This window comes from Coenobita brevimanus, chromosome 83 (genome assembly GCF_032717465.1).
Source record: "Coenobita brevimanus isolate Jiangsu-jjx chromosome 83, ASM3271746v2, whole genome shotgun sequence".
Lineage (NCBI taxonomy): Eukaryota > Metazoa > Arthropoda > Malacostraca > Decapoda > Coenobitidae > Coenobita > Coenobita brevimanus.
Window position 1 is genome coordinate 2,268,195 of NC_137036.1, and position 72,089 is coordinate 2,340,283.

The 72,089-nt window shown below is 44.0% G+C and overlaps 2 protein-coding genes across 2 annotated transcripts in view; both read right to left on the reverse strand.

Annotated features, from left to right (window-relative positions):
• Positions 1 to 25,002: 25,002 nt before the first annotated feature.
• Positions 25,003 to 53,484, reverse strand: LOC145409768 (bis(5'-adenosyl)-triphosphatase ENPP4-like). Its single transcript, XM_080280068.1, has 10 exons — positions 53,365 to 53,484; positions 51,341 to 51,440; positions 49,274 to 49,470; positions 48,563 to 48,734; positions 45,034 to 45,294; positions 43,404 to 43,605; positions 42,838 to 43,041; positions 35,123 to 35,374; positions 25,829 to 25,940; positions 25,003 to 25,084 (listed from the first exon to the last, which is right to left on the reverse strand). The coding sequence occupies exons 3-10, from the start codon at positions 49,462 to 49,464 to the stop codon at positions 25,003 to 25,005; spliced, it is 1,476 nt and encodes a 491-aa protein (XP_080136194.1). The 5' UTR covers positions 49,465 to 49,470; positions 51,341 to 51,440; positions 53,365 to 53,484.
• Positions 53,485 to 71,499: 18,015 nt separating this feature from the next.
• Positions 71,500 to 72,089, reverse strand: part of LOC145409765 (uncharacterized) — a 49,274-nt gene continuing 48,684 nt past the window's right edge. The window contains exon 9 of the mRNA XM_080280066.1: positions 71,500 to 71,789. Coding sequence (XP_080136192.1) covers positions 71,590 to 71,789 — 200 coding nt within the window. The 3' untranslated portion in view covers positions 71,500 to 71,589. The remainder of the gene's footprint in view (positions 71,790 to 72,089) is intronic.

Genomic DNA, 72,089 nt, shown 5'->3' on the forward strand with positions numbered 1-72,089 from the left:
ATCCTAGCACAGTGGTAGCGCGCTGGACTCGTTATCGGGGGATTGCGAGTTCGAGCCTCGCCCGAGCTGCCGTGCCGGGAGTGGTAGCTCGCTCCTGTAACCCTAGCGGGGCTATATAGTCCAATACAGGGCTTAGCTCGGGGGAACTCCATTTCTCCCATTTTTTTCGTTCTGCATCCTCTCCACTCCATCCTTTCATCTCATCCTCGGCCTCTCCCTCCCTCTCCCCCTTGCACCTCACTCACATACACTCTCCTCGTTAGTCTCTCGTTCTGCATCCTCTCCGCTCCATCCCTTCATCTCATCCTCGGCCTCTCCCTCCCTCTCCCCCTTGCACCTCACTCACATACACTCTCCTAACTCTCTAGCTCTCCATCCTCTCCACTCCATCCCTGCATATCATCCTTGGCCTCCCTCTCCCTCTCTCCCCCCTTCACCTCACTCACATACGCTCTCCTCGTTAGTCTCTCACTCTCCACCCTCTCCACATGTCCAATATCGTAATAGTCTAGTACGGGTCATTTTTTCTAGCGTAATAATTCTTTTGGTGTGTTTTTCCTATATGTTTTTATGCTCTCTTCACCCTTACCCTCATTCTTCTATACCCTTTTCACTCTGACCTGGCCTAAAATTGTCCTCTCTCCAGCACGTATTCCTGTAGCGTAAGAAAGATCCCTAACACCTTATCCTAGGTGATTTATTTTCTTATTACACCTTACTCTCCTCCCGCGTGTTACATAAATCCATCTAATATCTCCATGCTTATAAACTGCATACAAAAGGATATTAACTAGGTATATCCAAAAAATAAATCGCTATGGTAGAGGTGCTAGGGATCAACATTAAGATATGATGCTATAGTTCTTTTACACTAACTTGGCCTACATTTCCGTCAATTTGCTGTTTATTTTACGCAGTGTGAGCTGGGGGGAGGGCAGTGAAATGGTGGGGGATAGGGCGACATGGAGGAGATTTGTTTGTGGTCACCCCTTACGGGATTAAGGTGTCTGGCAATAGACAGATAGACAAAAACTTCTTCGTGACTAGCATCGTATTCTATGTTAATCTATTGAGAACTCAGCATTCATGATGGAGAGATGGCAATTTTAGGCCATGTTAGAGTTAAAATGATATAGTCACGAAGAAGTGCAGTGGGGAGGAATTTGCGTCATAGCATTGCGTATTTTCATTGGTAAAGGAAGCCCTCTAACACCTCTTCCTTAGCGATTTACTCTTGGATATGTCTGGTTAATATTCTTTGTATATTATTTATGCAGAGTATGTCAATGTTGGAAGGATTTACGTAACACAGAGGAAGGCAACAAGGTGTAATAAGCAAAATAAATCGCTTAGGAAAAGGTGTTAGGGAGCTTCCACAGGAAAGTGCACTAAGGTGTGCGGTATAGCCTATATGAACACTACAAAATGATGCTAGTCACGAAGAAGTGCTATGGAAGGAACAGAGCCGTGTTATAGAGAAAATAAATCGCTTAGGAACAGGTGTTAGGGACCTTCCTTAACCGACGAGAATACGGGCTTTACGGAGGTAGTCTGGTGTGATTAGATAGGTTATTAACACCTCTTCCTTACCGATTTATTCCTGCTTCAGCTTCACTGCTCTATTTTTGTGTGTTATTCATGCCATCTATGTCGACACTAAAAACATATTACAAGAAAAAAAAAAAAAAAGATATTAATGGGTAGTTTCGACAATAAATCGCTTAGGAAGATGTGTTAGGGAGCTTCCTGCTATACAGTAAGGCAAATACAACAGTGTTTTATAGGAAAGTGTCTCTCTCCATCACCAACGTCTGTTTTAACACATCATTATTATTATTATTATTATTATTATTAGTAGTAGTAGTAGTAGTAGTAGTAGTATTGTCATCATCATCATCATCATCATCCGGACTTCCTTTCCCATCCTAGGGCAGGGTGAGGAGTAGCAATGACCAGACAGCCAGAGTTTGCCCAATTCAATGGGCCACGCCTCCATTCACTCATCATTCAAGCCCCCGAATCCTGGCTCCATCAGATAGGCTAAAATAATAATAATAATAATAATAATAATAATAACGTTCTGAAACTTCATATAAACGTATTCGATAGAGTCAGTCCGAACACTGCCACGTTAAAAAGGGGTGCCAAATCCCTGATCATGCACTTCTCCTCACAACATTCATCCAGCCAGCTCAATATCTTGTCAGTTCCCTAGCCTCACCAACTTCCATGCCTCTCTTCCTCACACACTCATCCACCATATCCCTCCACCTTCTCCTTGGCCTACCTCACCTCCTCCCTCCTTCAGATTCACTCAGATATACTGTACCTTTTTCACCACACTATTGTTATCCATTCCCTCCACATGACCATACCATCTCAGTACACTCTCTTCGATTCTGGTGTCCACAGACTTCCTCACTTTCACGAATCACATTATTTCATATCCTATCCACTCTCTGCACTCCACATACATTCCTCAGCAGTCCCATTTCCACTGCTCTTATTCTTGACTTTTCATTTTCATGCCACACCATAGTCTCACATCCATATGTTAAAGTTGGCACTAACACCCCTTCATGTAAGCCTCGTGCAGCTGCAACACTCAAGCCTGTGTTTCTTATCAAGGCTTTCATTGCACCAGCTACTTTCCTTTCTTGTGTCACTCTGCTTTTCACTTCTTTTGCACATTTCCTCTCTTTATCATTGTACCCAGGTATCTGAACTCTCTCACCAATTCCAGTCTCTCTCCATTCACTGTAACATCACACTGGGAGTCATCTTCTCTCTCAATAACCATCACTTTACTCTTTTCTACATTTACTCTCAAGGCACGACGCTCACAGACATCAGCAAAACTCTGCTCTAGCCTACCAAGTTCTTGTCCGGTACTTGCAAGCAGTACTGCATCATCAGCATACAACAAATTTGAGATATTCCATCCATCACCATTCATTACCAACGCCATCCCTCTCTCCATTACTCGTGTTTTTACTTCTCTCATCACCCATCCATATATATATCGAACAACCATGGGGACATCACATAACCTTGTTCCACGCCCACACCGATCGTGAACCATTCATTTAGATGCCCATTAACCCTTACGCCGCCGGACTCGTAATCGGGGGATTGCGAGTTCGAGCCTCGCCCGGGCTGCCATGCCGGGAGTGGTAGCTCGCTCCTGTAACCCTAGCGGGGCTATATAGTCCAATACAGGGCTTAGCTCGGGGGAACTCCATTTCTCCCATTAACCCTTACACGTGCTTCACTACTATCATACAAACTCTTGACGGCACCTACCAGCTTACCATCTACACCATACATGTGCAAAACCTTCCACAATCCCTCTCTGTCCACTTTGTCGCATTCTTTTTCCAGATCCATGAATGCCATAAACACCTTATGGTCCTTCTCACAAGCCTTCTCCACTATCTGTCTAACTGCAAATATTTGATCCACACATCCTCTGCCACTCCTAAAGCCACCCTGTTCATCACTCACTAGGACTTCTGATATCTCTCTTACTTTCTCCATAATAATTCTTCCATATACCTTTCCTACCACACTCAATAAACTTATGCCACGATAATTCTTGCACTCATTTCGCTCACCTTTATTTTTGTAGAGGGGTACAATCACAGCCTTTTTCCACTCTGCTGGCACAGTTTCACTCATCCATGCCTTCTTACATATCTCCAACAAACACTTCATTCCACTCTCTCCACTACACTTAATCATCTCTGCATACACCTCATCAACAACCCCAGCTGCTTTCCCATTTTTCAGCCGCTTCACAGCACTCTTCACCTGTGTGAGTGTCACGTCTCCTGGCACTGCATTCCTTCTCTGCACACCCCCAAAACCATTCATGTTTACAGCCGCACTGCTCTCTCTACTCCCATTCATCAGGCTTTCAAAATATTCTTTCCATCTGGTCCTCACTTCATCTCCATGGGTTAATAATCTACCATCTGCATCATTCACACCATCACATTTCTTTCCGCTGTCACTTCTACATTTCCACACCTCTTTCCAGAATAACTTCCTATTTTCAGAGTAGTTTGCATTCATTTTTCTTCCCAGATCATCATTTACCTCCTTCTATTTCCTCTTCACTAGTCTCTTTACGTGCTTCTTGCTCTCAGTATATTCAGTTCTTCTTTCAACTGAACCCCTGTCCTGTAACCACTCTAGCCACTTCTTCCTCTTTTCCTCCACTGCTCTCTTAACCTCTTCATCCCACCATGCCGTACCTTACTTCTTTGTTGTTATTACTACGACTACTACTACTACCACCACTACTACTGCTGCTGCTGCTGCTATTACTGTTATTATTATTATTATTACTATTACTACTACCATACAACTACAAATGCTACTGCAACAACTACTACTACTATTATTTTCTGGTTCAGGAGTGTGTGTGTGGCCGTATCAGCGTTCAGGAGGCGACTGTTTCTACGTTCATCAGGAGGAGAGGCTGGCGTGGGAGGCGGCCAGGGTGAAGTGCAATGAGCTACAGGGGGACTTGGCAGCACCACCCCATATCAACACATTACAAGCCTTCCTTAACAAACACAGATGTGAGTCATTTGTATATCTACCAGTTGGGTCAAGGATTGTGTGTGGGTAAGATTGAAAGTTGGACTGCAAATGTGGGCAATTGTGTGCGTGTATGTGCCAACGCAAGATCGTGCAAGCAGAGTGAGAGAAGAGTTCTGGACAAATGTGGAAATGTGCATGGAAAAGTTTGGAAGGAATGAGAGTGTTTTTGATTGGTGATATGAATGGTAAAGTTGGGAATGTGAAGGTGGATGGAATAGTTGGTGAGTGGGGTGTGCCTGCTGAGATAGATGAGAATGGGAGTGCGTTAGTGGACATTTGTGCTGGGAGGGGGTTGGTGATAGCCAATACCCTCTTCAGGCATAAAATGATCCACAGGTATACATGGCGAGTGATGAGAAGGGTGGGTGGTGAACTGAATGAAAGGAAGGCAATGATTGATTATGTGTGTGTGGATGAAAGGATGCGAAGATGTGTAATGGATGCAAGAGTGTATAGAGGTTGGGGGAGTGGACTTTCTGACCACCACCAAGTGGTGATCAGAAATGAAGGTAGGTACAACTGAAATGGGGAAATAGAAGAAGGAAAGGACGGGAGGAAGGAGTATATGCAAGGAGAGTGGAAAGGTTACAAGAGGATGAGAAAAAGGCAGAATGTAAGAGAGAAGTGGAGGAACGATTGGACAAATATGAATTGGAGCAGATGGGGGATATGGAAGGTGTGTGCAAGCTATTTACAGAAGAAATATGTGCAGCATGTGATGTGGTGTTTGGTGTGAAGAGAAGACGAAAGGGGATGCAAGGAACAGCATGGTGGAATGAAGAGGTGAGACAGGCTGTGGCACACAAAAAAAGAAGCATATAATGAGTGGATGAGAAACAGGGGTGTGGAAGAAGCTGAAAGGCGGAAGAAAGAGTTATATGTAGAGAGGAAGAGAGAGGTGAAAAGATTAGTAAGAGAGAGTAAGAAGAGAGTGGATGAGGAATTTAGAAGGAACTTGAGTGGAAAGTGGAGGGACTGTAAGAAAATGTTCTGGAAAGAGGTAAAGAGAGTTAGACAGGGTGGCAGTAAAGTTAGTAGGGGAGTGAAAGATAAAAATGGTAGATTACTAGTGGAGAAGGGAGAAAAAGTGAGCAGATGGAGAGAACACTTAAAGGAATTGTTGAATATAGAGGATGGAAGTAATGCGAGTATAAGTGGCTGGGGAATGGCTGGGAGAAGGAGAGAGGTGAGAAGACAGGAAGAAATCAGGAGGATGGAAGTTGTGGAAGCAATGAAGAAAGTTAAATTGGGGAAAGCCCCAAGAATTGATGGAGTGTGTGGTGTAATGCTGAAGCATGGGGGAGAGATAGTAGTAAAATGGATGTGGAAGATGTGCAGATTGGCTTGGGAGGAAGGTAGAGTCCCGGAGGATTGGAAGTCAGGTATAATTATTCCCTTGTACAAAGGAAAAGGGGAAAAAGAAGTGTGTGGTAATTGTCACGAATCAAATTCGCGACATTTCCCTTTTGTGAGAAGCCACGAACTATTAGTGGAAAACTCACTGTGTATCGTTCAGTTAACCGCTCATTCGGACGGAAGCTTTGTCAAATCAATTTTTCATTGTCATACGTGATCGTCTCTGTGTGAGACATTAGCGCTTCCGCTGAGCGATTTGTTTTGGGCGCGTTTCGCTCACTCGACCGTTAAAAATGCGGCCTAGTGCTCCCCTTTTCTTTCCCACGACTTACGCAGTCCAGTTGTTGCTCTGACGGAGAGAGGTCCTGTGCCAGAAGTGTGAGAGGTCAGCTAGCACCCAAGCTCCACTAGTGCAGTCGCCCAGTGCTCCCACCCTTGGTGATACAAAGCATTCATCGACTAGTATTTCCTTTTTGTATTATCTTAGACTTAAGAGTTTAATTAAGGTGTTTTTCTTAGGCGTAAGGATTTAGCTCGAGTGAGTGAGTGAGTGCGATCTCATTAATTTGATTTGAAATGTAACGTTAAATTTATTTTTGTAATCAATAAATTTAACTTCTTTTTCTTGAGCTTAATGTAAAGTAAACTCTTGTTTCATTTCGCCATAATCAAGCTATTTCCCATATAGCTCCTAGCTTGCATAAACGTTTTGCTATTCATAACTGGTACTTAGGCCAGTGTTGTATTAAGCTTAAAATCCGTTGTGCCACCTAGGAGTTAAGCATCAGCAAGAACCTGATATTATTATTAGTATTAGTTATTTATTGTCAGGGGTGAAGTAACTTTCTCCAGAGGCTAACAGTACTAATTCAGCATTGTGAGTAATTAGTCTCTGCTGTGTACTGTTGAGAAAGTTTATAAATTCTCGTTCTTGAGAATCGTGCGAAGCGGACCGGTAAAGTAATCATTGTGATGTAGGAAGACAATCATTGTCCCTGCTCTTCAATATTATTGAATATTATTATCAATTAAATAATATTCAGCATTTATTTAAAAAAAAAAGTGATATTTTAAAAAACCCGTGATATTTTTAAAAACTCCGTGACAGTAATCATAGGGGCATTTGTCTTCTTAGTATAATAGGAAACGTGTATGGTAGGATACTTATTGACAGAGTTAGAGAAAGAACAGAGAAATTAGTTGGAGAAGAACAGGGAGGCTTTAGGAAGGGAAGAGGTTGTGTAGATCAGATATTCATTCTTAGATCTTTAGTGGAAAAGTTTCTAGAGAAGGGAAAGAAGTTGTATGCGGCTTTCATGGATTTGGAGAAAGCATATGACAGGGTGGATAGACAAGGATTGTGGAAAGTATTAAGAATATATGGAGTAGATGGGAAGTTGTTGAATGCCGTGAAGAGTATGTATGATGGTGCGAAGGCTGCAGTGCGTGTGGATGGTGAACTGAGTGAATTTTTCTATTTGAAGGTTGGGTTGAAACAGGGATGTGTCATGTCTCCATGGTTGTTCAATCTGTATATGGATGGGGTAATAAAAGAGATACAAGGTAGGGTAGTGGATGTTGGAGCGGCCCTAATGAGAGGGGGTAGTGTTTGGAAACTCCCTGTACTGTTATTTGCAGATGATACTGTGTTGTTGAATGAAGACGAAGGGGAGCTGCAAGGCTTGGTGGATGAGTTTGGGAGAGTGTGTAAGAAACGGAATCTAAAGGTGAATGTAGGGAAGAGTAAAGTGATGGTCTTTGAGAGAGATGAAGTCAGTGAATGTACAGCGAGGTTGGATGGTGAGGAATTGGAAAATGTGAGTACGTTTAAGTACTTGGGTAGTGTGATGAGTAAGGATGGAGGTTTGGAGGGTGAAGTGCTTGAAAGGGTACAACAGGGAAGAAAGGTTGCTGGTTCTTTGAAAGAAGTGATAAGAAACAGGGAAGTGAGCATGGAAGTGAAAAAGTTACTACATGACAGTATTGTGATACCAACTCTAACGTATGGAAGTGAAGCTTGGACCTTGTTGGAAGGACACAAGTCAAGAGTGAGAGCAGCGGAAATTAGTTATTTAAGAGGAGCCTGTGGAGTCACATGGAGAGACAGGCTGACGAATGAGGATATAAAGGAGCGTTGTGGTGTGGATGTGGATGTGATAGGAAGCGTAAGGAGAAACACACTAAGGTGGTTTGGTCATGTGGAGAGGATGGAGAGTGAGAGACTGACGAGGAGAGTGTATGTGAGTGAGGTGGAGGGGGGGAGAGGGAGGGGGAGGCCAAGGATGAGATGGAGGGATGGAGTGGAGAGGTATATGAGAGAGGGGGGTGTGAGCTGGGAACAGGGCAGTGAAATGACGGGGGACAGGGTGACGTGAAGGCGATTTGTTTGTGGCCACCCCTTACGGGATTAAGGTGTCTGGAAATAGATAGATCGTTAGATGGACTATCTATCTATCTATCTACAGGGTGACTTGGCAACACCACCATACCTGTACATAAATACATTACAAGCCTTCCTTAACAAACAGATGTATTTTGTATATCTATCTGTCTATCTATCCACCTACCTACAATCTATCTGTCTATCTACCTACCTACCTCCACAATCTATCTGTCTATCTATCTATCTATCTGTCTAGAGGGTGACGGCACACCACCACACAATACATTACAATCTTTCCTCAATAAACGTATCTACCTACCTGTCTATATGCACCTACCTACCTCTATCTATCTATCTATAACTATCTATCTACCTAACTACCTATTTGTCTACCTATCTTTATATCTATCTGCCTACCTCTCTATATCTATCTATCTGCCTACCCGTATATATCTATCTGCCTACCTCTCTATATCTATCTATCTGCCTACCCGTATATGTCTATCTGCCTACCTCTATATCTATCTATCTGCCTCCCTACCTATATCTATCTATCTATTTATTTATCTATCTATATATCTATCTACCTATATCTGCATCTATCTATCTGCATGTACCAAAGCCCATATTCTCGTTGGTTAAGGAAGCTCCCTAACACCTCTTCCTTAGCGATTTATTTTCGGATTCGGCTAGTTGTTACCAATGTCAATGTTAATGGTGAAAATGCTGGTATTAGAATGATTTATATAGTAGAGGAGAATAAGGAGTAATAAGCAAAATAAATCGCTTAGGAAAAGGTGTTAGGGAGTTTCCTTTATCGAAGAGAATACGATCCAAACTGTCGCCCTTTCGTGGCTTGTTTTGGCTGCACACCCTTTCCATAGCACTTCTTCGTGACTAGCACCATGATAAGTCAATTTTAGGCCAAGAAGAGGATGGAGAGCGAGAGACTAACGAGGAGAGAGTATGTGAGTGAGGCGGAGTGGGGAGAGGGAGGAGGAGACCGAGGATGAGATGGAGGATGGAGTGGAGAGGTATATGAGACGGCGATATGAGTTGAGGGAAGACACCGAAATGGCAGGGGACAGGTCGACATGGAGGCGGTTTCTTTGTGGGCACCCTATAAGAGATTGAGGCGTCTGGCAATAGATAGATAGACAGATAGATAAAGATAGAAAGACGGAAATAGATAGATAGGAGACAGATAGATAAATGAGTAAAGTCAGTCTATGTAGGGCTGTCAAAATGTATGGTACCTTTCCAGTCTATGTAGGGCTGTCAAAATGTATGGTACCTTTCCAGTGAGTCGCGGCTACACATACTGGCTGGGTGCTGGTAATAGTGGTGCTGGGGGTGTGTGGGTGTGGACTGATGGCCGTGGGGTGGATGCTGAGGTGTGGGGAGACGCAATCCACTCACCCACACACGCCAGGGCCCACCGCTGCCTCGCCATCAAACCAGGTACTGTATTCACCGAGTTTTTACATTTAACTTGCGTCTGAGATGGCCTGTTTATCCCCCAGACGCTGGAGAGGGGTGCCTTCACGTGGTGGCACAGATATAACCAGTAAAAGTCTCTCCACTCCCTCCCAATCCTCCAAAAGAACTCTCCACTCCCTCCCAATCCTCTAAAAGAACACATAGCTCCACTCACTGGCTGTATAAATGTCTCTCCCCTCCCCCTCCGTCCTCCAAAAGAAGAATGGTGGACTACAGCAGGGCCACTACAGCCTGCAGTCCACTGGGTTCACGTTTGAGGCCACAAGAACATAAATATTCACTCGCACAGACGCCAAACTTCCCACATTCAAAGAGCAGTGATGTATCTGGTACCATCTTCACAAACGTAACTCCTTAAATCGTCTACATTTTTTTAATTCTTGGCACTACCAGACCTTTTTTCTCAGTTTGGGAGAGACTTTTTTAACTGGTGAGGTGAGATATAGCATTAATTTATCCCTTTACCGCATTTTTTTTTTTCTCAAACAGTACAGTCTCCAAGTTCAAAATAACCCCCCCCTCCAAATATAAAATCCCTCAAGTAAAAAAAAAAAAAAAAAAATCGAGTAGAAAACACTTCGTGAAAAATTCCCTCATGTAAAAATAAAAAATCCCTGAAGTACAAAAATTCGCGTAAAAAAAAAAATCACCTAAGGGTAAAAATGATAGTCAGAAAATGGTAAGAATAAATAAACGACATTCCCGGGGTCAATGGGTTTAATTAAAAGACTGTTACTAATTTCATGATCTCTCGGCAGGTTTCAAATTGGTGGCGTCTGCTGAGCCTTGTCATGAGAGCAGGTTCTTCATCTGTCAGCAGGAACGACTTCTTTGATGCTTTTTTTTCTATCTCACTCTGACCATAGGCTTTAAAGTCCGTTCCCTGAGGCCCCGCAGTCCTCCTATGTAGCCTACCACACCTCTTCATATTCCCGTTGGTTAAGGAAGCTCCCTAACACTTCTTCCTTTGTTATTTATTTTTTCTTTACAGCTGGAGACATTGGAAGGGTTTATGTAGCACAGGAGAGGACTGTAAGGTGCAATAAGCAAAATAAATCACTTGGGAAGAGGTGTTAGGGAACTTCCTTAACGAGAATACAGGCCACCATCACACGTCACCACTTCAACACTGATACCCAAGCACGGATTTGGGGGATGGGAATGTACCACTGAGCTCTATAATGGAATGTACACCCCCTTACTTTCGGCAGACCAATGATTAATTATAAAAGAACAATGTTATTTACCAAAACATGTAATAAATGATCTTACATAAATTTTATCACAGAATTATTAAAGAAAGTTGATAATAAGACTTGGGGAATTTAGTTATGCGCCAGCGTGAATTCAAACTTAGTAAATCTTATGGGAGTCCCCCCTCCTCTTCCCAAAGTGCTGGATTGGGCCTTGATTACCCACCGTCCATACTGAATACATGCTAGAGCTGTCTCATACTGGACTGGCGCATTACTAGTAGCCTACGTGTTTTTATGGCATCTTGGTTGGTCTTACCCTCATGTCCCTACACTACTGGGATATTTTGTGGTTGTAATGGAAACAGCCAGTCATTTAATACCCCCACAATACAGCACTCTGGGGTACATGACCAGCCTAGTCCCCTTGGTGGTGTTACATTTGAAATATCTCCAGGGGCCTCCTATGGACTGATAGAATTATTCATTTGTAGATATTTATTAATGTATTTATTGTAATTAAACATTTAACTATAACGTGTTTGTTCTAACCTGACCAAGATCCCCAACCCCTTACACCTAAGTTACTGTTAGATTGGAGGGTTAATTTGCCTAGTAACCAAGGAGACCCAGATCTAGAGACCCTATAGAAAGACCTGGCTCATAATTAAGGTTCATTTAATTTCATGCAACAACTTAGTGCCCCAGTAGTCCAAATTTAGTGATTTTGGAGGATCCGTCACAAGTCTTCCTTAGTCATTCACTCTACACATTGCCAAGTATCATCCTCCCCCTCCACCTCACTCTCATAAATAGAGACTGACTAGAAGAGTGTATGTGAGTGAGGTGGAGGGGGAGACCTAGAATAAGATGGAGGGATGGAGTGTAGAGATATATGGCTGAAGGGTGTGTGAGTTGGATGGAGGTCAGGCAAATGGCAGAGGACAGGGTGACATGGAGGCGATTTAACAGGCACCACTTATGGCAGGGCTATTCATCTGGCCAAATCCAGCCCGCGAGTAATTTTTGTTTGGCCCTTTGACTCAGAAGAATGAAAATAAACAAATAAACAAGCATAAAACAGACTTGCATTTTTCTTTTTATGTTTTTAGCAGAAATTGTAAACAAATAATATATGAATTTCTCGTTTCCTTCTGTGTATAAGTGTTTGATAGAGGGGTAAAATACAGATAATATATGGCCCTTTTGTTAATCTGAGTTTCATAATTCAGCCCTACTTCCAGAGCAGTTTCATAGCCCTGCCTTATGGGATTAGGGTGTCTAGCAACAGACAGATAAATATATGGTATTATTGCAAACAACGCTGATATTAAAATGTACATAATATACAAATTATTAATATGACGGTGTAATGTGCAAAGTAAATCAGTAAGAGTTGACACAAAGACTCAAATGCCAACAAAAATACAGTTCTATATCTACTGTAATCCCTCCCCTTCAGAGTCTCTCCTGGATTGAATAAAATTACCTGACAGCAGTTAAAATGGAATAATAACACTGATACATCACTACACTGAGGGGTATAACTATAAACTGACATATTAATTCTCTCATTCTCGGCACGATGGGTTTTCCAGTCGATACCAAACGATTTTATTCTACTCGAGTGTTACAGTAGGTGGTAGCGACCATCATCCACTCACTTGATGTAGTGCTGCCTACTTCTTCCTTCACTTTTATCATTCTTTATCTGTCAGTCCTCCTCTCGTCCTATTTCTCCCATCTTTCTTGTCACTTTTTATTACTCTTCTTTCCTTTTCTGGTGGCTTTACACTGAGTGACAAGCCTAATGGTTTCCTGTAAGCCAGGAAACCATTTACAACGCTGGGTGGTAATCATATAACCAACCCATATGTGTTCCCTATGTGTTAACAAGTGAGTTGGCGGAGGGTTAGTGCCCCTCAACTAACTCAAAGACAAATGGCCACACATTACGGGATTATGATGTCTGGATATAAATAGATAGTGTTAAAGGGGAATTACAGTGTTAATATTGGTACCATTAGCCCTCTCATGCTTGGCACTACTCTAGTTTCCTATTCCCTAGTGCATCAAAGGTGTCTAACTGTAAAAATAATGTAAAAATACAACTCAGTAATAAAGATTAATTACTTTTATTCATTGCACAAACTCTTAAAATTCTTCAAGGTATAAAAAACATGGTAGAGGGGAAAAATATATAATACAGTATCTCCTCTGAGGTGTAAGGACTGGAGGCGAGGCTGTATGGTCCTGTATATTTACGGGTAGAAACCACTTATAAATACGTGTTCCCTACGTGTCAACAAGTGGGTTGGCTGAGGGATAGTGCCCCTCCCTGTAAAACAACTCAAAGACAACAGCCACCTCTGACGGGATTATGGCGTCTGGCCATAGATAGATAAATAGATACATAGATGGATAGATGAACTGTATATTTATGGGTAGAAACTACTTATAAATGTCCCCTACGTGTCAACAAGTGGGCTGGCTGAGGGTTAGTGCCCCTCCCCGTAAAACAACTAACTCAAAAACAACAGTCACCCCTTGCAGGATTATGGCGTCTGGCTATAGATAGATAGATACACAGATAGATACATAGATGACCAGCTACTTCCCCTGATGGCACTACATGATTGAACAAGCCTCCAGTCACCTCTTGGGGATCTAAACTACACATGGCCATCACTGAGGCTCAGGCACTCCATCCATCAGGCCTCGTATTCTCGTCAGGCAAGGAAGCTCCCTAACACCTCTTCCTTAGTGATTTATTGTTGGATATGGCTGATTAATATCCTTTTGTATGTTATTTATGCAGAGTATGGCAGTACTGGAGGGATTTATGCAAAACAGAAGTGACAGTAAAGTGTAATAAACAAAATAAATTGCTTAGGAGAGTCAAGTGTAATAAACAAAATAAATTGCTTAGGAAAAGGTGTTAGGGGGCTTCCTTAGTCAATGAGAATACAGGCCCAGGTGTCTTTATTTTTCTTTCTACACAAGGAAGAAGGAAACAAAGGCCAGAAGGTTATAAATATTGGCAAGAATGGAATATAACACCCAAACTGTAGGCACCATACTGGAAGATGACTTTATATGTCTTTATGTGATGAGCAGTATCCAGCCATCATCCAACCCTTAACACCCCTTCCCCAGTGATTTATTTTTGGAGCTGGCTGGTTAATATCCTTTTGTATGTTACTTATGCAAACTGTGGCACTATTAGGATGATTTAAGCAACACAGAAAAGTAATGTATCATAGGCTAAATAAATCACTTAGGAAAAGGTGTTAGGGAGCTGAATTACCAAAGAATATAAATTGCAAAGTGGAATCCATGACCCAATTTTGTGATGGACATTTTGGGAACACCTGTGGACATTATATATATATAGTTAGCCTGCATCCCACAATACAGGATGCAGTCAGCAGCTAAATAGGAAGACCAGTTGCATCATAAATTATCATAAAAATATCTGGGTTTGAATTTCACTTTTCTTATTCCCAACTTAGGACAAATGACCAGTTCCCTTACCCTGAGTGGCATTATGTTAAGAATGAAACCACAACACTGCCACCTGTAAACCCATGAACACATCCATCTGTAAACCCATGAACACATCCACTTGTAAACCCATGAACACATCCACTTGTAAACCCATGAACACATCCACTTGTAAACCCATGAACACATCCATCTGTAAATCCATGAACACATCCACTTGGAGAGTCTAAACCCACTAAACCACCACATGTCTCTATGGTTTTATAAAATTCTACACCTGTCACACGGAGTCCTTTCCCCTTCATGCGATGGTTCACTGATGGGGAGAAGGAGACTGAGGCTGGGTGTAGAAGGTTAGCCTCACTGCTGTCTCTCATGGCTCCTCTTTGATGCCTGGTGGTCTAGTGAGTTCAGGTGTTCCAAGTGACTGTGACTCATATCCCTCCTACTAAGAGGTCTATCTATCTATCTATAGCCCGACGCCCTAATCCCGCAAAGGGTGGCCGCAGACAAAACACCTCCAAGTCACTCTGTCACCCACCATTTGACTGCCCTTCCCCCAACTCACTCCCTCCTCTCTCATATACCTCTCAAATCCATCCCTCCACCTCATCCTCGGTCTCCCCCTCCCTCCACCTCACTGACATACACCCTCTTAGTCAGTCTTTCATTCTCCACTGTCTAAGGGGTGCTTGAGGTTTACTGCCCACATTCTACCACTGAACGGCAAGCAGGTGGCCACTCTTACTTCAGTATGGAAACCATTTACAATGCTGGGTGGTAACCATATAACCAACCCATATGTGTGCCCTATGTGTCAACAAGTGGGTTGGTGGAGGGTTAGTGCCCCTCCCCACAGAACAACTAACTCAAAGACAAATGGCCACCCCTTATGGGATTATGGTGTCTGGCTATTAATACACCAATAGTGAATCGATCTCTGCGTGTCTGATGGTGTAACATAGACTGAATGATGGATGGATGGATGGATGGATGGAACTAGTATAAATCTGTGAACACTGGAGGTTTTAAAATGATCCTCTGAAAGGCAGTAGTACCAATACAGTATTATACTCTGTAACAATCTTTAACAGAATCTTTAAAATTCTTATATATTTTTATATACACAATAAACTCCTGTCACTCCTCAAACTGACACATCTATTGGTCACACAGCTGTAGCACCTTAACCCACTGGACCACCAGGCTCTCAAAAGGCCATACAGTAAGACCTCACTATAACAGACTAATTGGGGTCCAAGCCATTCCGAAAAAAAGAGAAAATCCAATAAAAGCGACACCCGGACTTCCCCCTGCTAACCCGGACTTTTTGCGATATATCAGACATTAGTCCGGATCACACCAACGGTTTATACACAGTTTTCACTACCACTGCAGTACTGTACTGTATTATACATTCACTACAATAATCAAATGGTATAATATATATAATAATACTGTACTGTACACTGATAAACATGTCTTTTATTTACCTGACTGTGGTGAACACAGCTGAAGTGGTCAGGCAGTCCGGACTGCGTCTGGCTTTATCGGACTTTTTCTGATATAATACAGGAATTTAGTTTAGTAGCTCCTTGATTCCGATAAAAATGAATTCTGGTCTACTGAAGTCCGTCGTATTGAGGTTTTACTGTATATTAGTAATCTATGACATTTTTTAAGTGTTATAAAATACTCTTAATTACACTAACCTGTATAATGTATTAAGCCTCTCACTGGCATGGATGGACTTGGGTATGTCACTGAGGCAACATACAGACAGTGTTATACAGGTGAGGGACATTCAACCATCCCTGGGGTAATGCTGATATTTTCAAATCCTTCACTACCAAAATTGTCCTCATCTGAACAAAACTGTCTTGTGGTAAAGGCAGGGATGGGGGGCAGACGTCACCCCACAGTGCCCATCTCTAAACTTATGCCTTTGAGCCTGTGGTGGGTTATTTAGTCATTTGGCTGGGATACAAGGCCACAACATTATCCAGGTTACCACAGTTACCACAGTTACCGGGTGCTCATTTTACCCACCAACCCACACCACCTGAGTCCAGTGGCACCAGCTGGTCACACCAGAACTCCAACCATGGTGTTATCAGGCCGGCTGGTCAAGGCCACCAGTGCCAACCCCCCCACCACCACAGAGGCAGTAAAGCCACAGTACAAATACCTCCAGTGTGTCCATACAGTGTGAAAGGCTTAACCAGACTTAATACCTGACTAGATCAAATTGTTCTACATAATTCTATATACAGGAGACTCCTTGCCATTGACTGTCCTTATGGCAATAGTACCCAACGGCAGCAGCCAAATGTGCCTCACACAATGCACAGTGTGTCACATAAGGCTTACCTACCATACAAGATTTGTTAAGGTTACTGGAAGTCTATTACATAAGCACCAAACACAGCCATAACATTAGGAAATTATTACTCCATATATATATTACATATATATGGTGTACATATAACATGGCAAAATCCCATGCCATTATAGCACCTAGATGGTATGGGGGGCTGAAACTTGGCTACTGTAATACTTATCACTTAGGGGTTGATGACCAGCCAGCTCCTGATGGTGGCATCACAGTCAACCACACACTTACATGCCCTGCACATATACTTTGTCCTCTATTGTGGTTAACTCAAATCTCCTGTCATACATTTATTACACTGTCTCTCTCACTCCTATCACAAAACACACACCTCCATTACCAGTTCTGTGTAAAATCCCAGATGAAGGCTTTGGCAACAAAATCAAGAACTGCATAAAACAGAGGCTTGAGCCGTGGCCAGAAATGACACATGACAAAGTTATTGAGGCATTAGACCAGGACGACAGGCACCTCAGCATACAGTACTCCTGACATACCAGAGGCAAAGGCAACAGCATCACAAGGGACAAGATGGGTTACATACTGTACATGAATGAAGCACAGTGAGGAATATGACACAAGGCTGAATCCAGTACTGGCATCACATTACATCCTACCTCCTGCCACTACACCTCCCACCTCCACCCTCTACATGCAACACAGGGCCAAGCAACTTGTCAGCACCACAGATGACTCCTTCAGATGATGACTAGTGACTCTGAGGGGTTGCAAGCTATCTCCCAGCACCGTTACACAAGAGTTGGAGGCCAGGACTGTAGTGCCTTAAGCTACTGTTGTGGTGCTGCAGTTGTTCAATTGAAAGACAACCAACAAGGCAGAGGCACTAATGTTACTGTCAACCTGTGGCCAAGTCTGAGAGGCCAAACCAGGTGATCACCAGAATTTATACAGCGAACAATAAAGTCTGGACAAACAAAGCATCTTCTCCAGACATCAAAAGCATCAGCCTCCATTCCTTAGCCTCGTTCCCACCCCGTCATCACCCCACCAGCCGCTGTTGTCTGTTAAAACATAACTGCCACGACAGAATTTCTTGCTTTAAACCTCTTAAATATCATTGTCTTACGCGTTTTACTTCTATGGTCGGGTATGTCCTTACAAAGCACATCAGGAGGAAAGTTGGTGCCATATACCACAGTGTTTTCTATGGAAGAATCACAACAGCACTCCAGATTTAGTTAACATATAAGTTTACAATGGCACGGCTTACATGGTTTCTGTGCACCGTAGATGCTTGATTTAATGAACAATTTAGCGGAAGCCCGAGATAACAGAATAATTTTTTTCTGTTATTTTTTGCCCTATTTAAGAGAAATTTTCCATTAAAACGAGTATAATTCCATTAAGGAAATTCCGTATACAGTAATGCATTTGTGTGGGTATTAATTATGGGTTCAGACTGCTGTGTGTAGCACTGGGAGTTAGCAGGGTTTGCTGGGTTTGGGTTGCCTTCAAGGATTTAGCAGAAAGTACCTCAAAATACTGGAGAATTTACCTCAAAATACCGGAAAATTTACCTCGAAACACTGGAAAATTTACCTCAAAATACCAGAAAAGTTTCCCTTATATTGAGCCTTGGTTATGAAACTCAATTTAGCGGAAAATTTGAGATAACGGAATGGGGGTTGACTGAATTAGTTCCTTAAATCGAGCATCTACTGTACTGGTATATGGGCAGCACAGTCAACACACAAGCCTTGTTGGTGTGAGGCTGACTGTACAACACTAACAATCATCCAGTCCCTTCGTGGCCACCAAACCTACACACAGCCGTCCACCAACTTGAACAGATTATGAATTAGGCTCTCTGTTATCATGTTTCTGTTATTTTCTTGGAGGGAACACTCTTGCGGGTCCCAGCTTCCTTAAATCATCATCATCATCATCATCTGGACCTCCTTTCCCACCCAACGGCAGGGTGAGGAGTAGCAATGTCCAGACAGCACAAACTTGCCCAATCCAAATAGGCCATACTTCCATTCACTCACCATTCAAGCCCCCGGAATCCTGGCTCCACCGGATACGCCAAAAACATTCACCACATTCTGCAGCTTCACACAAACGTATCCCTTAAAAAACGTATGCATTACTGTCTACATATACATTACTGTCCTATATATACAACTTATATCACTGTAACAAGTGCGATAAAACCACTACCATACCAAACCTTATTAAAACACACGAAATACAGCGAGAATAACAGTGGAGGGGGGGAGAGGGAGGGGGAGACCGAGGATGAGGTGGAGGGATGGAGTGGAGAGGTATATGAGAGAGGGGGATGTAAAGTTGAAGGAAGGCCAGTGAAACAGCAGGGGGCACGGCAACATGGAGGAGATTTGTTTGTGGCCACCACTTATGGGACTGGGGTGTCTGGCTATAGACAGATAAATTGATAGATAGATGGAATAACAACACAAGAGCAGAAAAGGTGGTTAAAGACAATCCCATATTAGACCTCTGAGGAGTAGGGACCTGAGGCTCGGCTATCACAGTCCACTATATTCAGGGGTAGATGAAGTGGAGGGAGGGAGAGGGAGGGGAAGACCGAGGATGAGGTGGAAGGATGGAGCTGAGAGGTATATGAGGGAGGGAGGAGTGAGCTGGGGGGAGGGTAGTCAAATGGTGGGTGACAGAGTGACCTGGAGGTGTTTTGTCTGTGGCCACCCTTTGCGGGCTTAGGGTGTCAGGCAACAGATAGACAGAGAGACAGATAGATACATAGATAGACAGATAGATGATCCGGTTACTTCCCTTTGTGGCATTACGTGATTGATATGCCTCGTGTCTCCAACTGGGGCATTCTAACCGCTACACCACCAGGCACCTACTACAAAAGATATCATTTAATTACCAATATCCCCACTACCAAAACACTACAGTCACTACAAACACACTACAATACAACACTTACTACAATCTCTACGAACACACATCACTTACACCACAGTCACTACAAATACACAACAATACACACACACACACACACTACAAACACACAACAATACACACACACTACACTACACACGACAATACACACTTACACGCTACACACTCGTTACTAACACAACAACATACCACATACACACTACAAACACACAACAACACACCACTTACACACTACACTACACACAACAACATACCACTTACACACTACAAACACACAACAATACACACTTACACACTACACTACACACAACAACATACCACTTACACACTAAAAACAAACAACAATACACACTTACACACTACAAACACACTACACCACTTACACACAACAGTCACTACTTAAGGCACACTTTCGATCACTTATCTTTGCTTGTCGTTGTGTGGCGTTGAATTCCCTTTGTGTGGAAAGGATGGAGAGTGAGAGACTGACGAGGAGAGTGTATGTGAGTGAGGTGGAGGGGGAGGCCAAGGATGAGATGGAGGATTGGAGTGGAGAGGTATATGAGAGAGGGGTGGTTGAGCTGGGGGGAGGGCGGCAAAATGGTGTATGTGAGTGAGGTGGAGAGAGGGAGAGGGAGGGGGAGGCCAAGGATGAGATGGAGGGATGGAATGGACAGGTATATGAGAGAGGGGGTGTGAGTTGGGAGCAGGGCAGTGAAATGGCAGGGGACAGGGCGACATGGAGGCGATTTGTTTGTGGCCACCCCTTACGGGATTATGGCATCTGGCAATACATAGATAAATAGACAGACATTAGATATGCTGAGTATGGTGATATTAGAATGATTTATGTAACACAGAAGAGGACAGTAAGGTGTAATAAACAAAATAAATTGATTAGGAAGATGTGTTTGGTCAGGAGAGACTTTATGAAGATGATGATAGTGAGTGACAGTGACAATGGTGGTGGTGGTGGTGGTGGTGATGATAATGATGATGGTACTGAGACATGATGATGGTGGTAGTGGGAGATGATGATGATGATAGCAAGTGACAGTGATGATGATGATGATGATGATACTACGTGATGATGATGATGAGTGTGAATGACAGTGATGATGATGATGACAATGAGTGACTGATGATGATGATGATATTGAGTGATGGTGAGAGTGACAGTGATGATGATGATGATGATGAAAGTGGTGATGAAGATAATGATGATGTGGCAAGAGTACTGTAAACCAACTCATCACCTACCTACAGGGGTATACTGAAGAGGTGCATATAATTTTTTGTTGTGAGTATACTGTTCTTGTTACGGCCATAAACCCTGTGGACTGCAGTACTATGGCCACTTCAACCATGCACTCCCAGAGAGTGAAGTGCGGGAGAGAAGTGTGGTGTGGTGAAGTGCGGTGTCATGTGGTGTGGTGGTGTGGGGGTGTAATGTGGTGGTGTGTGGTGAGGTGTGGTATGGTGTGGTGTGGTGTGGAATAGTAAAGTAGTGTGGTGTGGTGGTGCGGTATAGTGTGGTGTGATGTGGTGTGGTGGTGTGGTGTGGTGAAGGACAGTATAACATTTCTGATGCCAATGTAACTGACAAACATCTCATTAGGCAAGTAAGTACAGCTATTCATCTATCGCATAACACACTGGCAATTTTGAGCCAAGTTAGAGTAGAAGGAGTATAGCATGACTCACATTATGAACTCCATCAGGTAACAGACAATCCCAGTTCACTCCCTCTCAGCTGTGGATGATTAGGTAAGGTTATTATTGTCTATAGTCGACGTCATGCAAGTTGTCTGTTAAGCCCCGCCCCCTTCCTGAAGCCCCACCCCCTTCCTGAACCTGTGGCCTCAAGTCTATGGCCCTCCACTCTATGGGGGTGGGTGAGGGGTGGGGATAACTGACAAGTTGGCAAGTGACGAGTATAGTATATCTAAGGGCACACGGCCAGACTGCTTCCCTTAAAAACATGAGGGTAACTGCAGTAGGCCAGTTGGTTCCTGTACAAGAATGACTAGACCATTAGATTACAAGTTTTTTAACCATTACAAGAACAAAACAACTGTCACCTCCTGGGGAACAAACTCACACACACGGCACAGTTTTCATCACTGTTTTTCACTGCCACTGGGATGTTTTAAGCGCTGTGCCACCAGATGCATGTAGGTACTAGAACAATACTGAATAAACTCTGTCACAACTCACCCCATAAAAATATAAAGCACTGTATTGCACTGTACTTTGTTCTCTGATTCTGTGCGATCTTTGGTTGTGCTGAGGTGACAGTAAAGGGGGACTGAAGAGACATATAATACAGTAATCATCATCATTTTCATTTAGCGTCTTTCTCTTCCTAGTGCCGGCGTTGGACGTAACATACAGTGCTCATCAGAAGTATCGAGTGCCTATGTCAGGGCATGCAATACTTTTGGCGAAAAAAGAATCACCAGTTTTGGTACTAAAAATTGAGCCAGGTGTTTGGGCCGCTAACATGACGTCACGGCAGCTTGAGGCCTTACCACGCGCTGGTTGGCTCCCGCCTCAGTTGCCTACGGGCTGCGTGAGAGAGAGGAACTCCGCTGCACCTCCCTCTCTTCTTGCGCCATTTTTTTACCTAGTGTCCTGCAGTGTTTTGGCTTTTGCCACTTTGTTATGGCCCCTACCCGTGAACTTTCGAGTGAAATCATATCACAGATCATTGCTCTAAAGGAGGCAGGCCACCCCACGAAGGAAATTAGTGATTTGGTTGGTGTGGCTCGATAGACAGTATGGAGGTGGTGTGCGCAGTTTCGAGTGGAAAATAGTGGTGACGTTCCTACAAAGAAACTGCGGTCTGGTAGGCCCAGGAAAACTTTCCCGAGGTCTGTTAATGTGTTAAAACGTGCAGTGGAGTCTAATCCTCATGTGAGTGCAACGAAAATTAAGGAGAGCAACCTGGAAGTGTTTGGTGAGCTTTCACTGCGTACGGTGTCTCGAAGAGTCCATGAACTTGGTTACACAAGTCACAGGCCTGTGAGAAAGCCTCTTCTTACACGTAACCAGCGACTTCGTAGGCTTGCCTTTGCTAACAAGTACCTTAACTGGGGTGAGGAGCAATGGTTGTCAGTGTTGTGGTCTGATGAGGCAACGTTTAGTGTTACCTGTAATCGAGGAGCACGTGTGTATCGGCGCAAAGGTAGTGACCCGCTTGACCCCTGTTACATGGACAGCACAGTTAAACACCCTGATTCACTTATGGTATGGAGTTGTTTCTCTGGGAAGGGTTTGGGGAAGCTTGTTGTGCTTCCCAAGAACTGCAGAGTGAATCAGGACGTTTACCTGGAGCTTCTTTGTGATCATTTACCTGAGTCCTTCGAGCTCACAGGTGCACGAGTGTTTCAGAAGGATGGTGCACCTGCTCATAAAGCCAAATCGGTCATCAACTGGCTTCGTGACTGTGAGGTCTCCTTCATGAAAGACTGGCCAGGCAATAGCCCAAACCTCAACGCGATAGAAAGCCTCTGGTACCTTGTAAAGAATTATCTCCAAGGGAAGGACGTGAGCTCTCTGCCTAAGCTGGATGCAGCCACTCGTGACTCCTGGGCAAAAATACCACCCCAGCACCTGAGGAACCTTGCCCTTTCACATCCACGATGTCTCAGGTCCGTGAAGAAGAGCAAAGGATACCCTACCAAGCATTAAAGGTAACTATAATGCATTTTTTACATGTTTTTTCAATGTTGAAAGGTTTGTTTCGTAGGAGGGACGCAGGGCACTTGATACTTCTGATGAGCACTGTACATATAATACAGTAAACTCTTAATTATCCATCGTCCCAATATTCGGCCCAACGCATCATCCGGCACTGTTGGAATATTCGGCCCAACGCATCATCCGGCACTGTTGGAATATCCGGCCCAACGCATCATCCGGCAGTGTTGGTTCGGCCCTATTAAAGCAATATCTGGCGAAATTATCCAACATCCAGGGCTGAAACAGGACATAATTAGCAGTTCTATGCAATATCTGGTGATGAAGCGTATGAACCAGCTCATAAACGGTAGCCAACCAGCGCTGTATTACTCTACTGTATCATTATTATACTGTATTTTAGGCTTAGTTCTCATCTGTTACTCATGGGAAAGATTTACCGGCAGTTCTATGCAATATACGGTGATGAGGCGTATGAACTGGCTTGTAAATAGTAGCCAACCAGCGCTGTATTACTGTATTACTGTACTGTATTTTATTGTATTTTATGATCAGTATATGAGGGAGGAGGGAGTGAGTTGGGGGAGAGCAGTCAAATGGTGGGTGACAGCGACTTGGAGGTGTTTTGTCTGTGGCCACCCTTTGCAGGATTAGGGCGCCGGGCTATAGATAGATAGAAAGATGGATGATTAGTTTTCATCTTTTACTCATGGGAGAGTTTTTAGGATAGAAGGTCAAGATAGATAGTAACACAATATCCGGCTCGACACCAAATGTTGAGCCAATGGGGGGGTACTATTCAATATCCAGCATTTCACCATATTCGACGTAGGGTTTGGATGAATGATGCCGGATAATTGAGAGTTTATTGTATACGTATGCTGGACAATTGAGAGTTTATTGTATACGTATGCCTGATAATTGAGAGTTACTGTATATATGAGAGTTACTATATAAGTATGCCTGATAATTGAGAGTTACTGTATATATGAGAGTTACTGTACACATATGCCTGATAACTGAGAGTTACTGTATATATGAGAGTTACTGTATACGTATGCTGGATAATTGAGAGTTTACTGTATACTGTATGTATGCCGGATAATTGAGTTTACTGTAAATGTATGCCAGATAACTGAGAGTTTACTGTATACGTATGCCGGATAATTGAGAGTTTACTGTATATGTATGCCAGATAATTGAGAGTTTACTGTATATATAAGAGTTACTGTATACGTATGCTGGATAACTGAGAGTTTACTGTATACAGTATGTATGCCGGATGATTGAGTTTACTGTATAAGTATGCCTTGAGAGTTTCCTGTATACCTCTATTAGTACTTACACTATAGCCTTTCCCCCCTGCTGCCTCCACACCTCCCTTGCATTACCCTGTGGTGTCTTTTCCTGTGCTGGGTGGGTGGGTAGTGTGAGGTGCGGCCAGGAGGTGTGTGCTATACCTCCTCCACCTCCGGTTCCAGCAAGCACTCCTCCTCACTCCTGTCCTCCAGCGGCTTCTCCTTACGCATTGTCTTCCTGTGGTGTGGAGAGTTATGGAGCATCACCACCACCACAACCACAAACACTATGGTATTCATCATCATTACCACCACCACAAACATCACAGTAATCATCATCATTGTCATCATCATCATCATCAATGTCATCATCATCATCATTGTCATCATCATCATCATCACTGTCATCATCATCATCATCATCATTAAGGTCTACCCAGGAGCTACTTAGTTATAAATATCCTTCAACTCATTGCCTATCCCCTGAGAGGTGGATGGTGGACTGTCAGAGAAAAGTACACCAGCAGTCTACCAGGTTTACATTTCAGATGAACCTGGGACTACTACTGCTACTATTATTATTACTATTACTATTACTATTACTACTAATACTACTACCACCACCACTACTGCCACTACTACTATTACTACTACTACTACTACAACTACTACTACCACCACCACTACTGCCACTACTACTATTACTACTACTACTATTACTACTACTACTACTACTACTACTATTACTACTACTACTACTACTATTACTACTACTACTACTGCTACTATTACTGCTACTACTACTATTACTACTACTACTACTACTACTACTACTCGTATTACTACTACTACAACAACCACTACAGTAACAGCCCTCACCCCAAACACATCCACTTGCTCACTAACTCAGTCTTACACAGCACTGACACACACACACACACACACACACACACACACACACACACACTCCAAACACACATACCTGTACACATAACCATTGATGAGCGAGTCTGCAGATACTGTGCGTTTGTGACTACGTCGAGTTAATGCACATGCCACCATCCCCACCACACCCACCAGTAGTACCATGCATGCTGAAAGTACATCATCATCATCATCATCACCACCACCATCATTATCATCATCATCATCATTATCACCATCATCGTCATCATTATCCCCACCACCACTGTCATCATCATCATCTCCATCATCATCATTATCACCACCATCATGTATATATAGAGGTATAAAGCTTTTAGATCAGATGATGAAGATAATGGAGAGAGTTTTAGAAGGTATGATTAGAGAAAGAGTGAATATTGATGAGATGCAGTTTTATGCCGGGTAGGGGGACCACTGATGTCATATTCATTGTTTGACAGCTTCAGGAAAAATATATTGGTAAGAAAAGGGATCTGTATTTTGTTTTTGTTGATTTGGAAAAGGCCTTTGACAGAGTCCCTAGAGAGGTGGTGAAGTGGGCAATGATAAAGCTTGGGATGGAGGAGTGGCTGGTTAGGGTGGTTATGGCCATGTATGTGGGTGCTCACACCCAGGTAAAGGTGAATGGAGATTTGAGTGATGAGTTTTCTGTGAATGTTGGTGTGCATCAGGGGTCAGTTTTGAGTCTCATGTTGTTTATCATGGTACTTGAAGCCCTCTCACGTGACTTCAGAAATGCACTCTCGTGGGAGATGTTGTACGCTGATGATTTGGTGTTGATTGCAGAGAATGAAAGGGAGGCAGAGGAAAAATTTAGGATGTGGAGAGATGGTAAGGGGCATAAAGGCTTAAGGGTAAATGCAGATAAAACAAAAATGATGCTATCTAGGGCTGGTGGCGGTACTGTCAAAGAAGAGGGAGAGTGGCCATGTGCAATTTGCCACAAGCGCATGGGAAGTAATTCCATCTTGTGCAGTGTTTGTGATAAATGGGTGCACAAGAGATGTAGTGGTATTAGAGGTAGAATGCAAGATAATGCTGATTTCATGCGTGCGGTGTGTCGGGGAGAGCAGGTGGAGATTGTCAGGAGTGAAAGGATTGATCTTGCTCGTGCGTCTCTTGGATGCGTGGAAGAGTTTTGTTATTTGGGAGACATGTTATGTGCTGGAGGTGGGGCTGGAGCTAGTTCTGTGGCTAGGGTGAGAAGTGGTTGGAAGAAGTTCAGGGAGCTCTTGTCTCTCCTGACATTGAGAGGGCTCTCCCTATGTGTTAAGGGGTCTTTGTATGCAGCATGTGTTAGGAGTGTAATGCTGTATGGTAGTGAGACCTGGGCAGTAAAGGAAGAGGATATTCGCAGGCTCAAATGTACAGAAATGACAATGATTAGGTGGATGTGCAGTGGATCCCTGAGTGCAAGGCCTGGGGCGGTTGGGTTTACGATGGAAGAGTTGAGAGGTAGGATGGGACTGGAGTGTATTGGTGTTGTGATGAGGAGGGGTAGATTGAGATGGTCTGGGCATGTGGAGAGGATGAGGGATGATAATTGGGTGCAGAAGGTGAGAAGTGTTAATATTGTCGGTGGGGTTGTGAGGGGTAGACTGAGAAAGACATGGGACGAGGTCATTAAGTGTGACCTCAGGGTTAAGGGATTGAACAAGGAGGCTGCCACAGATCGAGCAGCATGGACAGCCGCCATTAGGTGACCAAGGCCAACGCATGCAAGCATGTTGGAGCCCATAAAAACGAAACAAAACAAAACAAAACGATCATCATCATTATCACCATCATCACCACCACCACCAGACATCAGAAGCAGCTGGCTCTGTTATTACCTCTGTCGATGAAGTGAAGGAGGTAAGGCAGTCGTTCCTGTTTGTCTGTCTGTCCACATCTCAAAAAGTTACACAAGGACTGCAATGATGTTTTGTGAATGTGTAGGTGGTGGTGACCATCATCCACTCACTTGATGTAGTGCTGCCTACTTCTTCCTTAGCCTTTATCATTCTTTTTCTGTGCCTGTCCTCCTCTCTTCCTATTTCTCCCATCTTTCCTGTCACTTTTTATTACTCTTCTTTCCTTTTCAGGTGGCTTTACACTGAGTGACATGCCTAATGGTTTCCTGTAAGTCAGAAAACCATGTACAACGCTGGGTGGTAACCATATAACCAACCCATACATGTTCCCTATGTGTCAACAAGTGGGTTGGTGGAGGGTTAGTGCCCCTCCCCGTAAAACAACTAACTCACAGACAAACAGCTACCCCTTAAGGGATCATGGTATCTTTATCAATAATGCAGATGGCCAGTCCTTGTCTCATTTTTCAGTCTGTAGTCTCATCTTACAATTTATTTTTGAGTTCATAATACAAAGTGAACATTTAGGAAGCCAGTGCTGTATAATCTATCTATCTATCTATCTACAGCCCAACACCCTAATCCCGCAAAGGGTGGCCGCAGACAAAATGCCTCCAAGTCACTCTGTCACCCACCATTTGACTGCCCTCCCCCCAACTCACTCCCCTCTCCCTCATATACCTCTCAACTCCATCCCTCCACCTCATCCTCAGTCTTCCCCTCCCTCCACTTCACTGTATAATGCAAACAAATAAAAACACCGTGTGGGGTGAAGGAAACATCTAAACATTCACCAGGCAGTGTAAATATTGCAGATTTTCCTTATAATACTTAATGGGTCAATGTGAGAGAGCAAATGATATCCACACTATGGCAGGGAGTCAGTGAAAAATGTTGTTGTTATTATTACTGTTGTCCCAGGTCTATCGGAAATATGAACCCAGTAGACTGCAGGCTTAAGTTGTCCTCCTCATGCAGTCCATCCCTCCTCCTCTGGCCTCTGGGGGATTGGGAAGTAGCTGAGGGATGTTTGTATAACCAGGAAACTGAGCCTTGAGCCAACCAGTTACATCAATATCTATCTACCTGTCTATTGCCAGACGCCATAATCCCGTAAAGGGTGGCCATTTGACTTTGAGTTATTTGTTTTACGGGGAGGGGCACTAACCCTCCACCAACCCACTTGTTGACACGTAGGCAACACGTATGGTTTGGTTATATGGTTACCACCCAGCACTGTAAATGGTTTCTTGGCTTACAGGAAACCATTTGGCTTGTCACTCAATGTAAAGCCACCAGTAAAGGAAAGAAGAGTAATAAGAAGTGACAAGAAAGATGGGAGAAATAGGAAGAGAGGAGGACAGACACAGAAAAGAATGATACAGGCTAAAGAAGAAGTAGGCAGCACTACATCATGTGAGTGAATGATGGTTGCCACTACCTACCACGACATCAGTATCACAAAACAAAAATATTACACGAATTTATGCAGATACAACTACTGTGCATGGTATATTGTAAAGACTGGCTTGCAGGTGCCTGACATGGGTATGCAGCTCTACTATACAGTCATTACTCGTTATACGATGATTCGGTTTACGATAATTCGCTACAATGATAATAGGAAAGTTCCACCTCAAAATTCGATTTACAAATTTCCCGCTCAACAATTTTGTCATCGGAAAGCGCCAAGCACAGGCGTAGGTGGAGACACTTTAGCACAGTCTGGTGCACTAGCCCTCACTGCCTCCCGTATGCTACGTTCTGCTTTCTTTATTGTATGAACAGTTGACTCACCCCAAACATACGGTTCCGAGACAATTCACCGTCAAAACATGGACAATTCCCTGTCATTCTATTAATATACTTATTATTGATTAATTAATACTTTAATAACCAATTTTCAGGGGGATTTTATAACTCATATAAGTAAAAAACTAATGTACTGTACTTGCTAAATAAACTGGTATGTAAATAAATGACGGCGAATCGTTTTGATGGCGAAATGTTGCTGACATTCCTTCCCTAAGTCTGTCCAACACTTTAACTTTCTCTGTCAGCGACATCACTTTACGAGTCCATTTTGGTGTGTTACCACATGCATCACTAGCACTTCGCTTAGGCCCCATGTTGACAAACAAGGCAAGCAATCACTGGAAGGCAGAAAAATAAGACACAAATAACGATTCACGAGTCACGCATGGTTCGACTGTCAGATTCAAAATGATTGTGTGGTGCGTGGTAGATTGACCTCCCACACACACACACACACGCGCATACACACACACACATGTATGCGCACTGGCAGTGGTAAGGCATTTTTATATTTTAATTATTTCTCTCATATATCAAAATTATTTATTTGAATACAGTACTATAATTTTATGTTTTAATTACTGTACGAAAAATTCGTGGATACTTAAAATCGCATGAAAAAAGTTCGCGTGAATTAAGGGATTACTACTGTGGATTTGTGTGGCCAGTGGTAAGGTCAGTGCCAGTGTAGGCCCCAGTGCTACGGTTGGTCCAGGTATGGGCCCCAGTGCTAAGGCTGGTGCAGGTATGGGCCGGATTCCCCTTCCCCTAACCTGTTCCTGTCTGACTCAGAGGCTGACCACTAGTGCCTGTAAGCACAGGCTGTACCCCAGCCTCGGGGGGGACGACTTGGACCAACAGAGGAAGGAATGAAGGTGGGTTGTCATTTATGGTTCAGTCTTGGTTAGGTGACTTTGGGAAGTTGAGTTGACGTAACCCCCCTTTTATAATGGGTTTCAATCTACTGACTTATAATAAAATCGGTCTACGATAAGGTATGACCTGACATAACCCCATCGTAAAACAAGTATTGACTGTACACATAAAAGCCGTGTCTGGTGGGTTCTGTAAGGCAATGGATCTGCAGGGCAAAGGAACAGCATTTTCTGTCGCTGGAAAAGTGATCTGCCTCCAACCAACAGCTACAGAGGTGGAAAACTTTTGAAATATACGCTGCTAATCTATGTGGAGTTAGTACACACAGCAACAACAGATACTTACTGGATAAAAACACACATATTTTTTTTTTATGCTAGGAAGAAGGAACCAAAGGCCATGAGCCAGCAATAACTGTTCCTTCTGAGAGAAAAACAAAATACAAGAGAGAGCCAAATTCAAGATCTGTTCATTTTGAGATGCCTGGACACACTGCATTTGAAAGACTGGAGATCATAGCTGGCAGGAAATACAGACAGAGGGAGACAGTTCCAGAGTTGACCTGTTGTATAAATGAAGGACTGGGAGTAATGGTTAACTCTCGCATCATCTATTGCTGCTAATCTATGTGGAATTAACAAAGACAGCAAAAACAGAGACTTACTGAATAAAAACAAACATACATTATCTATTACTATACAGACCAAGAAATAAAGGTGTCCTGTACATTAAAGTCAACACCAACACACATTAGAAGTGTTAAAGGCGGGGGACAGAGCGACATGGAGGTGATTTGTTTGTGGCCACCCCTTATGGGATTAAGGGATCTAGCAACATATAGATATAGATAGATAAACAGACAGGTGGATAGATAAACAGACAGACAGACAGACAGATTGATAGAAAGATAGATATAGACAGACAGAGATTGTTACTTCAGCCTGTAGTCCACCAGTTTCTCGTCTAAGTGAACCTGGGACCACAACAAAAACAACAACAAAAATAACAGCTGTATTCTTCCTCGTGCATAATACCTGCAATCTTTTTACGCCTCCACAGAGAACAACTGCAGTGAAGGCCGTTGAAATCCATCCCATCCCAAATCCATCTGCAACACACTGCAACTGTAACCCTTTCTGCACTTGATACCCATTCTACCCCTCCACACACAGCACACAACCATCATTATATTTGTTATATTTATCTATTACCAGACGTCTTAATCCCGTAAAGGGTGGCCACAAACAAATTGCCTCCATGTCGCCCTGTCCCCCGCCATTTTTCACTGCCCTGCTCCAGCTCACACCCCCCTCTCTCATATACCTCTCCACTCCATCCCTCCATCTCATCCTTGGCCTCCCCCTCCCTCTCTCATATACCTCTCCACTCCATCCCTCCATCTCATCCTTGGCCTCCCCCTCCCTCTCTCATATACCTCTCCACTCCATCCCTCCATCTCATCCTTGGCCTCCCCCTCCCTCTCTCATATACCTCTCCACTCCATCCCTCCATCTCATTCTTGGCCTCCCCCTCCCTCTCTCATATACCTCTCCACTCCATCCCTCCATCTCATCCTTGGCCTCCCCCTCCCTCTCTCATATACCTCTCCACTCCATCCCTCCATCTCATCCTTGGCCTCCCCCTCCCTCTCTCATATACCTCTCCACTCCATCCCTCCATCTCATCCTTGGCTTCCCCCTCCCTCTCTCATATACCTCTCCACTCCATCCCTCCATCTCATCCTTGGCCTCCCCCTCTCTCTCTCATATACCTCTCCACTCCATCCCTCCATCTCATCCTTGTTATTACCAGAAAATTATATGACGTGTGTAGAGGTGTAATGTGTGTAGGACTGCCAGCCCTCAGGGAGTGCATTGTGATACCTATGCCCAGAGTTAGACAGACAGACAGACAGAAACACACACACACACACACACACACACACACACACACACACACTCTCTCTCTCTCTCTCCATGTCTTCCCCTGTGCTACACGGGCATCTGGCAGCACTCATGACTGGACTGTCACACTGCCATATTGCACAACTTCCCCCCATCAGAATTCTTTTATTCCCCAAACTGCATCTCTCTGCAACTCGCTTCCCCAGAGTGGTGTCCCACCAAACTTCAACAACAGCTGTTCAAGTCCAACTGTTACAGAGGTTTAATGAATGGAGGACACCTGTAATCTGGTGTATGGATTATTTTTTTTATTCCTTTGTTGTGACTGAGAAAATTAGGAGAAATACACTGAGGTGGTATGGACATGTGGAGAGAATGGAGAATGAAAGATTGACTAAGAGGGTGTATGTAGGTGAACTGGAGGGAGGGAGAGGGAGGGGGAGACCAACGATAAGGTGGAGGGATGGAGTTGAGAGGCATACGAGGGAGGGGGGAGTGAGTTGGGAGAGAGGGCAGTCAAATGGTGGGTGACAGAGCAACTTGGAGGCGTTTTGTCAGTGGCCACCCTTTGCAGGATTAGGGCGTCGGGCTATAGAGAGATAGATAGATAGATAGTTTTTCCTTCCTCTGTTCTGTTATTTAAAAGAGAATAATAATAATCAGAGAGGAGTTAATTACTGTACGTTCCTGGTAAATTATATAACTGGCTGACTCCATTACCTGGTTATACAAGCGTCCCTCAACTCCTTCCCTAGCCCCTAAAAGGATGATGGTGCACGGCAGGAGGGGAACAGTACCAGCCTGCAGTCCACTGGGTTTATACTACACAAACCTGGGGCTACAACAATAACCACTACTACTACTACTACTATTACTACTACTACTACTGACGGTGATAATGATGCAACAATGCTACTATTACTACTACTGCTGCTATCACCACTCTTACTACCAACACTACTACTGCTGGCTGTTACTACTACTACTACTGCTACTACCACCATTACTACTACTGTCACTACTCCCATCACCACTACTACTACTGCTACTACTGCTACACCTACTATCATCACTACTGTTTCTGTGCCTGTCCTCCTCTCTTCCTATTTCTCCCATCTTTCCTGTCACTTTTATAACTCTTCTTTCCTTTTCTGGTGGCTTTACATTGAGTGACAAGCCTAATGGTTTCCTGTAAGCCAAGAAACCATTTACAACGCTGGGTGGTAACCATATAACCAAACCATACGTGCTCCCTACGTGTCAGCAAGTGCGTTGGTGGAGGGTTAGTGCCCCTCCCCATAAAACAACTAACTCAAAGTCAAATGGCCACCCCTTACAGGATTATGGCGTCTGGCAATAGATAGACAGATAGATGGATAGACAGATAGATAGATAGATAGACAGATAGATAGACAGAAAGACAGATAGACAGAGAGATAGACAGATAGAGAGAGAGGGAGAGAGAGAGAGAGAGAGAGAGAGAGAGAGAGAGAGAGAGAGAGAGAGACAGCCAGACAGACAGACTTGAGTATATCTGCTGACTAACAAAAATAAATAACTACTTGTCATGTGCTCCCCCAAACATAATTCATCCAATCAATTTTTTCTCACATCCCAGATCTCACCACTCTCGTCAGTTAAGGAAGCTCCCTAACACCTCTTCCTTAACTATTTATTTTTGGATATGGCTGGTTAATATCCTTCTCTAGCTATGGAGAGTATGGTGATATTGGAGGGATTTATGTACACAGAGGAGGACAGTAAAGTGTAATAAAATAAATTGCTTAGGAAAAGGTGTTAGGGAGCTTCCTCATCTGATAAAATTACAGGCCTTATCTCACACACATAATGACATCTATCTATCTATCTATCTCTCTATCTACAGCCAGACGCCTTAATCCTGGAAGGGGTGGCCACAAACAAATCGCCTCCATGTTGCCCTGTCCCCCGTCATTTCGCTGCCTTCCCCCCAGCTCAAACACCCCCTCGCTCATATACCTCCCCTCTCCATCCTTCCATCTCATCATCTGTCTCCCTGAGGATACATCCATCCATCCATCATCCAATCCTACGTTGCCCCAAGAGAAGCGTAGGAGGCCGGGGCTAGGTAAGTTGGTCCTGACATTTAAGATGGGAGTGACCAGCCTCACTCCTCAATGAGTGGCATTACGTGAGCAATAAATCCCAACCACCCCTTGGATATAAACCTTCACCAGCTCAATCCGACTGGAGCGCCGTAATTACTCACTAAACCAACAGGTGCCAAAATTTGGTTACAGTATATGGTTACCACCCAGCGTAGTAAATGGTTTCCTGGTGTACAGGAAACCATTTGGCTTGCCACTCAGTGTAAAGTCACCCACAGGCAGAAGGAAGAAGAAAGAATGAAGGAAAGAAGGACAAGAGGGAGTGTAGAGTCACCCACAGGCAGAAGGAAAGAGGAAAGAATGAAGGAAAGAAAGACAGAAGAGGAAGTTCATAAAAAAATCCCTTTAATGTAGTCCTCATATTAGCTTGGTAATGGTGCTGCTATTCTCTCTCTCTCTCTCTCTCTTAATTGGCAGCTAAACTAAGTGCCCAAACCAGCTAATTCCTTCCTAACAGTTTCCAGCAGTAGAAAAAAAAGACATTTGAGAAAAGTACTATGATTTGTAGCAATGTGAGTCTCAGTTTGGTCTGTCTGTCTGTCTCTCTGCCCTGTCTGTGTGGTCTTTCTTTCTGTCTGTCTGTCTCTCTCTCTCTCACCTAGCGCAATGATATGTGGTTTCAGAAGTTTGGTGGTAGTGGGTCGATTTAGTCTGTCTGTTCATTTATCTGTCTCTGTCTCTGTCTGTCTGACTGTCTGACTGTCTGTCTGTCTCTCTGTCTGTCTCTCTCTCTCACCTAGTGCAATGATGAGTGGTTTCAGCAGCCTGGTGGTGGAGGGTTGTGCCAGGACGGGTGCGATGGCTGCGAAGGACCCGTTGTGGGGTCCTGCGGGGAGGGACAGCATTCGGCACAACAGCGGGTACACGTCGATGTTGGAGAAGTTGGGGGCCTTGAACCCCCGATGGAAGGACGGCCCCACAGCCACAAAGATGGGCTCCATGTTGGTGGTGGTGGTGGGGTAGCCATGTTCCCCGTGGGTGTCTGTCACTGCCGCAGAAAACCAGCATCATCAATTATCCTCCTCCTCATCATCATTATCATCATCATTATCATTATCATCATCACCATCATCATTATCATCATAATCCTCTCCTTCCTTTTCCTCCTCCTCCTCCTCATCATCATCATCATCCTCAACATCATCCTCTTCCTCCTCCTCCTCCTCATCATCATCATCAATTATCCTCCTCCTCCTCCTCCTCATCATCATCATCATCATCATTATCCTTATCCTCAACATCCTCCTCTTCCTCCTCCTCCTCATCATCATCATCAACATCCTCCTCCTCTTCCTCCTCCTCATCATCATCAACATCCTCCTCCTCCTCCTCACCATCATCAACATCCTTATCCTCAACATCCTCCTCCTCCTCCTCCTCCTCCTCATCATCATCATCAACATCTTCCTCCTCCTCCTCCTCATCATCATCATCAACATCTTCCTCCTCCTCATCATCATCATCATCTTCCTCCTCCTCCTCATCATCATCATCATCAACATCTTCCTCCTCCTCTTCATCATCATCATCATCAACATCCTCCTCCTCCTCCTCTTCCTCCTCCTCCTCCTCATCATCATCATCAACATCCTCCTCCTCCTCCTCTTCCTCCTCCTCCTCCTCATCATCATCATCAACATCTTCCTCCTCCTCCTCCTCATCATCATCATCCTCATCATCATCATCCACATCCACATCCTCCTCCTCCTCCTCCTCCTCATCATCATCATCATCATCACCATCAATCCTCCTCCTCCCTCATCTCCATCATCATCATCATCATCATCATCATCCACACCTCTCTTCCCACACTAGGATAGAGCACACAACTTACTAAAAACAATACAACACTACATCAGAACACTATACAGTAAAGCCTGCCTATCTATCTATCTATCTATTGCCAGACGCCTTAGTCCTGTAAGTGGTGGCCACAAACAAATCACCTCCATGTCACCCTGTCCCCTGCCATTTCACAGCCCTTTCCCCAGCTCACACCCACCCTCTCTCATATACCTCTCCACTCCATCCCTCCATCTCATCCTTGGCCTCCCCCTCCCTCTCCCCCCCTCCACCTCACTCACATACTCTCCTCATTAGTCTCTCACTCTCCATCCATATTACTATAGTCTATTATTACAACTCAGCAATCGTATTCAGTCTATTGTGGTCTGTTAAATCGATCTGATACTCTGTCTATCGAGATCCGTTAAATCCGATATTCAGTCTATCGATTTACAACGCTGGGTGGTAACCATATAACCAACCCATACGTGCTCCCTATGTGTCAACGAGTGGGTTGGTGGAGGGTTAGTGCCCTTCCCCATAAAACAAATAACTCAAAGTCAAATGGCCACCCCTTACAGGATTATGGTGTCTGGCAATAGATAGATAGATAGATAGAGTTGTATTAAAGTGAGGGTCTATTGCAATATAGGCCCCCTTGGACGACAGCTGGCCTTGCACGACTCCTCAGATGGGAAATTCAAGTACCACCTGGCATTTATGTGTAAAAAAAAAACATCTTATACATCCATGCTTTGCTAAGGCATTCAAAACTATAAACATAAAGGTATAACATTACTTCACTACCTATCTATCTGTTTTTTTTTTTTTTTTTTTTTTTTTTTTTTTTTTTTTTAATGCGAGGAAGAAGGAACCAAAGGCCATGGCCCGCAGTAACAGTTCCCTCCAAGAGAAAAACAAAATACAATGGAGAGCCAAATTCAAGATCCGATCATTTTGAGATGCCTGGACACACTGCATTTGAAAGACTGGAGTTCATAGGCAGCAGGAAATACAGATAGAGGGAGACAGTTCCAGAGCTGATCTGTTGCATAAATGAAGGACTGGGAGTAACGGTTAACTCTTGCATTAGAGAGTTGGACAGAAAAGGGATGAGAGTTTGCTGCCAGACAGGTGCTACACGCCCGTCGTAGAGGTGGAGGAATGCAAGCAGACAGTTCAGAGGAGCAGTGACCATTAAAGTAGCGATAGAAAAGAGATAAAGATGCAACAGTGCGTCAAAGAGACAGAGGTTGAAGGGAGTCAGTAAGAGGAGGAGAGTTAATGAGACGAAAAGCCTTTGACTCCACCCTATTGAGAAGAGCTGTATGTGGGGAGCCTCCCCACACATGAGAGTTGTACTCCACACAGGGGCGGATAAAACCCCTGTATAGAGTCAACAATTGTGCAGGGGTAAAGAAAGAGCGGAGTCGGCTTAGCACACCCAATCTCTTGGAAGCAGATTTTACAAGAGATGTAATATGATCTTTCCAAGATAAGTCCGGAGTAAATGAAACCCCAAGCATGTTCAAGGATGATGCAGGATTAAGCTGAATATTATTAAACATTAATGGGTATACCTGTGGAAGATTTTGTCGGGTTGATAGGTGTAAGAACTGAGTCTTAGATGCATTAAAGACAACCATATTATTTTTACCCCAGTCAGCGATACGAGCCAAGTCAGACATTAGGTGTGCCATAGCCTCATCCCTTGTTTCTTGAAGTAACTGTTGAGATGGGCGTTGCGGGAACCGAATGGAAAGGTGAAGGGTGGAGTCATCAGCGTATGAGTGGATAGGGTTAGATGTACAGCTTAGAAGATCATTGATGAATAAAAGGAAGAGAGTTGGTGATAGGACAGAGCCCTGAGGAACACCAATGTTGATAGATCTAGGAGAAGAACGATGGCCGTCTACAACAGCGGCTATAGAACGACCAGAAAGGAAGCTAGCGATGAAGGCACAGATAGAAGGATAGAAACCGTAGGAGGGCAGTTTGGAAATTAAAGATTTATGCCAGACTCGATCGAAAGCCTTTGAGATGTCAAGTGCAATGGCAAAGCTTTCGCCAAAGTCCCAAAAGGAGGATGACCAGGAGTCTGAAAGGTAGGTGAGAAGATCGCCAGTGGAGCGTCCCTGACCGAACCCATACTGACGATCGGATAGAAGGTTGTGATAGGAAAGATGCCTTAAAATTTTTCTATTAAGAATTGACTCGAAAACTTTTGAAATACAGGACGTTAAAGGAATTGGACGATAGTTGGAGGGTTGGGAGTGGTCATCCTTCTTTGGGACTGGCTGAATGAGAGCAAACTTCCAGCAAGAAGGAAAGGTACAAGTTGACAGACAAAGGCGAAAGAGTTTGCCTAGGCAGGGTGTAAGCACAGAAGCACAGTTTTTGAGAACAACAGGAGGGACCCCATCAGGCCCATATGCCTTGTTAGTACTGAGGCCAGTGATGGCAGAAAATACATCAACTGAAGAAATTTTAATGTCAGCCATGAGGAAGTCAGAGGGGGGAAGTGATGGAGGAACAGCACCGGAATCGTCTAAGGTGGAATTGGAGGAGAAAGTCTGTGCGAAGAGATCTGCTTTATCAGTTGAAGAAACAGCTACAGAACCATCAGAGTAGAAAAGAGGAGGGAAGGATGATGAGGTAAAGTTGTTAGAAAGATTTTTGGCAAGGTGCCAGAAGGAGCGGGAAGAATTCGAGTTGGAGGAGTTGAGAGCATTTAGTATGGATGAAATTATTTTTAGTAGAGCAAAGAACAGACTTAGCACGATTCTGGGCAGAAACTTAAAGATGATGTGATTCAGGGGTGGGTTGGCTCCGGTACCTTTTGTAGGCCCTCTCCTTGTTGCGGACAGCATTAGAACAAGCGTGATTAAACCAAGGCTTTCTTGCGTCACTCAAAGGATATGAGAAAGGAATGTATGCTTCCATGCCCGAGAGAATAACCTCCGTAATGCGCAAGGCACACTCAGATGGCTCACGGCCATGGAAGCAATAATCATTCCAGGGAAAATCAAAGAAGTACTGCCTGAGGGCCTCCCAGTCTGTGGCTCCAAAATGCCACAGACGACGTTTCCCTGGAGGGTCCACAGGCCGTACCGGAGTGATAGGACAGGTTAAGGTAATAAGGTTGTGATCGGAGGAGCCCAACGGAGAGAAAAGATTAACAGAGTAAGCAGAAGGATTAGTTGTGAGGAAGAGGTCAAGTACGTTGGAGCTCTCTCCAAGGCGGTCAGGGATACGGGTAGGGTGCTGTACAAGCTGCTCTAGGTCATTAAGGATAGAAAAGATGTAAGCTTGTTCACCAGGTGGATCCGTGAAAGAAGAGGAGAGCCAAAGGTGGTGGTGAACATTGAAATCTCCAAGAATGGAGATTTCAGAGAAAGGAGAAATGGACAGAATGTGTTCCATCGTAGAAGTAAGATAGTCGAAGAATTTTTGATAGTCAGTAGAATTAGGGGATAAGTAAACAGCACAGATATATTTAGTCAGAGAATGACAGGAAAGCCGAAGCCAGAGTGTGGAGAATTCAGAAGAATCGAGTTCAGGAACACGAGAGCAAGATAAGTCGTTGCGTATATATACACAACAGCCACCTTTGGCTTTGAAATGAGTATAGAGAAAGTAGGAGGATACTGAAAAGGGTATGCTGTCAGTTGCCTCAGACAGCTGAGTCTCCGTTAGAAAAAGGTGAGGTTTAGAGGAGGAGAGGTAGTGCTCAACAGAGCGAAAGTTAGAGGAAAGGCCACGAATGTTGCAGAAATGAAGAAGAAGAGAGTCAGACAGTGGTTCCAGGCACCTCGAGTCGTCACCGGGAGAGGGGCAGATGGCGGGGGCATTTATGGTCCCCCCCCCTGGGGACTCCGAGGCTTGATTAATAGACGCCATTTTTGTTGATTTTTGAATAGGAAGTGTAGTGTGTACTGTGCATGTAGTTTGGTGAAGATAGTTAGAGAAATTTGTACTGGAGAGCATGCTGGCCTACTCTCTGTGTAACTGAGACACTGAAAAAGTTCAGCAAAGGGGGATGGTCAGGAACTAGTCCTGAGGGCTGATGAAACGGGAGCTCCAGCACTCCCTGTCATCAGCTTTCCATCCACCTCGGGAGTACTGCCCTGCTCGACTGGTGCTACAGTCTACTCCTCGCCAGACGCCTTAATCCCATACAGGGTGGACACAAACAAATCACCTCCACGTCGCCCTGTCCCCCGCCATTTCACTGCCCTGTTCCCAGTTCACACACCCCTCTCTCATATACCTCTCCACTCCATCCCTCCATCTCATCCATGGCCTCCCCTTCCCTCTCCCCCTCCACCTCACTCACATACACTCTCCTCATCAGTCTCTCACTCTCCATCCTCTCCACATGTCACTACACAATACACAATACAAATCACTACAGTCACATCCCTGCTCACTAAAGTTGAAAATTAACTGGAGTGTACTGATGGAGGCCGAGGATGAGATGGAGGGATGGAGTGGAGAGGTATATGAGAGGGGGGGGTGTGCTGGGAGCAGGGCAGTGAAATGGCAGGGGACAGGGCAACATGGAGGCGATCTGTTTGTGGCCACCTCTTACGGGATTAAGGCATCTGGCATTAGATAGACAGACAGTATCAGTGCTGTTGTGAGGAGAGGTAGATTGAGATGGCCTGGGCATGTGGAGAGGATGGGAGATGACAATTGGATGCAGAAAGTGAGAAGTGTTAATGTTAGGGTAAGGGTTGTGTGCGGCAGACTGAAAAAGACCTGGGATGAGGTCATAGAGTGTGACCTCAGAGATAAGGGACTGAATAGGGTGGCTGCCAGAGACTAAGCAGCATGGAGGGCAGGCATTAGGTGACCAAGGCCGATGCACACGAACATATTGGAGCCTTTGTACATGAAAACAAGATGACGAATTAACTGGTAGTGGTTGCATAAGACATAATGACTGGCAAATAGTAGTGGGACGCTGTGGATGTGACACAGTAAAAGGGATTGTTTTTCCTCTGAGGTGGTGAGTGCGGTGAAGAGAAGACGAAAGGGGGTGCAAGGAACAGCGTGGTGGGAAGAAGAGGTGGGACAGGCTGTGGTGCAAAAGAAAAAAGCACATAGTGAGTGAATGGGAAGCAGGGGCATGGAAGAAGTTGAGAGATGGAAGAAAGAGTTATATGTCGAGAGGAAGAGAGAGGTGAAAAGATTAGTAAGAGAGAGGAAGTTGAGAGACAGAAGAGAGAGTTATATGCAGGGAGGAAGAGGGGTGAAAAGATCAGTGAGAGAGAGGGAGTTGAGAGACAGAAGAGAGAGTTATATGCAAGGAGGAAGAGAGGTGAAAAGATTAGTGAGAGAGAGGGAGTTGAGAGACAGATGAGAGAGGTATATGCAGGGAGGAAGAGGGGTGAAAAGATCAGTGAGAGAGAGGGAGTTGAGAGACAGAAGAGAGAGTTATATGCAAGGAGGAAGAGAGGTGAAAAAATTAGTGAGGGAGAGAGTGGATGAAGAATTTGGAAGGAATTTAAGTGTAACAATTAGGCCACTCCCACAACTCACTAAATTTGGGGTGCACGAAATTTATGAGCCTATGTTATATGCTATCAGTAAGTCTCCTTGGTTACTAGTCAAATAAATTCTCCAGTCTGACTACACTTGGTCATCAGTGAGGTGAAAAGGGTTTCGGATCCCTGAGGGAGTAAAACAAGCATGCCAAAACTCTGCCAAGACAACATGATCTATCTATCTATCTATCTATCCATAGTCAGATGCCACAAGCCCATAGAGGGTGGCCGTTTGTCTCTGAATTATTTGTTTTACGGGGAGGGGCACTAACCCTTCGCCAACCCACTTGTTGACACGTAGGGAACACATATGGGTTGGTTATATGGTTACCACCCAGCATCGTAAATGGTTTCCCGGCTTACAGGAAACCATTAGGCTTGTCACTCAATGTAAAGCCACCTGTAAAGGAAAGAAAAGCAATAAGAAGTGACAGAAAAGATGGGAGAAATAGGAAGAAAGGAGGACAGACACAGAAAAAGAATGATAAAGGCGAAGGAAGAAGTAGGCAGTACTACACCAGGTGAGTGGATGATGGTGAGAAATAGGTAGAGAGGAGGGCAGACACAGAAAGAAAATGATAAAGGTGAAGGAAGAAGTATGCAGCAGTACATCAAGTGAGTGGATGATGGTTTAGGATAAGAGGAGGCCAGACACAGAAAAAGAATGATAAAGGTGAAGGAAGAAGCAGGCAGCACTACATCAAGTGAATGGATGATGGTGAGAAATGGAAGAGAGGAGGCCAGACACAGAAAATGAATGATAAAGGTGAAGGAAGAAGTAGGCAGCACTAAATTAGGTGAGTGGATGATGGTGAGAAATAGGAAAAGAGGAGGAGAGACACAGAAAAAGAATTATAAAGATAAAGGAAGAAGTACAAAACAGTACATCATGTGAATGGATGATGGTTTAGGATGAGAGAAGGCCAGACAGAGAAAAAGAAAGATAAAAGTCAAAGAAGAAGCAGACAGCACTACATCAGGTGAGTGGATGACAGCAAAAAACAGGAAGAAAGGAGGGAAGACAAAGAAAAGAATGATAAAGGCGAAGGAAGAAGCAGACAGCACTACATCAGGTGAGTGGATGATGGTCGCCACCACCTAAAAAATCAATACTCACGGTCTTTATATTTCTTCTCCTTAAAGCTGTCAATAAACTCGTAGAAATCCTGAAAAACGTAGTGGTCGTCGGCAAGGAGGGTGATGCGGCTGATGCGTGGGTTGTTTTCGTAGTGCCAGGCCTTGGACTCGGCAGCCTCCAGTATCCGATAGTGGTTGCTGACGCCTTGGTGCTCCAGCGGCCGGTACACATCCAACTCGTTCACTGTTGATGAAGGCAGAGATTTGGAGCCATTATCATCATCAACATCATCATTAACATCATCACCATCGTTGTCATCACTGTCATCATCACCACCACCACCCATCAGTTATCATCAATCACCAGTATAATCATCTTCCTCCTCCTCATCATCATCATCATCATCATCAGCAGCAGCAGCAGCAACATCATCACCACCACCACCACCACCACCCATCAGACATCATCAATCACCATCACCATTGTCATCCTCCTCCTCATCATCATCATCATCATTATCATCATCATCATCATCACCACCACCACCACCACCAATCACCACCACTATCATCATCATCATTACCACCATCACCACCATCACTCACCTCCCTCCTTGACCCATACATTAAGCAGAGGCGAGGACCCGGTAAAGAAGAACTTTGATGTGTCAACGAGTGCTGAGAGGTCAACGATGTCTCTCTCCTTGACACTCATCATGCCGTGGTCACTGAGGATGATGACGTCAACGATGTCCCGCAACCCGAAGATCTCCAGCTCGTGAAAGAAGTACTGTAAGGCGCTGTCAATCTGTGGAGAGAACATCTATCTATCTATCTGTGTCTGTCTGTCTATCTATCTATCTGTCTATCTATTGCCAGATGCCTTAAATGAGGATTGAATTGTAAGCTGCCATAACCCTTCCCTCTCTTGCTGTGTCTCAAGTATACAGCTCCCTCTCTCTTTTTTCTTCTCTGTTTCTTTCTCACTTTCCTTTTCTCTCTCTTTTATTCACTCTCTCACTCTCTTTCTTTCTGTTTCTCTCTCTCACACACACACACACACACACACACACACACACACACACACACACACACACACACACACTGTCCCGCAACTCGAAGATCTCTAGTTCATGACAGAAGTACTCCAGTGCGGTGTCAATTTAGGGAAAGTACACGAAGATTGAACTGTAAACTCCCATACCCCCCTCCCTTTCAATACAGCTCTCTCTCTCACTTTTTTTCCCTCTTTCTTTACTCCAGTGTGGTGTCAATCTGGGGAGAGTACACGAGGATTGAACTGTAAGCTGCTGTACCCTCTCCCTCTCTTCATCATCATCATCATCATCATCATCAGCTGTTTGAGTATCCACTGCAGGACTGGCCTATCCCGACCGAAGTCGGGACGATACAGCTAATGTATCTCTACCAAGTGGCTTAGGCTGTCTGGTAGAGATTGTATGTAGGGTGAGAAGTGCTTGTAAGTGTAACTGTAGTGTTGGAGTGGCTTTGGATGTGTGTGTAGTCTGTGAACCAAGTGTAATCGGCCCATGCAAGCCAACTGGGTGCAAGCATACTTTATAGTAAGCGACACTGGTTCAACCACAGCACCCCTTGTGTCCGCCAATGCAGTACGTGGTCGGGTGAACACTCCCAAAGTTTATTACCCTGACAGGGCCCGAACCCTGGTCCACCCGTGTATGAAACGCACACTCTACCACTGTACCACAGAGGCTCCCTCCCTCTCTTGCTTCTCAAAAATACAGCTCCCTCTCTTTTTTTCTCTTTCTTTTTCTCTCTCTCTCTATCACACACACACACACACACACACACACACACACACACACAAAAAGCTGCCAAGACCTCTGTTTCACCATCCTCTCACTCCACAATCAGATTAATTCCAAAGATCTGAGGCGATGTATAATGAAGGTTTATTTGGAGAAGGAATACCATAGATGTGTTCCCTATGCATGTTAACTCCCAACTGACTGTGAGTGAGAAGTGGGCATGGGAACCTTAACTTAGCTCAGCAGTGCAAGGAATTTGCTGATTAACACAAACTGCACTGACTACATACATAGGTTAAGGTATCAAGATGTATAGTTATATGAGTACAATAATATAGAGTGGTATGGGTACACCTCTCCCTCTCTTACTGTCTCAAACACTACATCACTCTCTCTCTCTCTCTCTCTCTCTTGCACACACACACACAGACTCAAACCATAGCTACCTTTTTCAACTCGGCCAAAACCTGGGGCGAGTCTGGCCCGTAGGCGTGTCCGATGAGGTCCGGCTGTTCGTGGTAGACCATCACCAAGTTGGCCGGCGTGGTGGCATTCGTCAACCACTCCACCACGCGGTACATCTCACCCCGCAGGTCAGCGCTGTGGCGGAATGGCTCGAAGAATGTGACGTTTTTGTTGCGATACGGGAAGCCACATCCCGGCCACATTATACATCCGCTGTGACCTCCTACTAGTTCATTTAAGGTCTGGAAAATAGACAAGTGTACAATTAACACTATCTATCCATCTATCTATTGCCAGACGCCTTGCAAGGGGTGTCCACAAACAACTCGCCTCCATGTCACCCTGTCCCAGCCATTTCACTGCCCTGCTCCCACCTCGCACTCCCCTCTCTCATATACCTCTCCACTCCATCCCTCCATCTCATCCTTGGCCTCCCCCTCCCTCAGGTTCCTATAACACCATCTCTATCTATCTATAGCCAGATGCCATAATCCTGTATGGGGTGGCCATTTGTCTTCGAGTTCATTGTTTTAAGGGATGGAGCACTAACCCTCCACCAACACACTTTCTGACACGTAGGGAACACGTTTGGGTTCACTTTGCTGAATAAAATACTCTTGAATTAGCTGGAATTTAGTGATGTTTTTGTTGTGATAAAGGAAGGTGCATCGTAGCTATGTTACACAGCTACTATGACCCCCTACTTGTTCCTTGTTTGTTTAAGGTCTGGAAATGGACAAGCGTACGATTAACACTCTCTATGACTCACTCTGCACAATAAAACACTCTTGAATTAGCTCAAATAAAGTGATGTTTTTGTTGCGATACGAGAAGCCACGTCCCAGCCACATTATACAACCCCTGTGACCCCCTTACTTGCTCGTTTAAGGTCTGGAAAGAGACAAGCGTACGATTAACACTCAAGAGACAAGCGTACGATTAACACTCAGGTTCCAAGAAAGTGATTTTTTGTTCTGATACGAGAAGCCACATCCTGGCCACATTATACAAACGCTGTGACCTCCTACTTATTCGTTTAAGGTCTGGGAATTGACAAACGTCGGATTAACACTCTCTATGACACTCTGTTCAATAAAATACTCTTGAATTAGCTCAAAGAATGTGATGTTTTTGTTGTGATGAAGACACAACACAGCCACGTTAAATGGGAACTCTGACCCCCTACTTCATTTAAGGTCTGGAAATAAACAAGCGTAGGATTAACACTCTGGTTCTTATAACACCATCTCTACTACCTATAGCCAGATGCCACAATCCTGTAAGGGGTGGCCGTTTGACTCGGAGTTAGTTGTTTTATGGGGAGGGACACTAACCCTCCACCAACCCACTTGTTGATACGCAGGGAGCAAGTATGGGTTCACTTTGTTGATTAAAATAGTCCTGAAATGGCTGGAATAAAGCAATTGTCTTGTAGCAACAAAGGAAGGCACAACATGGCCATATTATACACTCCTTCATGTATGCAACGGGTCAACTTTGGAACCGTCTCCCTCTGTCTGTATATCCTACTGCCTATGATCTCCAGTCTTTCAAATGCAGTGTGTCCAGGCATCACAAAATGTACAGATCTTGAATTTGACTCTCTGTTATCTTATTTTTGTTTCTTGGAAGGAATAATTGTGGGTTCCTGGCCTTTGGTTCCTTTTTTCTTGCATTAAAAAAGAGGAAAAAAAATGCCACGACCCCCAATTTCTTCGTATGGGGTCAGGGAGGGAGGGGGAGGGAGGGGGAGAGAGAGAGAGAGAGAGAGAGAGAGAGAGACTCAGACTTCTATTGACTCACTCTCACCAGTGGTACAACTCAAAGATGGTGATATTCTTACTGTGATTCAAGAGGGCGCCACACACACACTTCATCTGCTGTGCCTTCTTAACTCCACATTTAAGTTCTAATAAAGAATTTGGTACAATTAACATGCTTAGAAACATTAGCCAGTAGAGGATTATATCAAGTGGAAGAGGTAAACTTTATAGACAGAACAGAGAAACATAAAAAGCCTCTCTCAGTTTAAAAATATTAGACAAAAGAAGTAATAGACATAAGACATGAAATATTAGGTGAACTTTTGTATCTATGAGCAAAGAAACATACCAAGCCTCTCCCAGCTTTGTAATATCACCCAGCAGAGTAACATGACTAACAAGACATGAAATATTAGGTGAACTTTTGTATCTATGGCCAGAGAAACATACCAAGCCTCTCTCAGCTTTGTAATATTAGCCAGCAGAGGAAAGTGGCCAGGAAGGGAGGTGAAATGGTAATCAAACTTTCGTATCTTTAAGTTAAAAAGTGTACCAAACCTTTCTCAGTTTTGTAATGTTAGCCAGCAGAGGAAAGTGACTAACATGAGATGAAATATTAGGTGAACTTTTGTAACTATGGGCAGAAAAGTATACCAGAACTCTTTCATTTAAGGATATTAGCCAGAAGAGGAAAGCAGCAAGCAGAGGAGGTGAAATATTAATCAAACTTTTGTATGCACAGGCAGCAAAATATATCAGGTCTCTCTCAGATTTAGAATATTAGCCAGCAGAGGAGAGTGACAAACTGAAGTGGTGAAATATTAGGGAAACTTATGTATCTACAGGCAGAGAAACATACTAAGCCTCTCTCAAATAAGGAACAATAACCACAAAAGATATGTAATGGATATATGAAGTGAAATGTTAGGCAGAGACACAAGGTGGAATAGTAGGCAGACAGAGATGAGGTGAAATATTAGGCAGACAAATATGAGGTGAAATATTAGGCAGACATATATGAAATGAAATATTAGGCAGACATATATGGTGAAATATTAGGCAGAGATATGGTATAATATTAGGCGGACAGAGATGAGGCCAAATATTAGGCAGAAAGATATGAAATGAAATATTAGGCAGACAAATATGAGGTGAAATATTAGGCAGAGATATGACGTTAAATATTAGGCAGACAGAAAGACATGAGGTGAAATATTAGGCAGAGATATAAGGTGAAATATTAGGCAGACATATATGAAATGAAATATTAGGCAGACATATATGGTGAAATATTAGGCAGAGATATGGTATAATATTAGGCGGACAGAGATGAGGCCAAATATTAGGCAGAAAGATATGAAATGAAATATTAGGCAGACAAATATGAGGTGAAATATTAGGCAGAGATATGACGTTAAATATTAGGCAGACAGAAAGACATGAGGTGAAATATTAGGCAGAGATATAAGGTGAAATATTAGGCAGACATATATGGTGAAATATTAGGCAGACATATATGGTGAAATATTAGGCAGAGATATGGTGTAATATTAGGCAGACAGAGATGAGGCCAAATATTAGGCAGACAGATATGAAATGAAATATTAGGCAGACAGAGATGAGGTGAAATATTAGGCAGAGATATGACGTTAAATATTAGGCAGACAGAAAGACATGAGGTGAAATATTAGGCAGAGATATAAGGTGAAATATTAGGCAAACTTTGACACACTAACACACTGCTTACCCATATCGGTATAAGGCTGGGATTCTGTGTGAAGAGTGACTGGTTGTGTATGTCGAGTGTTGCGTTAAGTGCTGCGTCGTACACAGTGTTGCCAACCACCCCGTGCACATCCTCGTACACTCCTGTGGCAACACTGAAGTGGTTTGGGAAAGTCTTGGTTGTGAACTGATTACTGGGGAGGAAAAAACAACTATCATTATTATTATTATTATTATTATTACAGTATTAAAATTATTATGATTAAAATTATTATTATTTTTACTATTATTATTATTAGTAGTAGCAGTAGTAGTAGTAGTAGCAGTTTGGACATGTGGAGAGAATGGAGAATGAAAGACTGACTAAGAGGGTGTGTGTAGATGAAGTGGAGGGAGGGAAAGGGAGGGGAAGACTGAGGATGAGGTGGAGGGATGGAGTTAAAAGGTGCATGAGGGAGGGGGAGTGAGTTGGGGGGAGGGCAGTCAAATGGTGGGAGACAGAGCAACTTGGAGGCGTTTTGCCTGCGGCCACCCTTTGTGGGATTAGGGCGTTGGGCTAGAGATAGACAGATTATTATTATTATTACTATTAGTAGTAGTAGTAGTAGTAGTAGTAGCAGTCCGTCTTGTAGCAAAGGGGTTCATAGATGCCTTGAATAGCCTGTCTCATCAGATAAATATCATATCAATTCATCTATACAATACAATTACAAAAAACTCCACATCCACTCACCTAAATTTCTCAGGGTATGCGCCTCGTGAGTACAGCGTGGGAAGGAAGTGTCCCGGGTAGGATGCAAGGTAGTGCTGTCCAAACCCATCCAGCGATATCACCACAATCTGAGGTCCTATGGGGCTGACCTCCAAACCACCACTGCACCAGCCACAACACAGGATCACCAACGCCAACACCAACGCCCACATCTTACCCTGTCATCAAAGTATAGACAGTTACATACAGTGAGTTGGAGGGATGGATTGGAGAGGTATATGAGAGTGGGAGGTGTGAGCTGGGAGCAGGGCAGTGAAATGGCGGGGGACAGGGCGACATGAAGGAGATTTGTTTGTGGCCACCCCTTATGGGATTAAGGTGTCTGGCAATAGATAGATAGATTAGTGGAGAGGATGGGGGATGACAAGTGGGTGCAGTAAGCAAGAAGTGTTAATGCTGGGGGAAGGGTAGTGAAAGGCAGACCGAAAAAGACCTGGGATGAGGTCATAGAGTGTGACCTCAGGGATAAGGAACTGAATGGGGAGGCTGCCAGTGATCAAGCAGCATGGAAAGCCGCCATTAGGTGACCAAGGCTGATGCATACAAGCAAACTGGAGCCTCTATAAATGAAACGAGTGAGCAGACATCCTCTATACCCAATCGTTGAGGGAAAGTCGGATCCGGTAAAGCCGATAATCTGGTAAGGCCGATGTTCCCCCTCTAAAGTCGGATTCCAGGCACATCTATCTATATATCTATCTATTGCCAGATGCCTTAATCCCGTAAGGGGTGGCCACAAACAAATCGCCTCCATGTCGCCCTGTCCCCTGCCATTTCATTGCCCTGCTCCCAGCTCACACACCCCTCTCTCATATACCTCTCCACTCCATCCCTCCATCTCATCCTTGGCCTCTCCCTCCCTCTCCCCACCTCCACCTCACTCACATACTCTCTCCTCATTAGTCTCTCACTCCCCATCCTCTCCACATGGCCAAACCACCTCAGTGTGTTTTTCCTAACGCTTCCAAGCACATAATGGAAAATAAACGAGTAAAACAGCATATCATTGTATTAAAAATGAAAACTATACCCAATTCACACTAACCTGGCCCAATAATTTCACACCATTGTTATAGCACTTCTTCATGACTAGCACAACACTGTATCCTAAAGGGCGTGGCTATAAACTGCTCCCATATCTCCCTGTCCTTCGCCAACAAGCCATCCTCCCCCCAACTCACACTACCTCCACCTCTCCACCACAACCCACCACCCTACCAGACTAACCACACCCACCAGAACCACCACAACACCCACCACAAACACCAGAACCACCACGACACCAACCACACCCACCACACCACCAACCACAGCACAGTATCACCAATGTTACCACCACCGCCACACTGAAAGCTGCCATGAAAGTAGAGGTAAGGTAACGTTCGGACAGCGTAAAGTTAACATCATCTATCTTTCTATCTATCTGCCAATCTATCTACCGCAACTACTTAATTATCTATCTTTCATCTCTCTATCTATATAATTATCACTATTCTATTTATCTATCTATTTATCTACTATCTTCCATCTGTTAATCTATTTTCTACCGATCTCCTATCTATCTATATGCAGTATCTATCTATCTACTGCCTGTTTCTCTATCTATCTTCTATTAATCATCCATGTCAGTCTATCTATCTATCTTCTATCTATCTTTCATCTGTCAGTCTATTTATCTATCTACGGTATCTACTATCAACCAGTATCTATCTTTTATTTATCTATCTATCTATCATCCATGTCAATCAACCAATCTATCTATCTATTATTTATCTATTTATCTATCTATCTATCTACCATCTGTCAATCTATCCCTATCTATCTATCTATTTTTTATTTATCTATTTATCTTTTATCTATCTATCTTCCATCTATCGATCTACTTCTATCTATCCATCTATCTATCTATCTATCTTTAGCCACAACAAGAGGGATTTTAACAAGGCCTATTCAATTATACCTCACACCAAACACTTAGATTGAACAGCGAGTGAGTCACAGGAGCCGCAGAATTGACCGAGAACCTACCTTTAGTACAGGAGCGGTTTACGGTTTACGATCGTGGGTATACAATGGTGAGGCTGTCAAAATTCTGCTCCCTACACAGCCAGTATCGGTAAACCAGCATCTGTGGAAAGTGATGTTAATGTTAGTATACAGGAACACTGAAGAAAGTAAATATCTATCTATCTATCTATTTATCAGTCTCTCTCTCTATCTGTCTATCAATCTATAAATCTACCTATATATTTATCAATCTATCTATCTGTCTATCTATTGCCAGAAGCCTTAATCCCACATGAGTGGCCACAAACAAATCGCCTCCATGTCACCCTGTGCCCTGCCATTTCGCTGCCCTTCCCCCAGCTCACACACACCCTCTCTCATATACCTCTCCACTGCATCCCTCCATCTCATCCTTGGCCTCCCCCTCCCTCTCCCCCCCTCCACGTCACTCACACACACTCTCCTCATTAGTCTCTCACTCTCCGTCCCCCCAACTCATCCTTGGCCTCCCCTCCCTCTCCCCCCCTCCACATCACTTACATACACTCTCCTTGTCAGTCTCTCACTCTCCATCCTCTCCACATGACCAAACCACCTCAAGCAATCATCAACAGACTTATGGTAATGTTTCTTTTAGGGATACTTGTATTATCGTAAAGTTAAGGAAGCTCCCTAACACCTCTTCCTTAGTGATTTATTTTTGGATTTGGCTGGTTAACATCCTTTTCATACTTTATTTATGCAGAGTATGATGACATTAGAATGATTTACATATTATGGAGATGGACAGTAAAGCACAACAAGCTGCTTAGGAAAAGGTGTTAGGGAGCTTCCTTAACTAATGAGAACAGGGTCTATGATTATGATACCTAATTCTATGAGATGAATACAGCATTAGGAAAGTTAAAACAATGATTTATCTATAGCCAGATGCCATAATCCTATAAGGGGTGGTCATTTGTCTTTGAGTTATTTGTTTTACGGGGAGGGGCATTAACCCTCCACCAACCCACTTGTTGACACGTAGGGAACATGTATGGGTTGGTTATATGGTTACCATCCAGTGCTATAAATGGTTTCCTGGCTTACAGGAAATCATTAGACTTATCCTTCAATGTAAAGCCACCTGAAAAGGAAAGGAGAGTAATAAAAAGTGACAGGAAAGATGGGAGAAATAGGAAGAGAGGAGGACAGACACAGCAAAAGAATGATAAAGATTAAGGAAAAAGCAGGCAGCACATCAAGTGAGTAAATGGTGGTGAGAAATAGGAAGAGAGGAGGACAGACACAGAAAAAGTGATGAAGGTGAAGGAAGAAGTAGGCAGCACTACATCAAGTGAGTGGATGGTGGTGAGAAATAGGATGAGAGGAGGACAGACACAGAAAAAGTGATAAAGATGAAGGAAGAAGTAGGCAGCACTACATCAAGTGAGTGGATGATGCAGTGTCTACTACTTCAGATCTGTCTTCAGCAGACAAGATGGTATCTATCTGTCTTTGGCACCACAAGGTAATGTACACAAATATTGCTTCTAAAACACTCTTCACCACTTTAAAAAAAATTAAAAAACACTGAAACCTTATATACAATCACAAAATACCCAAGGAATCCCATGAAGGGATTTGATAGCGAAATAAAAAAAAAAGAAAATTGCAACCTAAAGTGGTGGCAGGTCTCTTTGAAGATTACTGATGCATTTTCCACCAGATAAATCTGTTTCATTTTCTTAACAGTCTTCATTTCATAGGGAACTGTCCCTCCTTATTACTTCACAAAGGACTATGCATTTCTCCTAGACACCTGAACGTCACATTAAATGAAAGCAAACCAAATTACACATTTTCATGCTAAAATGAAGTAAATCAAATTACCAGCACAATAGTCAAGATTTTACTATTATTTAATGAAAATAAGCCTCTAGGCCTCTCATTTCTATATTTGGCTATAAACTGGAATACGTAACAAGCTCTGCTTTAAGCTACGCAGGCAATCCAGCTTTGCAGATCATTTAGTTTTGGTACAAATTAAACACGGTCATAATCACCTGATGTTAACAAGCTGTCATCATTCCAGCCTCTCCCTACGAACTACGTCATCACTGAACATATTGCACGGTATTCAGTAGTGTTCTCCTCAATGCATGACGCTACAGCAGCTGATCATAAATGGCCAAGCACGGTACAGTGGTGGTGGTGGTGGTGGTGGTGGCCCAGGAACACCTGCATCATCACCAGCACAGGTGTTCACTTTTATCAACATTGCCAACATGTGGGTTCGGTTCGGCTCCAATCTTGTCAAAACTGCGACACAATGCAACAGTGAAACGACTGCCTTCTCCAACTGTCCCTCTATTTGTATATTATTTTCTCCTTTTCACTGATGCTCAATTATTCACTACTTGATCCATAATCTACTTTCATTTTCACTGAATTTACTGTCTCCTCATCACTGTTTGCACACCTAATCATCGTGTAGTTTTCTGAGTTCCATTTCTGTCTTTTCCATCTTTCGACCCACATTTTTTCCTTCATTTTTTTAATATAATTTGGAATCACGTGTTCGGTTCGTCTCCAGCGATGCCAGATCACAAACATGGCAGGATTTATAAACGCCTGAGTGTGTCATGTATTTACCTTCAGTCATAGAACTACCAAGCTTTTCACTAACAATAGTTAATATTTTAATTTAACAATGGATAAACAAAAACCGATCACTTCATGGTAATCATTAACCGTACCGGAGATCTTACTTGCTTTAAAAACGGGGATCCTTTATAAGTACGAGTTCAATTCAAGTTTTTATCAACGGAAGTAAAATTCGTATCCGGTTCCGCTCGAGAGAGAGAGAGAGAGAGAGAGAGAGAGAGAGAGAGAGAGAACATCTATTTATCTGCCTATTGCCAGACGCCTTAATCCCATACGGGGTGGCCACAAACAAATCGCCTTCACGTCGCCCTGTCCCCTGCCATTTCACTGCCCTGCTCCCAGCTCACAACCCCATCCCTCATATACCTCTCCACTCCATCCCTCCATCTCATCCTTGGCCTCCCCCTCCCTCTCCCTCTCCCCCCCTCTACCTCACTCACATACATTCTCCTCGTCGGTCTCTCACTCTCCATCCTCTCCACATGGCCAAACCACCTCAATGTGTTTCTCTTAACACTTCCTATCACATCCACATCCACACCACAACGCTCCCTCACATCCTCATTTGTCAGTCTGTCTCTCCATGTGACTCCACAGGCTCCTCTTAAATAACTCATTTCCACTGCTCTCGCTCTAGACTTGTGTCCCTCCAACAAGGTCCAAGCTTCACTTCCATACATTAGAGTTGGTATCACAATACTGTCATGTAGTAACTTTTTCACTTCCATGCTCACTTCCCTGTTTCTTATCACTGACTTCAAGGAACCAGCAACCTTTCTTCCTTGTTGTATCATTTCAAGTACTTCACCCTCCAAATTTCCATCTTTACTCATCACACTACCCAAGTACTTAAACGTACTCACATTTTCCATTTCCTCCTCATCCAACCTCACTGTACATTCACTGACTTCTCCTCTCTCGAAGACCATAACTTTACTTTTCCCTACATTCAGTTTTAGATTCCATTTCTTACACACTCTCCCAAACTCATCCACTGAGCCTTACAGCTCCCCTTCTTCTTCACTTGACAACACAGTATCATCTGCAAACAACATTACAGGGAGTTTCCAAACACTGCCCTCTCTCACTAGGGCCATTCCAACATCCACTGCCCTATCTTGTACCTCTTTTATAACCCCATCCATATACAGACTGAACAACCATGGAGACATGACACATCCCTGTTTCAAGCCAACCTTCAAAGAGAAAAACTCACTCAGTTCACTACCCACACGCACTGCAGCCTTAGCACCATCATACATACTCTTCACAGCATTCAACAACTTCCCATCTACTCCATATATTCTTAATACTTTCCACAATCCTTGTCTATCCACCCCGTCATATGCTTTCTCCAAATCCATGAAAGCCGCATACAACTTCTTTCCCTTCTCTAGAAACTTTTCCACTAAAAATCTAAGAATGAATATCTGATCTACACAACCTCTTCCCTTCCTAAAGCCTCCCTGTTCTTCTCCAACTAATTCCTCTGTTATTTCCCTAACTCTGTCAATAAGTATCCTACCATATACTTCCTATTACACTAAGAAGACTAATGCCCCTGTGATTACCACACACTTCTTTTTCCCTTTTTCCTTTGTACAGGGGAATAATTATACCTGCCTTGCAATCCTCTGGGACTCTACCTTCCTCCCAGGCCAATCTGCACATCTTCCACATCCATTCTACTACTATCTCCCCCCCATGCTTCAGCATTTCACCACACACTCCATCAATTCCTGGGGCTTTCCCCATTTTGACTTTCTTCATTGCTTCTACAACTTCCATCCCACTGATTTCTTCCTGTCTTCTCACATCCTTCCTTCTCCCAGCCACATATACTCACATTACTTTCATTCTCTATATTCACCAATTCCTTAAAGTGTTCTCTTCATCTGCTCACTTTTTCTCCCTTCTCCACTAGTAATCTACCATTTTTATCTTTCACTCCCCTACTAACTTCACTTCCACCCTGTCTAAGTCTCTTTACCTCTTTCCAGAACATTTTCTTACAGTCCCTCCACTTTACACTCATCTTCCAAATTCCTCATCCACTCTCTTCTTTCTCTCTCTAATCTTTTCACCTCTCTCTCCCTCTCTATATATTACTCTCTCTTCCACCTCTCAACTTCTTCCACATCCCTATTTCTCATCCATTCACTATATGTTTTCTTCTTTTGTGCCACAGCCTGCCTCACCTCTTCATTCCACCATGCTGTTCCTTGCACCCCCTTTCGTCTTCTCTTCATCCTGCACACCACCTTACATGCTGCACATATTTTTTCTGTAAATATCTTGCACACACCTTCCACGTCCTCCATCTGCTGCACTCCATATTTACCCAATCACTCCTCCACTTCCCTCTTGTATTCCACCTTTTTCTCATCCTCTTGTAGCACTTCCACTCCCTTTGCGCCTACTCCTTCCTCCCGTCCTTCCCTTCTTCTATTTCTCCAGTTTACTTGGACCTTGATACAGGCCACCACCAAGTAGTGGTCCACTCCCCCAACCTCTATATACTCTTGCATCCATTACACACCTTCTCATCCTTTCATCCACACACACATAATCAATCATTGCCTTCCTTTCATTCAGTTCACCACCCACCCTTCTCATCACTCGCCAAGTATACCTGCGGATCATTTTGTGCCTGAAGATTGTATTGGCTATTACCAACCCCTTCCCGGCACAAATGTCCATTAACGCACTACCATTCTCATCTATCTCAGCAGGCACACCCCACTCACCAACTACTCCATCACCACCCCCAGAGCCAGTGCATGTCTCCCACTACCATCACCCACCTCACTAGGCTTCCCCCCCCCTCTGATCCACCCCTGGAAATGGGGTTTGGGGACTTTGAGGAGGATGAGTGAGTGGTTGGAAGCCCCACATGACCCCTAGCCTCAGGGGAGATAGCATGGATGATGACCAGGACTGGACATGGACTTACAAGAAGTAAGTGATGAGAGGTGTTTGATATTTTCTGACCTATTTTTCATGATTTTCAGATTTTATTTGTTGATTTTGATGAGTTATTTACCGGTGTTAGGCTTAGGTTAGCTTCTTGTACAGCTGTTAGGCCATTTAGATTGGCTTTAAACTTGTTTTTGGACTCATTTGGGTGGGTTTAGGACTTGATTAGGGGGAAGCCCAAGGCTGAAAAACACATCCCTATATTTTACACGTTAAATCTACCCTGATATACAATACCCCGCCTAGCGATGGGTTTTTACCTAACCAATTGCATCGTTAAACCGGGGTATACCTGTACTGTATACTGTGTGACCCATGAGATAAATGTGTTGTCAACCACAGCATACTCAGACACTGAATTATCAGGTCTCACTCAGCCCACAAACTGCTGCAGTTCTTGAAGGCTGTGATGGTGTTGTGACCCCAAGTTCATGTGAACATAACAAAGTGGACTACAGATTGAAGCTGCCCCTGCCCTGCAGACCACCATTCTTCTTTCAGTGAATAGGAAGAGAACCGAGGGACATTTGTGCCACCAGGTGAAGGCATCCCCAACAGACTGTCCTTCACTATGAAGATTTTAATAATGCTTCATATGATGGACAGTTTGATAAAACTCTGGGGATTATTTTAAAAAGAATGATTGGTATGGAGTAATATTAAGGCGTTGGTATTAATAAAACCAGAGTAAATATAATAAAAGCTCCTTTATGGTGACAAAGTGTTTGAAATGCAACAAGTATAAAATGGAGCAACACATAACATGAGCGACGGGTGATGGTGTAAGGATGACACATGATGCTGTATGAATGAAAGGACAACAAAACAGCCAATCCCATTTTACCCCATACCAGGTGTAGAGGCCCCACGACAGGCTACCAGTCCAATACATGTATGGGTATATGATCAAGTGAATGCCAGGGATTGAAAAGCCACCAGACACTTCTTGGGGCTCAAACCTATGCACGGCTGTCACTCCAACTGGGGCGTTCAAACCACTAGACAGTATAGACAGTACATACAATTAATTTCAAGCACTTCACACAAACATGAATTATATTTCACTGGACATGCTGCTGATACAATAGTTCCCCCCTTATCACTTTCTTCCTTGTTTAGTATAGATAACAAAACAGTCCAACTCTTTCACACAGACACCTTTCAACAGGCATATTCTTAACAGCTCTCATGGACCCCTCTCATGGCAGGAACAGCTCTAGTATTATAATCAGACTTACACCACACATTCTCATTCAGCTGAGAGTTTCCCTATGAGCCTGGGAGTGTCGATAATAAAATAACACAAAAGACGACCACTGGACCAAAGAATTATAGCGTGTGAGTCGTCAGCGATGCCAAGGAAATGAATTATTATGGGTAACTTTTTCACCTTCTTCATGTTCTCTCCACTTTTTTTTTTTTAACACAGGAATGGCCTCCCATGCTAAAAATGAACATCACAGATAACATGAACACTCTCAGGACACACACACACACACACACACACACACACACACACACACACACACACACACACACACACACACTTAAAATGAGTGAACCGTTGTGAGCCTTGAAAAGCATATAAACAAAACAGCCAACCCTACACCATCCTCTTGAAGGTGCAGAGGCAAGACACCATCTGTAAAATTCTGCTTAGTGATGATGATGATGATGGTGATGATGATGGTGATGATGATGATGATAAACACTGTATTAGAGATTCATGATAAATTGATAATATTATCTATTATATTTCAGTATTGCATTCAGCCCCTCTGATTGAATGACGTCCTTCTGAATTCATCCTTGCTGTTGCTTCATCATTTTACCCCATCGAGTGAGCTGGGGGAAGGGCAGTGATATGGCGGGGGACAGGCAACATGGAGGCGATTTGCACTTTTTTTTTAATGCTAGAAAGAAGGAACCAAAGGCCACGAGGATGAAATTACTGTTCCTTCCAAGAGAAAAACAAAATACAGGAGAGGGACAATTTCAAGAGAGGGTCATTTCTTACGGGATTAAGGTGTCTGGCTATAGACAGACAGACAGAACAGTTTACTTGACATTGTGGCCTAACCTTTACTATATCTGGTTCCGTTTCACTTGTAGGAAATCCCTAACCCCCATTCAGTTCAGTTGATGGCTAAGTGTACATAGATGGAGGACTGGTTTATCTAGGGAGACTCATTCCAAACACATAACTAAGGATCATTGAATTTTATATGTTGATATTCAGGATGTGGCACTGGTCTAGTTCCATCAGATGAAAACAGTGACTGATGATGCTTCCCTTAACCCCTCCACTTCGCTGCTGCTGTTGTTGTAGTTGTCCTTCTGCTGTCTAACATCCTCCTTTCAGGCCAGAGGGAGGATGCTATGGGGTACATGTAATACCAGCCAACTCCCTCACCTCGTTATATCAGTGCCACCACACGCCGGCACCACATGCTGGATCACACCATACGGTAGAAGGACAAATTCTATCTATCTATTGCCAGACGCCTTAATCCCGTAAGGGGTGGCCACAGACAAATCGCCTCCATGTCGCCCTGTCCCCGCCATTTCACTGTCCTGCTCCCAGCTCACACCCCCCTCTCTCATATACCTTTCCACTCCATTCCTCCATCTCACCCTTGGCCTCCCCCTCCCTCTCCCACCCTCCACCTCACTCACATACACTCTCCTCATCAGTCTCTCACTCTCCATCCTCTCCACATGGCCAAACCACCTCAGTGTGTTTCTCATCAACACAACACAGTGGTTAAGCAGCAGCAAGGGAGCATACACAGACCTCACCATCATCAAAGGGACTAATACATTCCAGTACATATTCCATACAAAAGCCTTCCACTATTATACATCCCTATATATATAAATTTTCCATAACAAAACATATGCATAGATTCCAAAGTCTGAGTATATCAATGTACAATACAAACTCTTACTTAAATATCATCCATCAAGTCTAGCCCCTTCAAGTCAAACACGTTTTCATTTTACTCTTGCCATCAACAGACAATTTAAGGGAGAGAGTATTCAAAATGGATTAGTATTATATATAGCCTTAGATGTTGTTGCTGTTGTTCTTAATCTGGCCTATCTGAATGACCAGACCCATCAACCACAAGTAAACAACTGATCCTGTGGGGTGGTCATACAGGTACAGTACTGTACATACACCGGGTGGGGATCCTGCGCCCCACTAGGTTGGACTTGGGTTCTTGCCACAGTGAGGTGCAGGGATATGTGGGGGTTTGGTTCCTGGGTGGATGCTGCAGTTGCTTCACCCAGGATGCACAGTGCCACTACACGAAGGCCCCTCGTCAGTGTCATACAGCCTCAGTAAATCCTTTCGGTGTGTGAGGCCTTGTCCGGATTAACTCAAGCTGTCTGGCAGTCCAAAAAATTAATAAATGAATAAAATAACACCCTCCATGCTGCTTGATCTCTGGCAGCCTCCCTATTTGTTTGATTTCTGCTGCCTCTTGATGATTTTTTCAACTTAGGAGAGAGACTTTAATCTGAAGGGGTCAGCTGCAGCCTTCATTTATTCCTACACTGCCAAAACCTATAGATAGATAGATAGATAGACAGACAGATAGATAGATAGATAAACTCCATCAAACAGCCCTCCTTTGATGTAAAATTGACTGTCAAGAGCAAGAGTGCCATCAACACCAAGCCATGCTAAGGGGTTCTGTATGTAGTCTTTGCTGTCTCAATATATACACACACAAGCACTGGGTATGTCAGCTTAAATAAATATATATAAATCTCCTAAAACACATCAGTATCAGTATTGAGCTAAAACACCACTACTGAGATTCATAAAACACCCTTGATAACTGCTTGAACACTTAAAAAAAACGCCTACTTGCACTCCCTTCAACAATATAGGAATTCTCTCTACTGTACTTTCATTTTCTATCCACAGCCAGTTGCCTTGTGGATGGAGGATGAGGTGGAGGAATGGGGTATATGTGTGAGTGAAGGTGGCATGAGATGGAGGGAGGGCAGCCTGAATGGTGGAGGACAGGGTGACATGGAGGTGATTTACTTGTGGCCACCCCCCTCTAGCAAGATTGAGATAAAGGAATGGGATGAAGAAGTATATGAATGGGGGTGATGTGAGATGGAGGGAGAGCAGCCTGAATGGTGAAGGACAGGGTGACATGGAGGTGATTTATTTGTGGCCACCCCCCCTGGGATTAAGGCATCTGGTTGTCGATAGATAGATAGATAGATTTTCCTTAAGTCTACTCTATATCACACTCAGTTTATAATGCAATGATGCCAAATTGACAGCAATACAAATGGTAACACAAATATTACTCCCCTTGAGGTGCAGGGGTGAGGTGCAGCCGCCATACACTAGATTTACGGGTACATGACCTGCCTTACTTCCCCTGGTGGCACTGGACTGATGAACCTCCACCCACCTCTTGTGCAAAGGAGAAAAGCAAGCAACAAGATATATAATGGGTCTTTCATTCTCTCTCCCTCTCTCTCTCTCTCTGCTTCCCTCCCTCTCTCTCTCTCTCTCTCTTTCTGACTGATACACCTCCACCCACCTCTTGTGCAAAGGAGAAAAGCTAGTAACAAGAGATATAATGGTGTTCTTTCTCTCTCTCTCCCTCCCTCTCTGTCTCTCTCTCTTGGTGGCATTTGGCTGATAAACCTCCACCCATCTCTTATGCAAAGGAGTACAGAGGAAAGACAGCAACAAAGATATATAATGGTGTTCTCTCTCTCTCTCTCTAATGTGAGGAAGAAGGAACTGAGTACAAAGGAGAGCAAACAGGGATCTAGTGGTCCTTTGTTTCTTTTTTTTTAATGCAAGGAAGAAGGAACCCAAGGCTAGGAACCCACACAATCGTTCCCTCCAAGAAACCATACACAACAGAGCCAATTCCAGATCCGTTCATTTTGAGATGCCTGGACTGTTGAGAAGATTATGACTAAAATTAATCTCGTGAGTTGGCACTGAGGTGGTTTGGACATGTGGAGAGGATGGAGAGCGAAAGACTGATGAGGAGAGTCTATGTGAGTGAGGTGGAGAGGGGGAGAGGCAGGGGGAAGCCAAAGATGAGATGGAGGGATGGAGTGGAGAGTGTATGTGAGTGAGATGGAGGTGGGGAGAGGAAGGGGAGGCCAAGGATGAGATGGAGGGATGGAGTGGAGAGGTATATGAGAAAGGGGGGTGTGAGCTGGGAGCAGTGCAGTGAAATGGCAGGAGACAGGGCGAAATGGAGGTGATCTGTTTGTGGCCACCCCTTGCAGGATTTAGGCGTCTGGCAATAGATAAATAGATAGACAGACAGATAGTTAGTTGACAAGAAAGACAGTAGTAAAGCTTTGTTGTTTTTCTTTGTCTTGCTCCAACATGATTGCGAGTGTAGGCCTTGGTCACCTAATGGCGGCTCTCATTTCTGCTTGATCTCTAGCAGCCTCTCAACTCTAGCCAGCAGTTAGGGAAATTCTTGGCACCACTTACACCACAGTATTCTAGTGGTGTAGTGGTTTTCATGCCCCAGTTGGAGGGAAAGCCTTGCACTGGTCTGACTGCCATGAGGTGACTGTGTTATGTCAAGCAGTGATGCCACAAAGAGGAGTAGTGTCATCATTTTGAATTTGGCTCTATTTTGTACTGTTATTTATTTATTTTTTGGAAGGAACGTTTTTGCGGGCTCATCCTTTGGTTCCTTCTTCCTCACATTAAAAAAAAAAATCTACTGTTATGTGTACTGGATTATGGCAGCCTTACGACCCTACACCTCAAAAGGGGGCAATATGACTCTCTTTCTCTCTCTCTCTCTCTCTCTAATATTGAAGTGTCATCACCCAAGCAAGGAAGTGGGAATAACATTGTATATATAGTTCAGATATAAAACATACAAACATCATATTATACACAAAGCATAGGAATCATCATTATCATCATTAACATCATTATCCTACTCTAAATGATGATGATGATGATGATGATGATGACAGCAATGGTGGTGGTGGTGGTGGTGGTGGTGGTGGTGGTGGTGGTGGTGGTGGTGATGATGATGATGATGATGGCAATGGTGGTGGTGATGATGATGATGATGACGACACTTGAATATTGTGGTGAAATAATGTAATAAATTGTTCTTGTAATCCACCTCACATTTATAAACAAACTCAAGATGGTAATTGTTCACTTTCCTTGCTACACTTTCCGTGAACTAACCAAACGTGGAGGAAACACACTGGATGACGGCCTAAGCACACATTTCTCACTGCTTTTTTCACTGCCTATTATTCATTTGCTGCCGCCCCATCACGCCTGTTTCAGTGTCATGCACCAACCACCATGCGATTCTGTTCAGTTCAAGGAAGACCTTTGGCTGTGAACAGATTACTGAAAGACACTAATCCATGGCAGAGGCTGTGTCTAACCCGTCAAGTCAAAAATGCTTCCCTACGCTGAATAAAATCATCTGGTGACAAGAATAAAATGAAAATGACATCCTTGCAGTGACAGAGTTGTTGTTGTTCTTTAACCTCAGTCTGTCTGGCCTAGCAGACCCATCAACCACAGGTAAGCAACTGGTTTTGTGGGGCTGTCCTACAGATACAGTACAGTAAATACACTGTATAAGGTTCTGGAGACCCTTTGTGGTACACAGCACCTCACCACAGTCTGACCAGGGTTCTTCCCATTGTGAGGTGCAGGGAAATGTGAGGTGGTTTGCCTCCTGAGTGGATGCTGCAGCTGCTTTGCTTCACTACCAGACACAGCACCACTGTCAGCTCCTTGTCAGCACCACAGCAGAGTAAAAATCAAAATACATTCACCTGTATATAGCTGTACACTCCTTAACCACTGCAGGTCAGTGATGTCTTTTATATTTTATATACAATGCCACAGGACAACTTTACATAGTGCTGGGACAGGTTTCATAACAGTGCAGTTTAATACACATCAGCCTTAATCCCTTCACTGCAACAAGATGCCTCAGAGCTAAGTAAAACCGTCTGAGGCCATAGTAATAATAATAAAGTTATCATACCGCAAGGAGTAAAGGTGTAGGGATCCACGGCACAGCACCCAGGCAAGGACACCTAAGGGTAGGTGACTGGCTGATGTCCACTGTGGTTTTACTGGACTGACAACCCACCAGCCACCAAGATTTAAACCCAAGGCACCACCACCACCACCACCACCACCACCACCACCACCACCACCACCACCACCAACACCATCACCACCCCGACTGGCATCCTTAAACCACTACGCCATAAAGCACAGACTCCTCCCACCTTAATATAACTAAATAATGTGACCTTATATTCAATGTTACTGCACACAATCCTTCCCCATAAACTGAAGCTAACAGAGTACACTATACATCATATTTTATAAACCTTCTGTGACTCCTTTAGGCACTTCTGTCCCTCCTCATGAACAACCCTTCTTCCCACATGTCACAATATCGGTGACCATCATCCACTCACTTGATGCAGTGCTGCCTATTTCTTCCTTAGCCTTTATCATTCTTTTTCTGTGCCTGTCCTCCTCTCTTCCTATTTCTCCCATCTTTCCTGTCACTTCTTATTGCTTTTCTTCCCTTTACAGGTGGCTTTACATTGAGTGACAAGCCTAATGGTTTCCTGTAAGCCAAGAAACCATTTACAACGCTGGGTGGTAACCATATAGCCAAACCATACGTGTTCCCTACGTGTCAGTAAGTGGGTTGGTGGAGGGTTAGTGTCCCTCCCCATAAAACAAATAACTCAAAGTCAAATGGCCACCTCTTATGGGATTATAGCATCAGGCAATAGATAGATACACTCTACCACAGGGTTTGACACCTTTCTGAATGCAGTGGGTCAGTTCCCCATTCAAAACAACATTTTCAATATTTTAGGAGACATAATATACAGCATCATAGCTCTGTGATGTTGTTAACAATGCTATATCCATAATTACACTGAGGTGGTTTGGCCATGTGGAGAGGATGGAGAGTGAGAGACTAACGAGGAGAGTGTATGTGAGTGAGGTGGAGGGGGAGAGAGGAAGGGGAAGGCCAAGGATGAGATGGAGGGATGGAGTGGAGATGTATAAGAGAAAGGGAGGTGTGAATTGGGAGCAGGGCAGTGAAATGGCGGGGGGACAGGGTGACATGGAGGCGATTTGCTTGTGGCCACCCAGAATAAGGGATTAAGGCATTTGGCAATAGATAGATAGATAGGCAGACATGTACTTCTGCAATAACTATTTAATTTTGCATCAGTGAACAGTGTAGGTGCAATGGAGAGCCAGAATGCAGTACAGAACTAGCCAGGGTTTAAGGTTACCGTGCCCTGCCCTGCCATCTTGTCTCTCCACCGTGCTCTCATTCTCCCTCTCCTTCTCCTTACCTACACTTTCTCCTCACTCTCCTTCTCCTCACCTACCACTTTCTCCTCCCTCTCTTTCTCCTCACCTACCACTTTCTCCTCCCTCTCTTTCTCCTCACCTACCACTTTCTTCTCTCTCTCTTTCCTTCTCCTCACAACCATCCCACTTTACTACACTTTGTTCTCTCTCTCTCTCTCCGCATCATCTACATTTCCCTCTCATTCTTCCCCCAACAACCCACTCTCACATCATCATCATCACTATCATCATCACCATCAACATCATCATCATCACTATCACCACCACCATCATAATCATCATTATCAACATCACACTCATCATCATCACTATCATCACCATCATTATCATCACTATCAACATCACCACCATCATCATCATCATCATCCCTATCACCATCATCATCATCATCACTATCACCATCATCATCACCATCATCATCATCATCAGCATCATCATCACCATCATCCCAATCTCTCCTCCCCACCAACACACTACACAAACGCAACAACAGTAACAATCCCATATCTTACCATTATATCAAGAAATATAATTCAGCTCTAACGACGTGGTTGAGTAATTTCCATCAACGATATAACATCCAATCCCATATCACCCCCTCCAGTAAGTAGGGTCCTGGGGCTAGGCTAGGGTAGACCAGTAGATTTATGGGTAGATGAGCAGCGTACTTCCCTTGGTGACTCGTTTATAATTCGTTTACTGCGTTTGAAAGACTGACAAAGCTCCCTAACACCTTTTTCGTAAGTGATTTATTTTATTACACCTTACTGTCCTCTTCTGTGTTGTATAAATCCTTCCAATAATTCAAGCAACTCCTTGGCTCTTGATTGAGGAAGCTCCCTAACACATTTCTCGTAAGTGATTTATTTTATTACACCTTACTGTCCTCTTCTGTGTTGCATAAATCCTTCCAATAATTCAAGCATCTCTTTGGCCTGTACTTGTTGACTGAGGACGCTCCCTAACACCTTCTTCCTAAGTGATTTATTTTATTACACCCTACTGTCTTCTGTGTTACATAAATCCCTCCAATATTGCCATACTCTGCACAGATAACATACATAAGGATATTAACCAGCCACATCCAAAAATAAATCACTAAGGAAAAGGTATTAGGGAGTTATAAAAATCCCTACAATATCACCATAAACTGCATAATGTACAAAGGATATAAACCAACCATATCCAAAAATAAATCACCAAGGAAGAGGTGTTAGGGAGATTTCTTAACTGACAGGATTACTGGCCTTAGACATGAACTAAAATGGTACAATAATTCCAGCCAATGTGTACCATTATTACACTGAATCTATCTATCTATCTATTTATAGCCAGACGCCTCAACCCTGTAAAGGATGGCCACAAGCAAAATGCCTCCACGTCACCCTGTCCCCTGCCATTTCACTGCCCTGCTCCCAATTCACACCCCCCTCTCTCATATACCTCTCCACTCCATCTCTCCATCTCATCCTTGGCCTCCCCCTCCCTCTCCCACCCTCCACCTCACTTACATACACTCTCCTCATCAGTCTCTCACTCTGCATCCTCTCCACATGGCCAAACCACCTCAATGTATTTTCTGTTTAATTTTTGCTAAGTAATGGAGAGGGACGCTATCACGAGTCCATGCGACAAGAAAATCCATCTACAGCCAGACACCTCAACCTCGTAAAGGGTGGCCACAAGCAAAACGCCTCCATGTCGCCCTGTCCCCTGTCATTTCACTGCCCTTCCGCAAGCTCACACCTCCCTCTCTCATATATCTCTCCACTCCATGAAAATAAAATGACCCAAATTGATGTCCACTCCAAAATGGCATTATAATTGGCCTTGACCACACCCACCTACCCTGTCCACACTCCCACCACATCTATCTATCTATCTACTGCCAGACACCTTAATCCCATAATGGATGGCCACAAACAAATTGACTCCACATCACCCTGTCCCCCGCCATTTCACTGCTCCGCTATCTTATATACCTCTCCACTCCATCTCTCCATCTCATCCTTGGCCTCTCACTCCCTCTCTCCCAATCCACCTCACTCACAGACACTCTCCTCGTCAGTTTCTCAATCTCCATCCTCTCCACATGACCAAACCACATCCTACCACATCAATCAATCAAATAACACCATGGTTTGTATTCTTGTTGGTAAGGATGCTCCCTAACACCTCTTCTTTAGCAATTTATTTCTGGATACAGCTGGTTAATATCCTTTTGTAGGTTATTTATGCAGTGTATGGTGATATTGGAAGGATTTTTTTGTAACCTCCTTAACACCTCTTCCTTAGTGATTTATTTCTGAATATGGGTGGTTTATATCCTTTGTATGTTATTTATGCAGAGTATGGTGATATTTGGATGGATTTATATAACACACAAGAGGACAGTGAGGTGTAATAAGCAAAATAAATCACTAAGGAAAAGTGTTTGGGAGCTGGACAATGCTATGGCTCTACATCCTTTCCACAGCACTTCTTTGTGACTAGGGCTACAATGTGTATTTCTTGTTATAGCTATGCATTCAAGAGGGAGAGGTGTCAATTTTTGGGCAGGTTAAAGTGAAAGGAGTATGGTTAGAGGTGAAGGAGGCAGAGTGAGCGAGTATGGGATGGCGTGACTAGTAACCAAGAAGACTCATTCTTTCCTCATCACTATGGATCACCAACACAAGCACTAGTAACCAAGGAGACTCATTCTTTCCTCATCACTATGGATCATCAACACAAACACTAGTAACCAAGGAGACTCATTGGTGCTAGTTTAAACAAGGTACAAAAAAAATCATTGGACTGAAAGGGCTACAGTACCAAATAAGCATACAAATAAATCTATCTATTCTATCTATCTATCTATTGCCAGACGCTTTAATCCCGTAAGGGGTGGCCACAAACAAATTGCCTCCATGTCACCCTGTCCCCTGCCATTTCACTGCCCTGCTCCCAGGTCTCACCCCCCTTCTCTGATATACCTCTCCACTCCATCCCTCCATCTCATCCTTGGCCTTCCCCTCCTTCTTCCCCCTTCACTTCACTCACATACACTTTTCTTGTCAGTCTCTCACTCTCCATCCTCTCCACATGGCCAAACCACCTCAATGTGTTCCTCCTAACGTTTCCTATCACATCCACATCCACACCACAACGCTCCTTCACATCCTCATTTGTCAGTCTGTCTCTCCATGTGACTCCACAGGCTCCTCTCAAATATATAAAGCAGCACATAAAATTAACAGCCAATCCCATACCACGCCCTCTGAGATAAGGGAAGCCAAGTCTCAGAAACCAAATTATAAACACAAGAACTGAGTATCTATCTATCTTTAACCGTTTGGCTGTGAGTGACAATACATCCGATGTTTGGTCTAGACGATCTATCTATATATCTATCTATAGCCCCACGCCCTAATCCCACAAAGGGTGGCCACAGACAAAACGCCTCCAAGTTGCTCTGTCACCCACAATTTGACTACCCTTCCCCCTCCCTCATATACCTCTCAACTCCATCCCTCCACCTCATCCTCGGTCTTCCCCTCCCTCTCCCTCCCTCCACCTCACCTACACACACCCTCTTAGTCAGTCTCTTCTCCACCAACTCAAAATTTAGGAACTTTTTCGATGAACAATCACACTTTATGCTTACCTGATCACTATGGTATTGAATGAAGCCTCACTGGTCATTTTACAATCACTATTTTCAACCACACAATCACCAACATGCAAGTTCATAGTCATTTGTTTGTTCAGAGATGGCCCTTCTTTCCATCACTACCAGGTGTGTTGGCAGATGTGGATGTGATAGAAAGTGTTTGGAGAAATATACTGAGGTGGTTTGGCCATGTGGAGAGGATGGGGAGCAAGAGACTAATGAGGAGAGTGTATGTGAGTGAAGTGGAAGGGGAGAGAGGGAGGGGGGAGGCCAAGGATGAGGTGGGGAGATGGAATGGAGAGGTATATAAGAGAGGGAGTGTGTGAGCTGGGGGGAAGGCAGTGAAATGGTGGGGACAGGATGACATGGAGACGATTTGTTTGTGGCCACCCCTTACGGGATTAAGGAGTCTGGATGGATAATGTGTGGGATGGTTGGCTGATGTACTCTATGGCATTTCAGAGTGGGTAGCACAGTACTAGCATTACATGTACTCAAACCTCTAGTCACCTCATCACCTCCTGGTTACTCAAACATGTACAGCCACAGATAAAACTTCACCCACATTCCTCTGTCAACATGTCATGTCTTCCATACATTTATTTATCCCTCAGCATCTGGGATAAATGACTGAACAGGGAGGCTGCCAGAGATCAAGCAGCATGGACAGCCGGCATTAGGTGACCAAGGCTGACACATACAACTACACTGGCGCCTTTATAAACAAAACGAAATGAAACGCCAAAATCCTTCCTTCTTATACTCTTTTGCTGTCACCTAAATATTTCAATCACATACACACATTGCATACACATACACCTTTCATCACTACACCCAGCAGGAAAGTGTCAGAGAAGTTTTGCATATGGGTGTACACAGCACCTGACTCCTCCTCAAAAATGTCCTACACCACACCACCACCAGCCACCTTTATCTATCTATCTATAGCCCGATGCCCTAAGCCTGCAAAGGGTGGCTGCAGACAAAATGCCTCCAAGATGCTCTGTCACCCACCATTTGACTGCCCTCCCCTCAACTCACTCCCCCCTTCCTCATATATCTCTCAACTCCATCCCTCCACCTCATCCTCGGTCTTCCCTTCCCTCCCCCTCACCTACATACACCCTCTTAGTCAGTCTTTCATTCTCCATTCTCAGCCATCTTTAGGAAGAAAAAAAAGAGAAAATTATAAGAGTAATTATAGAAATGGATCGACTGGTGAGTGAAGATCCACGGCCTACACATCTGATGCTGAGACAACCAATCGTGGCCAAACACCTGACTGAGTACTGTGACCTCGACCTTTAAATTTGGGAGCCTAAAACTTCATCACCTGTTCCTCGGATGGTCCATAAGGATCTGTCTATCTATCTATCTATTGCCCGATGCCCTCATCCTGCAAAGGGTGGCCGCAGACAAAACGCCTCCAAGTTGCTCTGTCACCCACCATTTGACTGCCCTCCCCCCAACTCACTCCCCCTCCCTCATATACATCAATACAGTACTTACAAATTTAGTGCAGTTCTACCCCTTTTCAATTATGCTGCTAACAGACAAACTAACCAAGCCCAACACAACACCCTAACACAGTGATATGTGGGTGTAAAAATGGCAACAGTATCATATTACCCTCTCTGATATAAAATTCTGAAGATTTAAGGACAGGAGACTGCAAGGGCGACGTGGAGGCGATTTGTTTGTGGCCACCCCGAATGGGATTGAGGTGTCTGGCAATAGATAGACAGATAGATAGAGACTGCGAGGAGAGACCAAACTCCAGTGACATCAAGACACAAGACACATGGAAGAAGACAAAGCATAAAATCTATCTATCTATCTATCTATTGCCAGATGCCTTCATCCCTTATATGGAGTGGCCACAAGCAAATCCCCTCCACGTCACCCTGTCCCCTGCCATTTCATCGCCCTGCTCCCAATTCACACACCCCTCTCTCATATACCTCTCCACTCCATACCTCCATTTCATCCTAGGCCTTCCCCTTCCTCTCTCCCCCTCCACCTCACACTCTCCTCATCAGTCTCTCACTCTCCATCCTCTCCACATAAAATTCACAAAATGTATATGTCAACTCTTTAGTGACAAAAACTGAGAGGAAATGAGAAAGAATATGAAGTGTGGAATTGAAAAAATGGGCCAAACATCCTAAAAACAGAAGAAAAACTAAAAGGGAGACAAACGCATGCCACGACACACACAGATGGAAATAACGCTTGAAAAGGAGGAAGAAATGGGAAGTACTGGTCTGGAAAATGCTGGTGAGGAAGTGCTGAGGGAAAACCATGGCCGAGAATCAGGGCAGAAGTGGACATGGTATTTCTGGGTAGCATGTGAGTTTGACGATGGTGGGAAGAAGGTATTTGTGGACGGAGGTGAGGGTTGGGTTAGGTTAGGTTAGTGTAGATTTACTCTGGGTGAGGTGGGGCAGGGTGGGGTGGTGTGGTGTAGGGTAATGTAGAGCAGGTTAGGTTAAGTCAGGGTGGTTGTGGGCAGTATATGAGTCTGTGGGATGGTGGTGAAGGAGTATTTTAGGCTGGGTTGTGAGGAAGTCGGGTGTGGTTAGGTCACGTCACAGTGGCTTCAGACACCATGTGGGACTGCAGGATGGTGGTGAAGGGGCGTTTGTGGGCGGAGGTGCGGACGGAGGTAAGTGTGCGGAAGAGAGCGTCGGCACACAGGTCGTCGGGCAGGCGGGTCAGGAACTGCGCTGCCGTGGCCGTGCACACCTGCTGACACAACTCCACCTCATACAGCTTCAATATCCCTGCAACAAAATGATTAGTCCACCATTACACCACAGCCACGAAGATGTTACATAGACCACTATCAATATGAGTACAAAGAAGCACGATACAGTAATTGTCAGGATGGTACACTGTGGGAACTGGAAACAGCATTGTGTGAGTTGCTGCTGTTATTACTCTTGTGGCATCAGGCTCATCTGAATGTGAACCCAGTGGCCTCCAGGCAGAAACTGTCCTTATCCTGCAGTCCACCATCCTCCTTACACGGGACAGGAAGGCAGCTGAGGGACATTTGTAGAGCCTGGCATCTGAGTCACCCA

Excerpts from the sequence above, each read along its gene's own strand:
- LOC145409768 (XM_080280068.1), bottom strand. The coding sequence starts at position 49,464 with ATGTGGGCGTTGGTGTTGGCGTTGGTGATCCTGTGTTGTGGCTGGTGC. Across the intron at positions 45,295-48,562 it reads CCAGCCTTATACCGATATGG|ACCTTAAATGAACTAGTAGG; the intron begins GTAAGCAGTGTG and ends TCTATTTTCCAG. Across the intron at positions 35,375-42,837 it reads GGAGAAGAAATATAAAGACC|TGACAGACACCCACGGGGAA; the intron begins GTGAGTATTGAT and ends TTTCTGCGGCAG.